Below are 72089 nucleotides of genomic sequence, written 5' to 3' on the forward strand. Positions count from 1 at the left end.
TTCTCTCAAGATGTTTCCCATTACAGTAATTAACTTAGCAGCTGGGGTAACAGACATTTACCATTTGTCTTCACAGTATCCCTGATTTAGGAATGTTCCAAAAACCTCTTTGGATTTGGTTTGTTCAATTCCAGGCACAAGATGAAGAAGAGGGATGCTGAGAAAGGAAGATTTGGGAAGGAACAAGTTGCAGGGATTCTATCCATTTTCAGACGTAAACTCCCCATCAGTGTATCCTCAGGACTTCAGAAGTTTTGTACAATAGTCTTAGCCTGGGACTGTCATCTTCATTGTGCCAACTGGATAGAAAGCATGGCAGAGCAGCACAAAAAAGAACGCTTTTAAAAATATTTTTTTTACTGTGTTACTCAAAATAATCTGATTAATCTTTAGCTTTCTTGAGGATTTATTAATCAAAAAGTGCCAAATTTATTATTGCTTACTCATACCCTTAACCTCAGAATCCCTATGATTTATGATTTTTTTCTCTTTATATTTCATAGTCAACTGTACAGATATAAACATTTTTAGGTAATTACTTCCTTTCTATGTTGTCTCATTGGAGTTCCTTCCCCCATAAAAAGCAGTAAGAGCCAGGCTAGAATTACAGTAATAGTTTTAAGTATATGGCTACCTTGAAATTTAAGAAGAAAATAAAGGTGGCCTACAAAGCCAGACCACATGACAGAGCAATTGCAGTTTTGTTGACTTAATTAAACAACAGAATATACTGAAAGGATTAATTTTGCGCACAAGAGAATTTTAAAGACTTTTAGAAACATGATGCTAGATTTAGTCCTCTTTAAAGTTTGTTCTGGCCAAACAGAGTAAGTTCTGTACAATACTGTATTAAAGAAGGTTTGCTGATACCCTTAAAGATGAAAAGCGGCGTACTAAGGTAACTGGAAGCTTTCTCTGTTGCAATGAATTGGCATTGCTCCATCGCAATGAAGGGGGGGGAACACTAATTTACAGTAACTGAGGATCTAGCCCGCACGGTTAATCATAATTATGGACTGACTTCAGGAGGTACATTTTCCAAAGCAGTTGGGTAAGACAAGAAAATTAAGTTCAAATTATTTTCTTCGACAGGAAGTAAAAGTAATACATAAATAAATACTTGGTGTTGCACTAGGTCTTAAAAACATATAATAGCTTTCTGGCACTGCATCATTCCCTGATATTTTTCCCTACAGCATATAATAGTAAGTTTCTGATAATAGTGCTCACAGACAGTTTTGATTATAACCACTTGTCAGGGAATGGATAACTCAGAAAATAACACTGTATTCAACTGTAAAAAATGCTGCTTGAAATACATTAATACTGTGATAATTTCTGCTAATAGAAGCCTCCAAACCCCATCCATTAGCTCTGAATCGAAATTCCTGCTTCATTTCTATCTTTCTGAGCATTTCTGCCCCCTGACCCCTCTTCCATTACTTGGTAGCAACACAGCCGTTCACAGCCATTAGCTGCGACAAAGGCCGAGCCTGCACAAAGCCTGATGAGAAACTGGACGTGTGCTTGAGCAAACCTGGCCAGGGCTGGGGACCGGAACCCTGGCGGTGGCTCTGCTTGCCGTGGGCATCGCTTCGCAAGCGCCAGAACAGGGGATGATGAGAAGCAAGGCCTATGAGGTTCAATAAATTTGGTTTCAATAACAAGGTTTGCCTAGCTTGTGAATTTGTGGTCATCATCCTACCTGTTCCCGTCTCTTCCAGTCCATCCATCAATGGCCAACAGCTCTCCTCTCCCGCTTGCCCCGTGTAACAGAACTGCATTCTCTCGCTGATGTTTGGGATTCATGCATAGGAGAGGGCAGGAAGGGCTAGAAGGGAGGAAAAAGCAGAATAGCCTGAACTATCTGACCTCAAAGCAATCTTACTAAAAGTGGGGGGAAAAAAATAGTTCTTTTTGACAGAACAAGTAGAAATCTATTGATATTCAAGTCAGGAATATATTTCTGTAGGGAGCTATTACATCTGATTGAGAAAATAAAATGTAACCCACATTCACAATTACTTACATAAAGGCTGCTGATCTCATTCCTTAGCTTTTCACTTTAGCATTAGTTAACCAAAACCCTAGCAAGAACACGCTATTGACAATATAATCCTAAAGTATGTTTTATGTTGGTAGGCAGTAACAACTGGGAGTGCTTTTATCTATTTCTGGATTTGGGATAATGACACTCCAATGAGTGGCTAATCCAGTGTACTTATGCACATTCAAATTAAAATCACACATTTGGGGGACTTGTATCTTTTCTAGCCTACCCAGGTGAGAGCCAGATGTAACTGAAACTCAGTAGAGCTATTCCAGCCTCATCCCAACACAAAGAAAAGAATTAGGCTTTAGAAACCCCAGAGCAATGCACTGTTTTGCAGAGCAGTGAAAATATAGCAAAATATTTTCTAGGAGGAAGGATTTTTAAAAAAATTTTAACAATTCTTTTCTGAATGAATTGCTTTTGGCCACCCTATTACCCACCTGCAAATTTTCAAAGAGCTGAGCAAGCAACTCATTCCAACATTCAGCAGAGTGCCTGCATGCTCGTGTGTTCCCAGAAATCAAATTTGGGGTCTTCGTGCTAGGAGTGTTTAAAAGCCTGCCGAGCCAGGAAATACGGGGGGTGCTTGGAGGCTTACCTAACCAACCACAGGTAGACAACACGATCTGATTTTCAAATATTCTTGATCTACCCAGAGGGTAGGAGATTTCAAAGAGTTATTCTCTAAGAAAATTGAAACAAATAAATGCAAAAACAAAAATATTAAAATGTGCGATAAAAGAGGTCTATTTGACCTAATGAATTATTCAGTTAGTTCATAGCAGAGTTCTGTGAGTGTCAGGACTGTACTGGGACCGTAAGGGATGAACACAACCACGCAAACCAGGCAATAATAACGCTCCAGCAACTGCTGTGTGTAAAACTGCAGCCTTAACTAGCACTAATACTTCAAGCGCTCTAATTTATCCTCTGGGGGAGGCAGCCCCCTCAAAATTTGGTTTTTAGATGTTGAAACTAGTAACTTTAATCTACATCACCAAAACTGCAGTTGCGAAATATATCAAAGAAAAAAGTGCTCAGAAGTAGAATTCTCCTCAGGGTTTCCCCTTCCCCTTGGAATTGCTCATGTTTTTCAGATGTAGCTCCTTGGAAAGCTTGTATTTTCCTCTTTGTCTAGTACAGTGCTAAGCCTATCACTGGTACTTAAAATGCTAAAAATTCAAAGAAATAAATGTTTTGTTTGTTTGCTTCCAATTAGGAGCCAACAAAATCCCAGGAACACACCTGCACATAATTTGTCACAGAAGAACCGAAACTCAATAGTGTGTTTCTGCGTATACCTTTCCTCTCTGTCTGTTCTGCTGACGCAACCAGCTCACACCTCATTCTCAGAAAGACATTAGAGCATTACTTTACTGTTTTTCCCTCTAAATTACCTGCGTGGCTACTGTCACCATCGATCTCTTAAATCCTTGATGGAGTAATCAACCACACAGCTAATTAATGCAGGGGCTTGGAGGGAAAGAAGGAGGGAAGGATGAAATGAAAGAGGAGAGCTTTTTCCTTATTCTTCCTGGTTTTATTGCCTTTGAAAGGTGCTTTATCCATAGCATAAAGGAGAATTGTCTGTGCCCTTTTTCTTCTAAGGGATGGTTCACCTACTACAAAAGTATTTATCAACCAGTAATAGAATGTGGGAGAATTTCAGGAGAATGATGAAACCTGAATGCAAAATCTAAGGAAAACATCAAATATTCAATTTTTAACGCTTACAAACTACAGTATGTGTTTTGAATGAGTACCAACTGCAGGAGGTGACCCATATTTTCAGAAGTATTTAGAACTTGCTGTATTTTAAAATTCAGATAACTTCTTCATATTTTGATAGAGCGATTTTTTTCCCCCCTTCCCTCCTCCTACTTCCCCTTGCCTTCTCAGCCAAAAATGACCTGTGTGACCTACAAACCCAGAATGTATCCAGATTTGTTTTTAACCAAATGCCTGAACGTAAATATTAAATTAACATTCTTATTCTTAAACAGCACTACTCAGTTGACTTCAGTCTGAGACTAAAGATGTGAGGAAAAGGAATCCCTCACGTTTAAATGCATATTCCAAAAATACAGATCAGCATTCACAATTTAAAACAAAATTTAAAGAAAAACATATTTTTTCCCTAATGGTGCTAAAGTACTTTGCTTCAGATCCTTCCCTCCCTAACTCCTAAATCCTAGAAGATGATGCCTGCACACTGCAGTTAGTGTTGGGATATTTTCCGTACTTCCCTGTCCAACGTTAGGAACCAATTTCTCTTCAAAATGAATGAACTATTAAGAAAGTCAGTAATAGATTGATTCTGTTTTCTTAATCATGGATACGCGAAAAGCATAGAGGAGTCTCTTCTTTGTGGTAACTCTTATACATAAAAAGCTTTTCATTTCCTTTATTCTCGAGGAATCCTAAGTATCCTGGAACAGCTCTTTTAATACATTGAGCTAACCCGGTATTGCCGTGCACATCTATATAGGAATTTACATATTGCAGGGCAGGATTTTAACATTCTCGTCTACAGGGAGTTGATGAACTGAAAATGTTTAATAAGTTTTCTTTTGAAAGTCTTATGGGAGACAGATATTAGCATCAGCACTATTTGTTGCTAAATGCAAATAAAATCATTCTGAGCACGGGAATTGCGCTGACCGTGCTTCATGAAACAGCAAGCACAGGACTGCAGCAAGAAAGTGGCAATTAAATATTTCACACATGCCTGCGTGTCTGTTTATCTACAGCTTAACGGGTTGTGCCATGATCTTATCCAACAACAACAAAATGGTGTTGGAATGGAATTCCCAGCTAATAATTCTGGGCCTATTATTAACTTGTGGAGAAACCCGCGTTGCTACAAAGACTTACAGAAAAAGTGCTTGAGAAGAATATGTAAGGGTCACGGACACAGTCTTCTCTCCAACAAAATCAGCATTAACTGGACTAAGTACTGCAAATCAAGTATCAAGAAAATAATAAATCGAGCATCTAGATATACACAGGACAAAGGCAATGTCATCGATAATAGGCTTTTTAGACTGACCTCAAAACTTGCCTAAAAATCCATAATTTCTGAAGGCTACTTCTGAAGGAATCTTATAATTAAAAATTAATGGAAATGGTATAAAATTCCAAGAAGTTAATGAAGGAAAATCATGCCAAACTAAGTCAACATTCTTCTTTTATAATGAGTTTTTAGATGCAAACTCTAATCTATACAGGCTTCAGTGAAGCATTTATTGCTTGTGGAAAATTATTTGTTTAACCTCCAGCAGCTTACAGCACGAGAAGAAAAGCTCAGAAGGACATAATGGGGAGCTGTGTTCAAAAAGGAACTGTTTAGTGATGGAAGGCCACTGAGAAATCTCTCAAGGATGAGTCTCAGGGAAAAAGAGGAGCAGTATGGCACAATTGATGGGCATGACCTCATGAAGTTTGCTGGTGAAAAAGCTGAGAGGTGTTGTAGAGAATAAGGACATCACGCTGGAAAAGCAAGAAGACTTTGAGGCTGGTTGGATGAAATCTAAAAATGCAAGACACTCGGGGACTAATAGTAACGACCTTTGCTGAATCTGCCATGGCAAACAAAGAGGAGAAACAGTCAGTCACTCACACGATTCTGTAAGCCACGGATGTGGTAAGGCATTAAAAATAGGTTTAGTATGCTTCTGGAATACAGTGCCACGTTAGAACTGAACACATCCTGATCTCAGTAGGAGACCTTCTGAGATACCACACACAGTTTTGATTATTCGGGAGTATGAAGAGAAGAATTCAACACGATACAGTTATGGAGGGGGTTATTAGGATATCAGGAGGAAAGGCAGCCAGGAAGCTGGAAAGAATTTGATCTGTTTAGACGAGCAAAAGTAGGGCTTGTTCAGACTAGCAGATCGAAGGTTGGGGCAGAAAGATGGATTGCTTTGTGACTGCTCTCCTCCAGCACACCACGGGAAGGGGGTGGAACAGGCTGAGTATCAGGGACAGGCAAGAATGTTGGCAAAGCTAAAAGACAACGCTGGCGTAAGCACGAGCCGGTCTAAACTAGCCGTACCCATACGTTTAAGCAGGAAATTATGGAGGAGTGTTTAAGTGTTTAACAAGTGAGTGTCTGGAATAGCTTTCTAATATAAGCAATATGAACAACAGCAACAAAAAAGCTAGTTGCATGGTGGAACTTTATAAGTTCATTAAACGAAGTCTAAAATATGTTTCTATGTGATAATGGGGAACTGGATTTGGACACCAGGCGATGCCTTTCAATCCTATGTTCCTAGCCGGTTTTCAGTCTTTTAATTATGAATCCTATCACTATAGCCATAGCGTGTTGCAGCCTCAGGTGCAAGAACAACACATTGATCTTCTTCTAGTAATTCCTGTGCTGAAAATGGGGTTCTGCGGTAAGCAACTATATGGAATAACTTTAGAGGTTGCCAATTTAATTTTTACTGATTTTCAACAACTGAACCTTTTATTTCTTGAAGTGGGAATAGCCTTTTTGTTTTATGTATGGGTGCAACACAATCCTGAACCTCGCCTGGGGATTCTTAGCATTATGCTAATATAAATAATAACAAAAAATGGCAAACAGACCCTGAAATCACAGCATGTTATAATGTTTCCTCATAAGAGGATAGAAATATATTTGTCTTTTAGATCACACGCAAACATCTAGAGGCTGAATAAAAGCAAAGACCAGCTACGTTTTCCAAATGCAAACGTGTATGTACCCATCTGCTTGTGTTAGTCACGGGTACGTACAGCAATGGTGTCAAAGTAGTTCAGTCCTGCTAGCTGAGCCTATTTGCAATGTTATTGGCAATGGGAAATGATCAGCTGTATAGTTCAGCTAGAATTAGAGAAATAGTTTGAGTCAATTTTCCCCTCAATATAGTAGCACCTTCTCCTGAAACCTTATATTTACCAATAAGGCAGATCTACCAAGGTTAGCACTGCAGGGCTAACAGGAGAACAAGACAGGCTCTGTTATATCTTTGTACACCATCAGCTAAGTTACCTCCTAAATTTTCTTTACAAGACCTTTATCTCCAGCAATGAGGCATGCGGGAAAAAGACTGGTTGATCAGCAATTGCAAACTTGATTTTGTGGATCTAAAGGGCTGCAGAATGCACTTTTGACCTGGATACCATTTCCTGCAAAGGAAACTCCTGTAAACCTGCTCCTGCTGTGTCATGCCTTGCAGCAGCATTTTTTTCCACTTTGGTACTGAACTCACGGCAGGAAAATATGACAGAAGCATTTAATTTCATAAAGCTGATATGGTAGACAACGTTCACTTAACATCAATTAGCTTTTATTAGAGCTGATAATTTGGACCAAGGCAATGTGCAATTGACATTCAGAGCTGGGTCCAGACATGATACGGACAGAGGGGGATGCCTCCACAGCTGTGCTGCTCCTCCTCCGTCACTTAATGATGCCTGTGTTGAACTAGGTTGCAGGCCCTCAGGATATCTGCTCCCGATACCAGGAATTACAGCAATGTGCTAAAGCCTGGTTTGAAAAGCAGTTTCTCTTCATATAAATTTTCTTGTAATTCTCAGTGCAAATGGAGTTTGTTTCTTTAACTGCCTGGCTGTTACAGCACTACTGAACTGGAATCTTCAGGTTTGAAGAGTATGTTTATTTGTTCCCTTTCAAGTGTTGAGCACAGCAGTGATATTATTCAGACATATATTATTAATGATAAACTATTCTGTCCGTTTTAAGGCTTGTTTTCTCTTAGCTGGAAGTCAGTAAATGCTGCACAGGAACCAGAATTTGAAGGTTTAGGCATCAAAATGATGTGGGACATTGGGTTTATTTTCTTGCTCTTAAAGCTCATAGGTGACCTGAAAGAAGTCATGAAAAGAGTTGTAAAGGCAGTCAATTAATTTTGGGCTGTTTAGCTCTTAGAAAAGAGTTGCAGCACCTCATCTTGCTGCACTGAAAAGAAATGGATACTCAGCATATGTCAGCCATTACCTAGAAGGAAGCTATTCAAATTAGCCAATAGAAAAATACAAAAGACAAGAATGCATCCTAAATCTCACCTTCCCCTGGGCTTAAATACTGGCCTAGGACAAAATATCTACATCCATGTAGAATTTGCAGTCTGGAACTATCCTGGTACCATCAAACAATCACCTGATAAATCAGCAACCTTTAAAAGAGGGGTCAAGACCAAGTCATCTCTTTTTCAGCTCAGTGCCTTAACCCCCGGTCAGGACACCACTCTCTTTTTTGTGCACGGACAAAGAATCCAAAGAGGCATACTGGCACGTCATGCAACATTTAACTGAGTGACGAGGGGACTAACCTGGAAGTGCAGGAGACGTGGGTTTTGAATTCCCTCCCGTAGAAGAGCGCAGAGAAATCGGGTCTCCACATTGTTAGCCAGTGCTCAGAAACAGTGGCTGGTGGAGTGGGAGACATGAAAGCTATCAGAAACACAACCCCACAGAGCTCGTGAGCTCAAACAGGGGTTTTCACTGAGAGGCAGAAAAATGGGGTCAGCAGCTTCCATCAAAGTCTCCTTCTGCTCTGGCTGTAGAGCAGCCAGATTAGGCACAGTGCACTGAGCCGGAACTCAAAGCAGCTCCATCATTCATCTACATTCCTTCTTTTCTTGAATTCCTCTTTCTGCCAGCATTTCTCCAGAAATCCCCAATTTCTTATTCCTCTTTCTCCTTTCTCAGGTACTTCCATAGCGGAAGACAGGCAGATGTACGTGAAACATTGAGAAAAAACTTCTGTTGGACTACCGGGCAAGAACCTGTATCCTGAGACCTGTGTCCTCCAGCATCATTTCTAATGAAACCAGACAGTGGCTCCACATCTTCTGGAGAGTTTTTCCCAGGCAGGAATCTGTTCAGAGGAGTGTCAGCATGGGATAAGCAAAGCTGCTGAGCCCTGCTAAGACAGACAGTTCTGGACACCAGCAAAAACAGAATGGGAAACATCACTGCCAAAACCACGGCAATTACGAGCTTTAGGCCTGCAGTTCTCACAGCACTGCCAGGATCTAAGCACTTGTATTTTACCTCCCTGTCCTAAAGCGCTGGGGGAGTTGTGTTTGAATTTCAAATTTCCCTTTAATTTTCCTTGCCGTGCCAAGGTGGCCTAAGGACGAATCCATTAGCGCATGTGATATGCAGGTATACTTACATTACCGGAGTTATGTAAGCAGGTAGATATCATCAATAATTAAAGGCTCCGCGGGTAAACAAGACCTGGCCATTTCCTCATTCCCTCCTTCCCAGGGTTTCCGTGCAAGTCACACACCCTGCGTGCTTTTCTTGGGAACAATTTCAAGGGATGACACTTTAAGAGATGGTGCTTCCAAACTTCCCTTCTGTCTGCAGAAGGTTGTGTGAGCCTCTCCTGAATATTTCTAGTAAAGCAAGCTACAGGAATTATGAAATTAAAACAGGAATTAGTGTGTGTGGTGGGGGTCGATCTCTCTGTCATATTAATGACAGTCTGGACAAGATGTAATAAAATTGTTTCTCTTGCTCAAAGGTTTCTTTCTGTCTACAGCAAGAGGATAGTGGGCAAAGAGCTCTTTAGTTCTTTGGGAATCAAATAATCACACCTTAATGCAATAATCAGTATGATAAAAACTCCACAGTGGATTATTATTTTTTTCACACAGATATCCTGAATTTCAGAGAAGAGGGATACTGTTAAAGAGAGAGGAAATAAAATGCCTACTTAAAAAAAAAAAATCAAGAAAATGCTACGCGTTTATTACTAAAGACAGTTTTACAAAAATTCTCAGGTCCTTAAGGGGTAAATACTAACATACAAACTTAGTTCACCTGAACGTGAACAGTAGATAATGATCAAGATTTGTCTGAAGTGAAGTCTAAATAGTCACTCGAGGAAGTTCCAAATTCACGTCGCTGTGCTGCCAGAAGGAAGCCACCATGGCTTTCTGTGATACTTCTGCTGTCAGACAGGGACCTTCCCTCTTCCCCCGTGCAGCAAGCCGCTGATCTTCAGTGTCTGGTGAGAGACGTGATGTGATCCAGCACAGAGCCATTGTCTGACACCAGCTGAGAACCAGCTGCTTTATGCCTCTGCATTACATCCAGCAACAAGATGCATCATGAAGATGTAATTGGCAATTACAAGGTCACATTAAATGGTATGTAGTGAGCTATTTAAATACATCGGGAGTAGGTAAAACAGATGCAACAAATAAAAAAAAAACACTGTATCAGGTAAAAGGCCATATTCATGCATAAGTAATGAGGGAAAAATATCACAAATCAGCTTGTTCTATTGTATCACATTGAAATTTCAGCAGAGTTTCAGTAATGTGGAAGAACAAATGAAAGGCAGAGCAAAGAAAGGAGCCGTGCTTGGAGAATTATTCCTTGCTGACACAGGGTGAGCTTACCGTGGCTCAATGGCAAACATAAAAGCATGATCAAGACCAAAAGAAACTCTGATTAATATGCTCCTACTTCTTTCGGAGATGCAGGTTTTTTGAGATGATATAGTTAAGGAACATTGTCACTTACTTTGAGAAAAAATAGACAATAGATGTATGTTGGAGTTGCAGACAGAATGACTTTGTAAATGTGGACAGCAGACTGTACTCTGTCTTTTCATGCTGTCATGTTTCTTTGTTGATGTCTCTGTTTTAAGATCAGCTTGCTCCATGCATCACCAATTGTCTTTTGTTTTCTCACAGCAGGGAAGGCTCAGTTAATCCATATGTCACCACGAAAAATTCAGGCTTCTCTTTGATAGGAACCAAGCATGACAGCAATCTATTGAAAAGGTGTTTTGGACTATCATTTCTTCCAAGCTAATTTATTGACTGGATGGCTTTCAAAAATAATAGGTCTGTTTCCCAAGATAATGAGCTGAGATGTGACTCAGGAAGGCCATGTGAGCACACAGATAGACTAATTATGAGAAATAAACTAATAATAAACTATCAGTCTCTAGAAAATGGTGTCTGCTGTGATATATCACCCCGAACTTCAGAGAACATGAATGTTTCCACCCGTTCCCTAGTGCAATGATTTTGTTTTACAAGCCTTAGACATGTAAAACAAATATCTAACTATTAAGCTTCTGACAGATTAGGATGCTAAGAAAGTACCTGATCTTTGGAGGTGACACTTTTGCTGAGCAACTACAGTTATAGAGCACTGTGGTCCTATGGGGCAGATGCTATCCCATTAGTATTTAGTTAGGGTGCCAGAATCCAGAGATTTATAAATCAGAGCTGACAAAGTTAAGCATCCATGCAAATAAAAGACCTTTAACACAGCCCACTGAACAACTCCTTCTCCCAGTATATTTCACTTGAAGTATATATACCACGGTGCAACTACATAAACTATGCATCTTTCCTGTAGTATTTGTGGAATAATTTTAACAATTCTAAAGAAATAGTTTCTGTTCCCATTTCTAGGACAGACGATGGACAAGACACAGCCACATTTCAACTGTAGAAAAAGCATGCTAAAGAAATGTGATATTCTTAAGAAACACGAATTACCTGAACACAATTAAACCTCCTCCAACAGTCTAAATGCCTATAATCTTATCTTCCAGAAAAGGCGACTATGTCCAACTTCTGCTGAAGCTTAAGAAAGACTGTCACCTCCTAGGCCATCCCTTTTTTAACTCCTGGTTTCTGGAAGAAATTGTCATAATGCACAGAGCTTTTCTGGCATGTTTACAACATCCCAGAAAATGAGTACTCCAAAAAAAAACCTTCATAATGTTTGCCTCCCATTAGGAATAAACCCAACAGGACTTTTTATGACTACTGGCTACCTATGCTCGCCCTGGAGTAATCAGCAATAAAACCAGCTGAACACCAGAAAACCCTGGGCCATTGTGTGTTTACGATTCTTTTAAAGCTGGTACTTTAAAGGCTGACCCTGAATCATCCTGACCTTAACTTAGGTGCTGAAATGTCTATGCTTTATGTTATCAAGGAAAGAAACTGCTGCTTTCAAATGTTCTTGACCTTGTTCAGCACATTCCTCGTGCCTTAACTGATTTGTTTTTAGTTGCTAATAAAGCACAGTCAATGAGTTTAGAGATGACAAATGGAAGTTGCAGAAGTTGCATTCCAGGAGCATTTGTAATTTCTTCTAACAATTAAGAGTTCCCTTCTAGCACTGTGAACTCCAGATTGCTGTGGATGCTCTGTCTTTTGCTTATATTTCTATGAATTATTATGTGATTTCTACAAACGCACTCCAGCATATTGTACTTACATCAACACTTACTAATGCTTAGCAAAACTTTTGACAAATACGGTCTGTTCTGGGTATGTACAAACACTGAAAATAATATTGAGCTACAGAGTCATCATTATTTTCTAAGCCCTATTTTCTCTTTAGCACAACAGATGTCCATTGAAAATAAAAATATGTTTCCAACGCTTTTAAAATTATGAGGATTTTTCTTCCACAAACATTTCCCTTAAAAGCTGCTCCTGAGAAAAGCGAGTGACCAAAAGCCCAGTTTGGAGCTGCCCTGGTGAGTCCCTGTGTACACAGACTTCCATTTTCCTCTCCAGTTTGAGCAGTTCTAGTAAACGTGGGATTGCGCAGTAGTAAAATGTCTCTGTTCAGCAGAAATGAACAGATGCACTTTTATTTGTGAAATAAAACCTGGATTTTAAGTGGTGAAATTCTGAGACATAAATAATCCTGTTGTGCCACAGCAACCCTCTTACAATAGGTTTAAAACCAATTTGCCATAAATATTTGTGTGCAAGCCAAAAAAGCAGTCCAAGTATACTAAATTGATACCTAGTAGGTCAGTTCTAACTAGTGCAGGTCAGACAATTACCTGTTGGTTTCAATTAAGCTTTGCAAAACACTCCCGTGTCAGAAAGAAAAATAATGAGGTAACATAAACCATAGCGAGTACTTCACTTACAATGCCGACTTTGGGCTGTGTGAATCAAGTTTGCACTGAAAACAAGCAACTCACCAGCACGCTAAGAATAGCAGGTCAATGAAAAGCAGGATGAAGACCTGAGGTAGGGAATTAAAAAGTCTTATGAGACTTGCCAGAGACAGCCCAGTTTCCACCAGCTGGGTACAAAAGCTTCATGATTTGCTTTCACTGAAGTTCCAAGGTAACACACATAGGCTGTTATCATCACACTTGGCACTTCTTTAGCATGTTCATCCTGGCAATCTCAAAAACATTCTGCAACCCTTTGGCAAAGGCCGCTTTAAAGTTTTGGAAAAGTTTCCTGAATCTTATTAGCAAATTATGGATAGGAAAAAAAAAATCAATAAAAAATCATAGCATTCAAGTATTGTATTAACATCTAGGGAGACCCACAGAGGTGAGCTCAATTGTGAGAAAACACACTGTGATAGATAAAATCTTTAAAGGATAAATAAATATATGGGAAGTATTAGGGGTATGACCACCCCTAATTTACAGAGAAGAAAAAAGTACTTATGTAGCATGTCCAAAGTAAAGCAGAAGCAGAGACAAGATGCTTGGAGCAGAGAGAGGATGGTCAGAGCAGGTATCTTGAGGCTTGTGCCAGTGTCCTATTCTTGAGGCTTGTGCCAGTGTCCTATAATGATTTTTTTTTTTTTCTTTTCCAGATAGTAAGGGGCATGTAACTAATACATGAAAGTGTATCAGCTGATGGAAATTGTAGATGAACGTTACCATACAGCTATAGTTTCTTATTTAGTGACACAGAGAATGTCTTCGAACTCTGTGATGAAATCTCCACCAACTGGGGAAGGATTTTATTTTATTTTTTCTATTTACTATTCTTCATCTTTTTATTGGCTCTGAAATACTACTGAGGACATGAGCACAGGTGGCCCCAGCTAGCTTTTATTTCTCTTGGACAGAATCCACTCTCAAGCCAAGTGGAAGAGGAGTGTCAATACAGTATTTACAATATTTGTAGAGGGTGAAATGCTGTTGCTTCAGGTAGCTAACCTCTTCAGTCACACTGCCTGTGCAAAGTGCCAGAATCTGCCCAATGCAGATAATAAGATCAAAATAAACAACAATCCTGTTTTACTTAAGCGTGTACCAAGTAGTCACACCCTGAAGACAGTACGCCTTGGCGACAGCGCACCTATTAATCCACCTCCAAACACACAAGCCAGCTCAAGCCAATAGAAACCACATGTACTTTTAAAACTAGAATTTTTACTGAGGCTGTGAGAAACGGACCAGGCCAGCACAGAATAAAAGCCCTAACGTATTACAGGACCTTGCAGCTCCTTTCCCAAGAGCTGCTGAGTGTTTCTTACACCCCTGGAACCGCACGGTGCAGCGGGTGTGCAGAAGGGAACAAAACCAACCATGGCAGCAGCAGCTCCACAGGGCACAGGCAACCCATGCAACCCACGCAGGACCCATTCAGCTCCGTAGGAAACCTCACCAAGCCAGGGGTGGGTTGGTGAGTGCTGGCTTTCCACTGGCTTTCTGCTCTTCTGTTTTCAGGTTTTTTGAATGTTTGGGGTTTATTTCAATCTCTGTAGTCACCATATGGAAGGGAATGGAAATTAAGTCTGAAATCTAAACCAGAGTGCTTTAGCTCTTAAAGGACTTAGTATTGTCAGAGAAAAGGGAGACAAAGATAAAGCCGAAGCACACCTTGCTCAGTTCAACCGCTCCCTGAGGCACACACAACCAGTGCTAGTGCCTATCACAACCAATGCACAGGGAAGTCAGGGGATTTTATAAGCATCAGTAACTTGGTGCCATCTGGTGGACATAAATATTTGTGGTGGACCCTGGAGGCCTAGGGCATCATCTGCAGCAAGGTTACTGAACACTCTCCCTGAAGTACCGTTTGTGACAAAAGGACATCTGTGTTGTTTGTCCCTGCTTCTTCTGTAGCCCACAGGAACAACACCCGGGGCCCCCAGCTTGTGTGAAGCTCTGAGACATCGCTGAGTGAACGCTCACACAAAACTGTGTTTTGCTTGACCTTCACAGAAGATTCCTCACAGCAGTAAGTGAAAGCAGAACACACGCTGTCACTCTTGAGGAATCACAGAGAGTAAATAGAAAATAAATTTTTAAAAGTCAGAGTTAAAGATCTCACTATATTGAAGGAGAAGAAAGGAGAGGAAGGAGGAATCTTGTGCTGGCTCCAGCTCAGAGGCCTGAAGGGCGGGAAAGAGAACTAAGGGCAAACACCTCCTGTCAGAGAGCAGCACCACAGATCAGAGCAGTTCCTTCTGTAGTGCCCAGGGATGCTCTGCTTTTGCTGATAAATCCAGTGTCATCCACACGCTGTACTGAATAAACGTGACGTAAAAATTAACATTTGAACCACGCCTGAGGAGTCTTAAGAGAAACCAACCCATCGTGACAGCATACACACCTAACAGAAAGTAGGGTTGTACTATGCTAACTGGGAGCCAGAACATTTCAGCACTTTACCACCAGGCTGTACTTGTAAGAAGTATTTCTGTCACTATATATGCTCATTACAAGGTGTTAAAATTGGCTAACAAATATACTGCTCCGTTTTAATGTATTACATGGCTGTACTTTAGCGAGTGTTTCTTGTCTCGTTAAAACATTTTCTCACAGGCACAGCATAGTTGGTGCAGTGGATTTGCATACAGAGGCCTCCGTTCACTGCCACATCTTGAAACATGAAGTCACATTTTATTGGAAACCCCCAAGAAGGATTACTTACTCACCTCAAAGCACTTACTATTCAGCATCTGAGAGGTTACTAAGAACCCAACATTTTTTTTTTTAATTTGCTTCTGCAAACACTGCCATAAATATATTTATATATGTCATTTACTTTTGTGGTGCTTATTGTCATGAAGAGATGATGTTACAGGTTAGACACCTCTCAGTCCAAATGGATAAAAAGGCATGGATAAGCTCCTTGCTGATGAATATGCACCTGAAACACATGATATGGCCCTATATAGGTGGTCTTTATCCAGAAGTCAGCTGTGTTCTAGAAGGAACGTAGAAAATATGACACTGGGGAAGTCGGAGAAGGATTCTTTGGGGTGTTTTCCCCCTGTTAAAAAGCTTATTAACAAACTTGGCATCAGCAGTTAGCCTGTTTGCCTCTCCTTTTGTCTCCTCCATCATCCATGTCTTTTCAGTAGTATCAACATTATAGTCCTTCGCTAGACGGACTCTAGTGATGGAGACATACAAGTTAAATCTCTTTATGCACATTTACTATGTCCACAATGAAGTGGTCACACCCCTTATTTTGTAATCCCTTTTCCAAGTTTGGTTCAATGACAGGACCTTGGTCTCAGGGGTCAATACAGCCTCTAAGTCAGCTTAAACTTCAAGGCAGAAGGGATTTATAAGATATTGTGCAGAGAAGCAGTATATCCAAAGTATAACATCAGAAAATATTTTTTTCCAAACTCAGATCTTTAGGTACAATGGAAAAGAACTTAAATTGGCAGGAGTACCTTCCTAATGGGTAGTTTCTGTAAAAACAGCTTATTATTTGAAGTGAGAAACTCTCCTCCTGCCTGCAAAACTGGAGATTTACAGTACGATTCCCATGTGGCTTGGGATGACATCAAGACTTTTCAAGCTGGTATCCAAAACAGTCAGAAGCCCAGGGGTTAGGACACTAACACGGAGTGCAGATGCCAGCAGTGAATTCTCACTTCCCCTGATCCAAAGCGGGCTCTGTAACCTGCACCTCCCACCTCTCAGGTAAGTTTTATCTGTACATTGTGCTGCTGACTGACAAGGCTTATCCCTCCATCTCAGAAACAGAGCTTTGACAAATATGCTCTTTTGAGTGCTCTTTTTAATTTTTTTTTCTGCATATGAGGACATCTTTATGTTAAAAGCAGCTCAGATAACAAAACCTTAACAGTCTGTGATTGAGCGTAGAGGCTAATTTACTCTTTTGTTTTTAAAGGCAGGATCCCAGTCAATGTTTCTTGTAGTCAAGGAGAATTTTAATTCAAATGAATTTAACTTGTGTCCCAACAAAGCGCTATGGCACAGAAACAGGACAGAAAGCTTGGATGTGTGTTCTGGATCTCTTTTATAAACAGAGGGTCTGGGGCCCTGGCAGTACTGAAAAGATTTCCAGTGATTTCAAGGCGTATGATCAGATCTCTTGGGTGAAGTTTCCTACTCTACAGGACTGCTATATGTTTCATTGCATGATTTCCTTTGTAAGCAAAAAATAAAAAACTATCGTCATCTGTCTGTGGCTTTGCAGTCTTGACATAAAATCTGGGCAAGCACCAACCAATTGGAAATCACTCTGCAGGTTTTTAAATGCTTGCATAGAAAAGTTTTGATGAGTGATTACAGCTTTGGCACCTTCAAAAGTGTTTATTAGTGCCAGAAGAAGTTCTGCTTTAAATAAAAATATGGGGCATTTACAGGTTTATCATCCGAAGGTGCTCTATATGTGCCTTTTAGAAGGCAAACGATGTCTATGTGCTGTTTCCTTTACTGCTTCTCATTCAACTAAGTGCCATTTCTTGCATGTCTTCCTTTTTTTTTTTTTCCGTACAGAACTAGAGACACCAACCTTTGATCTGCATGCACCAAGGAACAGATTTATTTAACTGCGTTAATCAGTTACCGTGAGCAAGAAGGTGCTGGCACTCTGGGAAAAGAAGGGATGCCAGAGTTGGAAAAGATGAGCTCCTATGAAACCATGGCAGCAGAAGGAGAAAGAGAGCTCAGGGCAGTGATAACTTAATAGATAATGCAGAGAGAGAAAAACCCTAACAGCCACAAAATCGACTTGTCTACTAGAATCAGGAAATGCTCTGTTCCAAATCAGCTTTTGAAGCAACTTCTAGGTTTTCTCTGAGGAACTGACCTGAGAAGCCAGAGATGAAGGGGTGTTTAGGGCAGCCAACGCTCTCTGCAGCAAGGTGTCCATGCATTCCGCTGTGCTTTGGTCCTCTGACAGTGCCGAGCTTAACAACCTGCGGATGCTGTAGCTTCTGAATGTGGTCACACACAGCACTCTACGACCCTCTGAAGTTTACACGTCAATATTCATAAAGCTGGAACTTTGTGGGAGTACTAGCTTGCCTGAGAAGGTAGCTAGTAACCCAAACATCAGCTTTAAACAAATCCCACTCTTTTGGGACAACTTTTTTTCCCCAAAAGTGACATTACGGGGTGTCATCCAGCTTCTGTGAACCCTGGAGTTGTCAGTTGTGTGTAGCATCTCACACAAATCAGATACCATGATATATTCTGTGATTTGCCTGGGTTTCCACTAAAAGCAGAAATTAATTCTCCATGAAAACAAAATTCTACTTTGTTTCAGGCTAGTCCTTGTACATTAAATATTTATAAACAAATGTTTGCATATTTGGATGTAAGTGATGGATAAGGAGGATGGGCAATCCTCTCTAATCCTGAGGCTTCATGTCTTCAGAAAATAATATAAAACCTACTTCTTGAACTAGTTTCAGTATTTGTGCTGAAACACATGAACAGAGAGCCCTAAAAGACAGAGTACACTGACCCAAGGAAAAAAAGACAGAAAGCACAGTAAGCCCACTCTGAAACATATCTCCAAATACCACTGTGATAAAGGCAAAAATTCCCTGTTTTCACGATGAACAAATTAAGGAAGGGTAAGAAACTTACAATGTGACCTAGTCTATGGTTACCATAATCTACTAACCAGGATTTATTTATATGTCCCAAAGCAAAGACAACCCTCTTCCCTCAAAATACCCTGCAAAAGTGAAAAAGTAAGAACCTGACTTCAAAAGCTCTTCAACTCTGTAACAGCAGATCAAGTGTATTTTAATTAGAAAAAGATTCAGACTGCATAATACAGGTCTAGCTCTGGACCTAAACTGTTCCAAAATGCAGCTTGGCTGTCGTGTTTCAGCTGGGGCCTCTTACTTTTACTGTGGAAATAAAGATGAAAAAATTCTCCCCTGTAATATTGGTGTGAGTCCAAACTGACAATAAAATTACTAGAGTTTCTTGGGATTTACTCTAACAGGAAGTTTTATCTCTGCCTATCAGCATTAGTCATGCATCGGGTTATAAGTCAAGACAAAACAAAGGAATCACATATTGAATTGTGAAGTCAAAAGAAAGTAAAAGCAAAATCTTAAGTTTGCAATATTCAACAATCTGATGTTGAATGTAACAGAACCAGTATGTCACCCCAGAAAGCTGTCCGAAGGAATTTTAGTCTTTGTTTTATATACATAATACGCATCACAGAGTATGCTCCTCTTCTGAGAGGTGAAGATCTTTGTTAGATAAACGTGCATTTTTGATTCGATTAGGAATTGCCCTTTACATCAACCATTCTTAAGGGTACGAGGTCAGGAATTATTTTACCTAACTGTAACTTTCAGATTTGGACAGTTCTGCTGTCTGGAACTGGAGAAATACATCAGCTTCCTAAGAGCATGTTAATACTATTTGTACTGTGTGAGTGCTAAAGCCATGTCGTGTCGTTGCAACAGCCTTCTCCGTTCTTCGAAGCACTTTTCAGATAAAACCAGTTAGTTCTAAGCAAGCAGGAAGTTAACCTGAGTCACTGCAGAAAACTGACCATAATAAAATGTTATTTTACCAAAATCTGGCAATTCTCTCTCCTCATTGCTGGTGTTTGATTGCTAAAATACCAAATGACATTTTTTGATTTCCAATTGCTTTGGATATTTAACCCCTTGGAGCAAAACAGCTCTACTCCAGATGTACTTTAATCTTCTTCACTGTTTCTGCCAAATTTCTGTTTTCTGTTTTCCATTTGCTTTCTGCTCTCATCATGAGCAACGTGTCTGTGTCACTTCCTCCCTGAATGCTTAAGCTTTTTCTTCAGTCATGCAATGTGTAAGAAGAAAAGCCAAAACAAGAATCCAAGCTCTTTATGGTTGCTATTTTTAAACACAGGAACTTCTGTGGGGCTCAGTTTGAAAGGGAGATTCCTTTTGAAGAGTAGATAATAAACAACAGCATGCTAGAAATAGCAGGCGTGTACAGCTAGTCTTACAAAACCTCACGTGCCCGGGGCAGCACAGAGGTAGGAAGCTCATTCCATCCCACTTTGCTCTTCCTAGGACCTGTAAGAATTGCCACCCCCTCTAATTTACAGGGCACCTTCTGGAGGGACCATCAGTTCCTCGGTCTGCTGGCAGCAAGATATTGTAGTTCTGAACCTTCACCCGGAGACAAGGTTAGGATCTCATGTTTAAAATAGGAGGAGTAGAAAATAGCTGGAATATTCTCCCGGAGTACGAGGATATCCTACTATAAAACAGCATGAGAAACCTAGAGAAGACGAGCGCTGTCCCTGGGTTTCTGCCAAGGATATAAATGTATTCCAGCCAAGAACTTTTGTAGCGTTAAACTGTGCCCAGGCAGCGTGCTGGGGTGCAGTGATGGCTGTACTCCTGCAAGGGGATTCCACTTCAGAGAGTGGACGTCGGTAGAGAAACCACTGATGCTGCTTAACACCCTGTTCCTGCTCACGTTCCTGCTTTCCTACCAGTTTTCTGTTACTTTTGCATAAACAAATAGTTCCAGTAGAAGCTTATCTTTAAAAGTCTTGTGTTTTACCACTGACTGTGACAACCAAAGGCAGCTCTTCCTGCTTTCCCCGTATTTACAAAGTATTTCCATGCTATTAGATGCTAGTCGGTACCTCATTCCAGCCTTACCCTCACTGCTCTCTCTCCTCTACCCAGCCACCTATCTGTAACTTCCAGGAATGCAATATCTGAGATTATCATCCTCTGATAAGCTTGCTTCAATCAGCCAACAAATTGCAAGGTTTTAGGGAAAAAAACACACTAACACAATCCCCTTGGCTGAGTACAGAGTCCTCATTTCCTGAGGAAACCAAATAAAAAATAAAAAAGTCTCACACTGAGCTGGACTTGATGCTTCTTACAAGCTGTCCATCATCATGGCCAGGACATCAGAAAGTCTGATAACATAAATGAGTAGATTTTACACTAAAGGCTCGTTATTGATTAGGCAGTAATTTCATACAATGATTCTTAATAGCAGCCACGGCACTTCTTCATTCACCGTATAAATGTGCTGCGTAAATGCTTGTAAAACTTTATGAGCTCCATTGCCCCAAAGCACTTACAGGCAGATTATGATTAATAAATCACACACATGCACACCGTCTCGTGTCTCCTGCTAACGACACAGTGCTCTACATCCGCTGGGCTGTGTCACCTCACAAGCAAGGAGCTCCTCTGCAGTGACTGTGAGGAGCTCTTTTGTCAGCTAACTCGAACAGACGCGAGTCCCCTCGTAGCTGAGCTCTATCAGACATTTAATTAACTTTACTTCTTTCTCCCACACATGGCCCACCAGCTGTTGCCTTCATCTCACACACTCCCTGCCTCGCTTATTGATGCTGCTGAGCACCCAAACCCTCATCAATGGTGCCTTTATTTCGTGGCCTGACGTCTGTGTGGCTTTTTTAGGGTGCAAAGCAGCAGCCTGGTTTCCTACTGAACCTTCTGAGAGCCCCCACTAGGTGGCACCGAGTCTCTGGGATTCATCCCTCACCCTGCATATGCATTTCCGTCGCTTTGCTCCAGGTCTTTCCCTTTTTTGCAGCATTTCCAACCACTGAGCTCACCGGTTTTAATAACTGCAAAAACAAACAGCTCCTGGGATCTTTTTTTCCTGAGCTTGCAGTGCTGCACGGATCTAAGCCAAAAGACGAGCTACTCCTTTTCACGGACAAAAAGATTAATTTCCAATGTCATTTCTACACCAATTCAAGAAACTTACTGGCATAAATGTTAATTCTGTCAGGACCACCTTCATATGAAAGGTTCTTAGAAGTTCCTTGCTTTGCCCACCTCACTTACAGGTGCATGCAGAATAAACCTGACCTCTGCACGAATTCCCATTATCCCAGACAGCTTGACAGGCTGGGCAGACTGGGAAAGCTGCAAGGAAAAGTGCCGTGGCAGTGGCTGAGAGCTGCACGCAGGTATTTATCTCCTGGTAAATGACAGCAGGGGGAGAAAGTCCTGCACAAAACCCTTTGAAGGGAACTCCCTGAAGCTTGGTAATAGTAACCCCTTGAACGGAGCACACCCAGAAAAGGAAATATTATTTATTGATTGGTTTGATATATTGACAATATGTGCAATGAGCTGTCCAGACACTGGGACTAATGCTAAACCTCCAGCAGCTCACGTGGCGAGGCAGAATTTCACCCACATTCCACCAGACTTTCATAAGGAATTCTTCAAAGCCATCTGAGCTACCAGCAAGGGAAACGCACAAAAAATAAACACCAACCACACAGCCAAAAAGAGCCCAAACGATGAAGTCCTAAAGACTAGAAAAAAAAAATCAGATGAATTGCAGAATTTCCTGAAACACAACAAATGAATCAGGTTTTGACGTAAAGTAAGAGAAAAGACCGCGTGCATTTTTCTGGTGCATTTGAGCAGTAAAAAAGCTAGACGCAAGCTTACTGAAACTAAAACAAAGCTACAATCCACGGATAACCCTGAAACTGACTGGAAAAACAGCTTCTATTTCTGAGTGTGGAAGGCCAAGATACTGTCACTAATGGAAAAGGCAGCCCTGTGAACATGAAAAAGAATGTGAACATGGCTGTTAAATTCTGACTGCAGTTTAGTCTTATTTAAAGTTCTTTATCTACATTTCTTCAGATTTTGTAAATAGATTCCGGAGTGCTTGTTTTCTCTCCCTGCATTAACGCTAGAAAGTAAACAGTTCTTTCTGAACTCTGCTTGCAAGTCCCATTTCAGGTCCTTAAAAAATCCCAAAGATATCACAGATATAAACATCAGTGAAATGTACATTAGTTCATCAGTCACTGTCTTTATCTTGCGGTGACATGTTAATGGAAACAATTATGAAAATGCGATTTCTCTTTCCCGGCAGGCCAGTTTTACAGGCGTTGGATATCAGAAGCTGGCTTTTATTCAGGTGATGGAAAACCAAAAGATTGTGAAAAAAATAGACTCATCTGACAAGACTGAAAAAAATGGTGGATGGAACAATTCAAAATTCACTGGACTATTTCCTCTTCCATCTGCCATGGCCTCCAACCTGGTTAGCCCGATGGGAAATGCACCAGGAAAATGTAATCACTGGGGATTACTCTGTGTGTCAGAAAAAACGTCTGTAGTCGGTGCTCCCAAGTCCAACATTTTCCTCTAACTCGCTAAAGAGTCCAAATGCTGTCTTTGGATAAAATGGGGAAGCCCACTTCCCTCTTGGACTTTTTCAAGTAGGAATCAGGATTCCCCAGCCTAAACCCCTACGACTCAGAAGCCCCACCAGGCTGCCCTGCCCCAGCTGTTCTCCTTCCATTTGCAAGGTGCTCCTTCAGGTTGGACTCTCCCTGGCTGTTCACACCTCACCGAAGGCTCAAACCCTAATCGTTTATGTGCGGTCGCTCTTCCTGCAAAACACAACCACCTGCGTGAGTCAGGCTGAACATTATCATTGTTTGCATTTCACTTAGTGGTTCAGGCTGATCTGTAGAACAAACAAAACACGGAACCAAAACACACAGACATCCCTGCCTCAGAGCGCTTCCGTTCCTTGCTGTCAGGAGGGGCCTAATAACTCAAATGTCATCCCCTTAATCACACGAACATTCATATTATCAGCAGCACTCAAATATTATTTTCTTTGCTTTGTAAAATGCCAGCTGTCAGGAATCACAGCACTCTCCAACTGCAAGTTTCTTATAAGGAGGATCATCAGGCAATTGTTTAAAGTTGATTACTGATTTAACAAATGGTATCTAACTGATTTGGGATCCTAATATTTGCTTTAAACTGTTACTATTGAATATATTTTATGCTGTCATCTTGAGAACAATGGGGCATATAATGGTACAAGGAGCTTTTTCTGGGGATTGCAGCAAAGGGCTGACTCAAATTCCAGTGCTTCCACGTAAAGCAGGGCAAGGCAGTTCCCAGCGTGTCCTAGATGTGTCACGCTTCCAGCGCATCCATAGCTCCAAACAGTTCTGTTAATTCCTCGTCCTCTTGCAACAACTGCACATTTTAATGCATCTGCTCCCCTGCGTTAATTATTTACAAGGGTAATGTTTTGGAGCCACTAAAACGACAAGGCTGTTTAAGTCATGAAGCACCAGAAACAAGATACTCAAGGTCTGAACGTGTCCTCCATATTCATCTGCACTAGTAACGACATTTTCTCACCTCAGCATGGCACGCTGTTTTAACTTTACTCTGTACCTATGCAGAATTTCTCATTGGTGTTTTATCCCCATTCTTATCATGACTGCCAAATGATTTTTAAAAAATGCATCTTTGTTTGTATCCAAGAGGTAGAAGTCAGTCACTTCTTATTCTACAGCCAGAACTGAGGTCCAGAAAGCAAATGTCAAAGCTGTGCTAAGTGTCCCATTTGGGATACCTTATGCTTGATTTCATTTTTATTTTTTTTCAGATTAAGGAGCACAGCACTTTCTATATTGAAACACAGTCCTCCTTGTCCTCACCTCAAATTAGGACATCAGCCAACAGAGTTCAATTGATTACATAAGCTGGAAACTCAGACAAAAGCAGATGATAGGTCAGCCATAAAAAGCCAGGTTTAAGTGACTTCCCCTAACGCCACAATCTCTGACCTCAGGCAAAGAGAAGTTCATTTTTACCAGGAGCATTCACCTCATGAAGTCCAGCCTTTTTATTTCTTCAGTTCCTGGCCACTAATAAATGACACTGAGTGTTAAAACAAACTTTGTATGCATTAGTGAGCTTCAGTCACAGGACAAAAAGGTCATTCTTGCCTAAACATCTGCAGTTGGAATGTACTTTGTAGCTGGAGAGGTAATAACATATGCCTTGCCAGGACATTCCTTAACTTTTGGCAACCAAATGACTGGGCTGTGAGTTGTACAGGACAACCTTCACCGTACATTTCCACAACTTTGGATCCCTGATCCATTAATTGGTAGGTTTATATATATATATATAATCTGCTGTCCAATCTATTTAACTGCTGTGTTCATTGGATCATTCACTAAAAAAACTGTTTAAATGTCAGCTCATGAATTCCCTGTTGCAACTTCTGAGTGTGCTTCCCATGGTAAAACATGGCTCAGAAAGCACCTATCCCTCTTCTTTCCTGATTGCATCAATAACTTACTCAGTAATTAATCAAAGTAACATTCCTCTCCTAGCAACTACTTTATTTTTTGTATTTTTTTAATATATTGCAGTCTTTTTTAGGTCCAAACCTTTCTATATTGGGACTTTCAATTCAAATTTGCCTAATAGCTTCACATAATGGTCCCTTGCTCCCCATAAATTACTCATTTTAACTAATTGGTTTGCTCATGAACAATCACAATTTACATGAGCTGAAGATGAGATGTAACTAGCTATTACTGAATGTAGGTAATATTTGATTAAGCAAAAGAGACAGAGACTCATTTCCTTTCCTTCTCAGCATTTGTTAATGATACTGCCAATTTCTACAAGCAGATAAATTAGATTTACCATAACAATTACATGTGTTTGGAATAGGTTTTAAATAATGATGTTAATTCAGTGTCCTCTTAAATTTATGATGTCTATTCAATGAGTATAAACCCATAATGATGACCGAAAGTGACAACTGAATTCCGATGTCGTTACTGGTTAGCCAATTAATTGTTCTTCAGCACAAAGTCATCAAAAGTAAAGGCATAGACTAGTTTTATAAAAGGTAATGTAGGCAACAGGTGGACACCCAAGAAGTTCAGCAATTTGAATAACTGCAATTCTGAAGTATAAATCACCTTCAGTGATTTCAAAGCCTCAGTCCTGAGATAAAGAAGTGTCTCATTCTACGTAACTGAGCTCATCCTGATGAGCCTGGTAAAGCAACAATGCACAGGACATCTTTGAAGGACTCTCGGGGAGGAAAGGGAGCTGGATTTGGATTCTGTGTGATGATATTAAGAAGCCTACCGTGACTACTTTGTGAAAGTAATGGATACTGAATGAAAATAAGCCAATTTGAAACACTCATGGTTTTGAATAAAAGTTTGAAAATCTAACTTTGAGGGCTTCGGGAAGCCTCCTAAAGGCAAGGGAAAAGAAAATGAATTTTTTAAAAGCATCGCTATTTCAAAGCAATTACAATTACTTCCCGGGTGCTTACCTCTCAGTTTTGAACAAGTCCTCTATCTTATAATTAGGAAAGCAAGGCATTCAGTTAAATTAAAAGAAAATGAATAAAAATTTGAAATATATTTAGACAGAAGCCACGCCAGATTGTAGTACTGACTGCTATTCATTACTGGTAGATGTAGAATATTTTAATAACAAAATTTTAAACCTATTTTATGTAGTTTTTCTTTTAAGGCCAGAACAATGCCTGTGAAAAACACAGATCAGTGAGTTGGATATGTTTATAAAAAGAACTTTGGAATATGTCTTTGATTTTTTGTTAATACTACTAGTTTAGCTTGAGACGAGCAGGTTTTTCTTTTTCTTCCTAATAAAATACAATAGCACCGAGAACTCTGACATCATGCTGGTGAAGGATAAATCCCATAAAACCCTCCTCACCTCTTTACACGACAGCGGCATTTGGGAGCAGGGTACACACACAGCCATGCCGTGTACCTGACCTAATAATCCAGCAGTGGCCTGAGCAAGACTCTGGGCGAAGGAAAAGGCCAAGCGGGGTGAGGGCAGCACCTCCCGGGTGCGATCAGTGGCCTGCAGACAAAAATAAAGGCACGGGATGACCAAGAGAAATAAATATGAGGAGCGGCTAAGGGAACTGGGGTTGTTTGATCTGGAGAAGAGGAGGCTCAGGGGAGACCTTATTGCTCTCTACAACTACCTGAAAGGAAGGTGTGGGGAGCTGGGGGTCGGCCTCTTCTCACAGGTAACTAGTGATAGGACCAGAGGGAATGGCCTCAAGTTGTGCCAGGCGCGGTTCAGGTTGGAAATGAGGAGACATTTGTTCTCAGAAAGAGCAGCCAGGCGTTGGGACGGGTTGCCCAGAGTGGTGGTGGAGTCACCACCCCTGGGGGTGTTCAAGGCAAGGTTGGACGTGGTGCTTGGGGACATGGTTCAGTGGGTGACATTGGTGGTAGGGGGGTGGTTGGACCAGGTGATCTTGGAGGGTTTTTCCAACCGTAAGGATTCTGGGATTCTCGGATTCTAAGCCGGGCGCTCTGGGAGCCCCAACTCACGGTGCCCCGCTCCCCTCACACCGCTCGCTGCGGGCTGCGGGCGCTGCTGCCCCGGGCGGGCCGGACGGACGCGGCGGGCACCCAATGCGCTCAGCCGCTGCCTCCCCGAAGGGAGGGGAGAGAGCCGCGGCCGGGCCCAATGAGGCGGCGCCCGGAGCGGGACTTCCTCCGGGGAGCCGGCGGCGGCGGGGCAGCGGCGGCGACACGTAAGTGAGGGGCAGGGGGAGCTGCCTTTGTTCCCCTCGGGTGGCGGCGGCGGGGCCGGCCTCAAGGAAGGGGGCGCCTGAGGAGGGGGCGCAGGGGATCCCGCGGCCCCGCTTCAGCCCGGACCCAGCGCCGGGGGCTGGGACGAGCCGGCCGGGGGCAGCCCCCTCCGGACAGCCCCTCGCAGCCCCTCAGAGCCCCGCGGCCGCAGCATGCGGCTGGGGCACCGGCCCCGCTCCGCCTCGCCGCGCCGGGCCCGCCGGCAGGAGGAGAACGGCCCGGGCGTCGCGGCGGTGCCCCGGGGCTGAGGCGCCCTCCCGGCCCCTCCGGCCCTCCCTCCGGCCCTCCCTCCCATGTCTCCGCCTCGTCGTCCGCCGCCTCCAGCCGCCCGCCGCTGAGCCGTGAGGGGCGGGGGGCCCTCGGGACCCCGCCGGGGGACATGGGCAACGGGATGTGCTCCCGAAAACAGAAGCGGATTTTCCAGACCCTTCTGCTCTTGACCGTGGTGTTCGGCTTCATCTACGGGGCCATGCTGTACTACGAGCTGCAGAGCCAGCTGAGGAAGGCTGAGGCCACGGCGCTCAAGTACCAGCAGCATCAGGAGTCCCTCTCGGCCCAGCTACAAGGTACCGCTGCCCTGCTGGCCCCCTGCCCGCGGTCCCCGTACACCCCCCTCAGCTGGGGAAACCCAGGCTGCAGCCATCCCAACACTTGGGAGGTTTTGCTCCTTGCCTTCTTCTCCTCCTCCTCTCCCTGTGAGGTTTTGCTGTCAGGGCCGTGGGTGAGACCCCAGCCCCACTGACATCAGTGGGAGGTTTCGCTGCCGGTTCTTAGAAAGCTCCACTATTCCCTCGCCCCCGCACGCTTTCTGGAGTGCCTCTCGATCCCAAAGGGTTGCACATCGCTCGGCAGTTCCTGGTATGAAAGGCAGGGATACTCCCATTCATGTCATACACAACGCGTCCAGTTCTGGGACTTCTGCATGCCTCTGCGTTGTCTTAGCAGTACTAGTGGTGCTGAGCAGCTATTCGGCTGTAAAAAAGCAAGGCTACAGTTCCAGGAGGACAGCGTGAAAGTTAAATAGCTCCAGCAGGGTGAGGAATATTCTAATAAACATTTTTTTTCAAAGGGTAAGTTATTTGGATAAAGCTGTTCTATAACTGTTGAAACAGCCTTGAGTTTCTTGGCTTAAAGCTGCCACTTAAATACAGATCCATATGTATCTTGGTTTGAGGTTGCACCAACATGGTGCTTTCGGTACTTGAAGACAAAAAGATGCCGATCGCTGACATGTGCGTGTCCAGAAATCAGATGCGAAGAGGCAAACATCTATGTGAAGCATCAGTACTGTAGGTAAGGCAAGACCTCAGCACCTCGCTAATTGTCAGGTGCGAGGTTATCAGCCCAACATGTACAGAGGCCAAAGACAACTTTCAGAACGCTTAAGGATTTTTTTTTCTCAAGATTGTGTAAATCAAGAATACAGGTGATCAGCTGTAGTAACTGTAACACCACTTCAGTTCAGGGCGATCTGCCATGCTTTTTTACTGTGGAAGTGTACATAAGAGCATGTCCAGAAGCATACTGCTTTTATGCAGAGATAGCTGAATTAGGCTTACGCAGTTAGATTCTCATAGTGGTTCATAACTTGGAGTATGCTTATCTGTGATCTGAGACCGTTGTTACTTCCTATTTCAATTTCAGGCAATAATGCTGCAATGCCTAGGAAAAAAAAAAGATAAAATCCTTCATTTTTGTCACTGAAAAGGCCTGAGTGTTTGGCTGGGAGATGGGTATGTGGCAGTGGGCTAAAAGGCTACTTTTGCTAGTCTGTATATTTGCCAACGGTATTTGAAGAGGAAACAGGAACATCTTGTTCTCAAGTTAAAATTCAACAAGTTGGCTTTTTCTGTTGCTCTGGCTATACCAGAGGATCATGCAACAAACTTTATCCTAACAGCGATAGTCTCTTGATCAGATGCATTGGGTCTGGATTGTGAGTTTTAACTTTCCCCTTCTGAAACGTTATTTTAAGTGGGCATCTACCCAAACAATTTCATGGAAGCAGCAGGCAACCAGTAGTTGATGAATGCAGGAACAATGATGCGCTGAAAAAAAAAAGTAAGAGAATAATTATATAAAAATGCAACAATGAGAAATGTAAAATGTGGACCAGGATCTGAAAATACAAATACATTTGATTATCAATGAAATAACTTTAAATTGTTCTGGGATGCGTGCCAATGTATCAAGCCTATTAAATAGGAATGTTTAGCTATGCCTAATGTGGTAGCTGTAAACTTTGGGGAAAAAAATACTTACAATTAAATCAGAGCATATAATAATATTAAATAATAATAATAAAGCAAATAATAATTTCTTTTCTTAAAAATTGACCTATATTGTGGCAACAGTTAATAGAACTAACCGAGGGTGAGGCTGGGAGCTCCAGGCGCGTTAAATGCAGCAGCAAGCGTTAGATTCCTGATCTTCTGCTACAGTAAGTGGAAGCTACAAAGTGAACTTCTCTTCCCTGCGTTTCCCTGTAGGTTTCACATGACACTTGCTAGGATGAACTGCCTTGTGTCATCACCAGCATTTCTGCAGAAGGAGTTCATTGGGGGTGAAAACACGGAGAAGTCAGGTTCTATGCCCAGTTCACCCTGAGATACACAAACACCACGTTAACTGGTGAAATACAAAACCAAAGCTATTTCTGAACCTTTCCCATTTGTTAAACTCCTTCGTATGGAACAACAGAAGGGAATTTGTTTTAAATAGAGACTTTAAAACAATGCAAATGCCAACAGAAAACCCTGTGTTTGCAGGTGCAGCATCTGACTGCACTTTGAACTTTTAAATAGCCTGGATTTTAAATCAACAATGTGTCTGTTTGCCAAACAAAAAAGCTCTGCAACTATCTAGGCTACATATCTTTGCTGTCCTTCACATCGCAAGATGATAAATCCTTGGATTTATCCTTTTAGGAGAACAATAAAATGTGTCATTACTACCCGTGCAGCACAACTTCTCTTCCATGTGACGTAATTGGTTTCTCAAAGATGCTGATATTGGTGTAGAGAGAACTTTGGGACTTGCAGTGTGCTGGAGCACTGAAATCTTTAAGAGGGAAGCAGTTAAAAGGGCTGCTTCACTTGCATAGTATTGCCAGGAGGAAAAGAGTGGGTGTATTCACGATGCTTGATTTCTTAGTGCTTACTGCTCTTTTCTGGGTGATTGAATAAGACTTAAAGCTCATTACAAGCTGAGGAGAGAATTGAACCTTGGACTTCTGCTTCCTGAGCAAACATTTCATCAGTAAGCTTTTATTTAATTAAAAAAAAGAAAAAAGGCAACTTCTTAAAGTTGGCCTTTTAGGATCCCGAGGCATTATTGTGCTGGGCTGGCTGTGCTCCTGGAAAGCCTGCAGGATTGAAACGCGCGGATGCCAGCGAAATACCACCCGGTCTCTGAATTTCGGTTGGGTTTCGTTGTGGCTGTTCGGGCCTATAAGGGTAGCTGCTTTCCTGATTGTGCACAGAGGAACACTGTTAGGGCTTGCGGGTGAAATTTGAGTCAGTTTGGGAAATGCTTAAGGGAGTGTAGGTGACTCCTAGGTTTGTATATCCAGTCGGAGTTCGGTGCCAGAGTTTTAGGCTTGAAAGCCTTTGGTCTGCCCAAAATCTTGAGAAGGCTCCTCGGATGTAGCTTGGAGTGTAGCCTCCCTGAAACTTCCTGCTATCTGCTGTTTTCTCTCTGTGTAGTTTTTCAGGTTTTTCATCTGCGCTATGTAATAGGAACCTCCCTTTCAGTACTTGCCAGTTGTTTATGCCTGAATGAGCAGTGTTTTCTGTTTTTTGCTTGAAAAGCCAGTCTTTTTAGATTTTAATCTTTTTCACGGTCTTGCTTTGTTCAAATGCAGCATGTGAAGCAGGCTGAATCTTCTGCACGCTTGGGCAAAAGCAGCACCACAACCTACCATGGCAGAAGGTACAGATCACTGAAAAAACGGTGATGGAAACGGTGTCAAAATCATTTAGCTCGTGTGCTGATCTGAAGAATGGGGCATACGATGGTTGTCGTAGGGAGCTGTGCTTTCTGTGGAGCTCACAACTTAAGGTACTGGGCTGAGAAGTATTTGTGCCTCTTGAAATAAGATCAGTTTGCCGTTTGAGCAATGATTGACTTGGGAAGCAGAAGAATTACCGGTTGGAAAGGCTGGATCTTTAGCCCAGCTCATGTTGTAGCAGTTCTCGTATTTGAAAGCTAGGCTTCCAGGGCACTTCGTGAAAGAGAACGTCAAACTTCAGCATTATCATCTCTTAACAAAGCCCTGATGGGCAAGGAGAAAGCAATGCTGCTTCTGTAAGTAACCAGGGGAGTGCCAGAGGCAAGATTTTGAGATGACACAAATCTCGTGACTGCTAAGAAAACTTAGTCATTGTTATCTTAAAGTCATTGTTTTCTGGCAGGTATTTCACAGAGAAGCGGATCTCCCCAGTAAGCTGATTATTTTAGTCTCATTCTCTGAGCATTATGTGTTTGAAACATGAAGATAATCTTACTTAATATTCCTTAAAATGATTAAAAACAAAACTTGATACTGTTCACCTCCCGCAAAGATGTGTCAGACTAAGTCTTAAGCTACTGGCTTACTGGAACGGACTTCAGTTGCTAGAAACAGATCTGCACTGCCAGCTGTAGACAAACCCAATTATATCTTTGCTTCAAGATTTAATGTATCTACAGTATTTATTTGTTTATTTACCAGCCTTTGCAACTTCTGTCTTCTCATCCTCTGGGTATTAGGTAATTCCTTGTGTACTGTTTTAATCTGTTTCATCTGTTCTAATCCCTAATCCTAATAACTGCATACATTTCGTGTCTTTTGTTCCCTTATTTTCCTGCTCTCTTAGAGTCTAAATGTGTCTGATGGCTTCAGGCAATCTCTGCAGGCTGAGGCTGTGTGAGGCAACCCAGCAGGGGCTCTGGACTTGCGATTTGAGAGCATACGCTGTTGTAGACAGCGTCTGGATTTCCTCAAAACTATTCCATCCAGTGCTAGAAAGCTTCACCTGAGCAGCAAATGGAGAATTCCTCTGGGCCTCTTGTGCTGTTTGTCCTAAACTGAGGCCCCTCCTTGGAGGTGACCCGATAAAACTTCACCAGATGTATGGCAGCTCGGTGTGCAGAGACTTGCATAATGTGTCACCATACCGGATGATAGATTTCCAAGCTGTTTGTAGTGAAATACTTAAACACATAGATGTTCTTCACTCTTTCACCCCTTTTTATAGTACTGTATTTAAACTTGTTCCTTCAAGGTGGCTGAGCTAGAACTAATTACTTCCAACAGTTTGTTCTTCATGTGCATTGTCCAAGTAGAACGGTGCCCGTGCAGCTCCTGCGTGGTGTGATTGTTCCCTGTGACAGCAGCCTGAAGTCCCGTGAATCCCGTTAGTGTCAGATTGTACCTAATGCTATAAGACGGTCCCCTACAGTTTTCGGAAATGGTTCAAACTGATAAAAAGTGCAGAGCAACCTTTAACGTGTGTGCAAACTTAAGGCAATTTGTCTTGCGTGCTAAGTAAGACTCCAGTGCCTGTATTTCGAACTTGCTGATGTTGAGGGCAACGTGCACCTGCTAAAGCGAGTCTTCTGCATCGGTACCACGCTAAATAGCAAAGAAGGCATCCCTTGTTCTGCTACCACTGCGGTATCCTGCCCCTTATTCTAAGTGCTATGCTTGTGCATGTTTAAAACCAATCTAAATATGTATGTGTCTGTTTTGAAGACAAAAGACCTGTAGATTTAAGGTTACCTGGAGTTACCAGTATTTCTTCATACTCTGAGTACAGAAAAGGTGCTGGAGCTTGAGTTCTGTAACCCAGGGAGCTGCCTTGTTCCTTCTCGACATGGAGTGGATAGGTCTGGGCAGCTGAATTCCAAGACTGGAAAAAGCAAATTGAGAAAATGCCCACAGTTATAGTTCTGTGTGGTGGCGGTGATTTTTTTTCTTCTGTAATACATTCCTGAATGCCCTGAAATCGCTTCCCTTATGGGCATAATACTTCCTGGATGAATTTATACTGGTGCTGCAACTTTACATCTGCTTGGGATCTGGTGTGCAGATCACAGAGCATGTAGCCTGGATGAATGCTGGGCAGTATGAGATAGAGCCAGTATCCTGAAACTCGGTGTTGCTGATTACAATTGAAGCCTTTTCAAGCTTGTGAGTGATGGATCTGTCTGGATCTGTGAACATTTCAGAGCTGAGAGAGGAGGGAGACAAGCTGTGTCAGTGCTTTCGAGGGTTTACATAGTGACGTTTTCAACAGTCACCTTCTGTCATTTGGTCCTAGCAGGTGAAGTTTGACAGGAGCTTCTGCATCACCTAAAACATCTCCAGCTTTGGTGAGGGAGACCCGTAGAGAAGCAGTGGATGCCACAGCCTCAACCTGATGCTTGCAGCTGCAAACTGAGCCCGAGTCCTGTAGTCCCCAGCACAGGTCAAGTGGTGGCTGGCTGCGCTAAGCAGGCGATGCGGGAGGAGTTTGGGGGTGGCTGTGACCCTGCAGTTGCACCGACAGTATTTTTACAGTTAATGTCAGAGTTAGGTACTGCTGGAGGGGTTCAGTTAAGATTGTAAGATTCTTATGCCTTAAATAAAACGTTCCAGACACATTGTGTCACCGGACTGCCTGTTTTGGCTGGCAGGATGCCCGGTGTCTCTAGGTGGGGCTTCTGCAGGAATAAAGTTTCCACCCGCCCTCTGATTTGGGTATGCATTGTAGCATCTCTTACACAGTCGTGAGGATCTCGTCAGCAATTTGTGGTTAGTATAGTTCGCTTTGCTCATTTTGGAATAGGATCTTTGCATAGCAAAAAGTAATTAAATCTGCCCTGCTGAAAAGTCAGGTGCTATTTTGAGGTTTTATTGTAATGAAAGCTAAATAATTCAGATTAATAGTTCTGTGTACTCTGTTTTTTCAGTAATTAAGGCAGAATCTTTTATTGGGTGACTTTTTTTTTAATGAGTCAGGGGTATGAATTTCTCGTTGTACTGGAGCCTGAGGTAAGCACGTAGGGAATACAGCCTGTTTGGATGCTGTTCTTTGTTTAAAAAAGTCTTCTGTGATGGATGTAGTTCTGTTCTTTTTCTGGTGATCTAGCATAACCCAAACTTCCTGAGATTTTTCCACTATGTCTCTAATTAAGAAATTAAAGAAACTTCAACTATTCCGCCTCTTCCTTTGCAGTTTATTTTCTTTCCTCCAAGGTATCCAAAATTAGCCTAGTATCTTATTTCCTAGAGGTGACTCAGATCCCGAGCTTGGCAGTCATTTCCAGGGATAATTACGGAGATGCTGAGAGAAGCGTGGCCTGCTTGCCCTCCTGGAGGGCACGGTAGGCAGCCTATCCCTATTCGTGCCACCACGCTGAATAATGACGTTTTCAGTGTTTCAGTCAATCTGTCATGCTCAGATGTATATTGTAAGGTTTGATAGTGATCTGTTTAAAAAAAAAAATAAAAAAAATAAACCACGACCTTAAACTATTGATTTCCGTATGCAGCTTTTTGAAATGTACGACTGAAGCTGACTCCAAGACCCCTATGTTACAGCTCCCTTGAACAACTTTAAGGAAGCGGTTTAGCAGTTTTGTAAGTTGATAACTGTAGCTATTGCATCAATTTTTGCCGTACTTTTTAAAGATAAAAGTGCAAATGTTGGTTTCAGTGGGGACAGACCGTTAGAATGTATATGTGAAGTAATCTACACACTTTGTTCTTCAATGCCAATTTTATACTAGTATCTGAATGTATATACCTGAAAAAAGTTTATATATATGGAAAAATACAATCTTAGCAGCATGTAGATAGAGTCACTGGACTTCTTCAGAAAGTTGGAAGAGCTCTAAAACAATTTTTGAGAGAAGGAACAGGCCCTTGTTTCCTGGAGCCAAGAGGTGAGCAGCCCCAGACGTTCAGAAACGAGAAGGAAAGTTGTCGCGGCAGCCCTTCTGCATGTTTGTGTGTTTCTACAAAATGAGCCTGTGTGTTGTGACACAAAGGGCAGGAGAACGGAGAGAGGAAAATAAATAAAAAGGGGAGTGGAATCCTGTTAGAAGGAAATTTGCTAAGCACCCTGTGTAGTTTAAAGGATAACGTAAGCAGCATTCAGGCCACTCGCCAGCCAAGGAGTTGAACAGCCATGTACCTGTGTCTGACAGAAGGATGTGTTTTAAATACAATCATAAAAATAGAATTAAGCATCTAAGTCTAAAATCACTAAACAGGTTTTGTCTGAACTATTTGCATGTGTCACTGTAAAAAAAAAAAAAAGCAAACAAAACCAAACAAATTAAAAACCACTTCAGCATAGGCAGGTGGATAGGAAATGCCACATGCAGGGTGAGATGGTAATCCGACCACGGGCGGCACCAGAGGCTGGAAGAAATCGGTGGTGGAGTGTGCAGGAAATCTCTTCTGGGGTGGAAAATGTGATCTATTTCCAAATAAGTCATGGTTGAAGCCCAGCAAGCATTAAACATTAAATCACATTTAATGCTCCTTCTCAAACTTCTGTTTTGAGCAGCACCTACTCCAGTTCACTGCTTCAACATGATAAATACCTCCCCAAATCCCACCTCATCGTTTTGTTTTACTTGCAATTTGTTTATAAACCTGTTGTTTCCTAGAGGTGGTCTTAACTTCTAAGAAAGAAGACAGTACATAACGGAGGGTGAAATAGGATTCTATTAAATTTAGATATTTACTCCAGTTTAGAAATTAATTTTTGCATCATTCTGATAAACAAATAGAAGCCAAAACTATTTCTTAGAAACATAAGCATGTGTTTCTGGGATGAACTGCGTTAGCATGCTGAATTCCCCCATTCCACAGCTACAGGCAAGCAAACTTTTAAGATCTGCAACGCTTCTGTGCCGTGCTTCAGGTTTTCCTTTTCTATTTGAAGATGCAAGGCTGAAGGTTCGATAAAGCAAATAAAACTTCTTATATGCTTATCTGACCTCTGCACACATTCCAGAGTCGGTTTTGAAGTTCTATCATGATGCTATCATGATGAGTTCTGATATCTTTTTTTAATCTGTTTCCACACTCAACATTGCAGAGCTTCGTACAAACCCTTTGATGTAGGGCATGTTCCACAGAGAGCATCAGTGATCATTGTCCCTGTCAACACCCCAGGGACCGAGTGGGATTTCGTAGTGCTGGAAGGAATCTCACAGCTTTGGGTAAGAGTCAGCTGTGAGCTGTAATAGGCTCCTGGTGCTCTTTGTGGTAGGGACCAGCAGGATACAGGTACTTCCTCCACTACCCTCTTTTTTCAGATACAATCTAACTTACCTGGAAAGGATGCCAGTGTTGCAAGATTAGAAAAAAAGTTGCATAAAAATGCAAGTCTTCAGTTCTGCATTATCTTCGGGTAGGTTTTATCCGGTAGATTTTTTAACTTTGACATAAATGCCTCCTAACGCAGCACAAAGCTGCATAATTTGCTCAAGTCCCATTCTCCAGTTCTAGTTTAATGTAGGAGAGCTGACTGAGCTAGAGGAACAGCCCTACTTTAATTGGTAGGCTTTTTTTGGTGGGGGGATCTTTTAAAAGCAGTGGATTTTCTTGCCTGTTCCTTTGTTATAACTGGTTGTAATGTGACAAAGCTGTTATCTGGTTCTTTACGTGTGAAAACTGAAGAGTGTAGGACTTTGTTTTAAAGTGAACATAAATGTGATACTGTCTGCAGTGCTAGTTGGGGTTTTCAGTGAACAGAATGAGAGCAGCCCACTCCTGCCTGTATACAAAGCTGTTCCTTAATTAAGCCAGAAGACAGTTTGTTTTTCATGCACGATCAGCTTTGTGTTATCTTGGCTTCTATTTCTGTTCTTTTTATATGAATTCAAAACAGAAATTTTAAAGGGCATAAAATATGAAATAGCTTCAATATTTTGTTCAATATATTGTAACTATATGGTTTCTGTAATGCTGTTTTCTTGCACTTTACTTAAAATACAGCTTTCCTACTCTTTACTGTGGGAATGTTTCTTCAGCTTTATTTTTCTTAGATGTTTGCAGTGTCACTGGAATACTGATTTATTGTGAAGAACCTCTCAAATAAGCCTTTCAAGTAGGTGGAGTGCATCCTGTGTCCAGTAGGGGTTGCACTGGTTGGATTGTCAGTGGTGACAGGAGATCTTCCAGTTTGAAGGCAGATTCGCTGACTTAATGGCATGCAGAGCTTGGAGCTGGGAGAGCAGGTCGTGCTATGCTAATGTGTTCTCCCAGCATGAAACATTAGCATCAGATGAGTCAAGAAATCTCTTCTGAGATCAAAATTTAATCATCATTGGACTAGAAAATCTATTCTAGAAGGGATTACTTGCCTAATAGAAATGTTTTTCTCCGAACAGGAAAGCTATTTGCATGGGTTCACAACTTAAATGGCTTTCTTTGCAGTGGATGTAACTGTATTTCTGTAACAAGTCTGTGTTCTACAACCCTTCATAGTGTTACCAGAGAAGTGCTGGTGTGGTAGGCCGTGCTCTGCCGCTTCAGTTCAACTCTGCCCCAGTCCGAGACAAAATAACACTGAATGTTGCCAAGACTACTGAAATCTGCTGGTTTTAAACCAAAGATGGTATTACTGTGAGCTCAGAGAAGGATTGCAGAATTACTCAAGAAACAGTAACACTGCACTTGTGAAACTCCTGCCATTGTGTACATTTAAGTTCCAGTATGTTCTTAATTTTCCAGTATGTAAGATGGGTGTTGGGGTGCTCGGGACTCTTTTGGGTATGCTTCAGACAGACCAAAATGCCAAAGTAACACAGCTGCAGAGTCGCTGATAATGTAAAACCAGAAATACTTTCTTTTGTGTGTTATAATGGCTTATTTTATCTAATAGTTTAACTGCTTAGAGATGCAAAGCCAAGTGAGCTAACTACGACTGTTAAATAAACTTGCTTTCATCAGATAACTTGACTCCGGTGTTGCAATTAACGTTCAGCCATGGACGCGGTGATGCAATCTGCTGAGAAGCTTCCCCTCCTCCCCTGCTACCTGCTCCTCCACTTTCCTTTCTGCTTGGTAAAGCTCTCAAACCTTAACTCAAGAACTGTTAGGTGTCTGCTTATTGAGCCAGAGGGTGCCTGAACTAGCTGTGATTTTACTGGTTCTGTTTCTGGGCCCTGCTCTTTGAGGCTGGATCGCCTTTCTGTGCATTCCTGTTGTGTTTTGTTCGCTCACATAGGTGACACTATATAGGTCCCCTAGGCACGATACCTGCCATTATTTTGGTTTGGGAATAGTGCATATTAACATTAAATTATCATGTTTCTCCCTTTGTTTTGTACCGTTCTATTGAATATAACATGTCAACAAAGTACAGTTATTTGTGCAAAGCTTAGTAGGAGATTAGGGGTGGGGGAACTTACCCTGTGACAAAGATGTTTAAGTGCTGTGTCTGTGCATCGCACTGCCAGGAATTTATCCTTTTCCTTATACAGTTTCCATATCCTGGATGGGAAATCTGTAATAGAAAACATGTTTTTCAATACATATATATATTTGAAATTCTTGCTCAAGTGTATCCATGGTGGTAGTGGAGAAAGAAATCCCCTGCTACAGCAACAAGCCTTTGGACTCTTGCCTAGGAAGTTCCTTACTGGTAGGAACCATGTACATTAATGGCAGATAAACTCCAATCTGTATGAAATCTGACCTCTGACCTACTCCCAAAAAGAGCCAGTGAGAAAATATGGCAGCTATGCTTTCTTAAAAATCATTCCTAATGTTGCATGTTATGGGTTTTTATTAGAGGAAAAAATGTTGCAGAACATGTTTCGACCAGCACATTAACTAGGTGGGAAGAGAGGTGGGAGGACATCTTTCTTACCCTCCTCCTTGGTTGCTTTTTGGCCGGCTGAGAGACTTGCATCAGGATGCTGCAGGCTGTATCCCAGGCTTTCAGGGGCTGCCACACACGAGGTGGCAGTGAGGATGTGCTGCCCAGGAGGGGCACCGATGACACCAAGTGCTGGGTGAGGGCAGCAAAGCCAGAGCTCAGCAGAGCCAAAATTGGATGCGGAAGTTACAGAGCACTGTGGTCCCTGAAAGCTAAAGCATCGCATCCCTCTTCTCCTTTCTTCCGGCCCTCACCGTGCTGGCTTTGTTGTGAGTTCCCCACTTGTTAAAACCCCAGGAGGAGCTGCGGAAGGTCGCCTGCGGGCAAAGAAGTGCAACAAGAAACGTTACCTCAGAATCCGTTTGTGGCTCCGTCTGCTTGCCAAAAAGCCTCTTTCCACTCCTAATGGCGTGGGAGGGGAAAACCATTATGGATTTTCATTTCTCTCCTGAGTTGCTATGCTACAACCGCTGCTCCTTTTGCAATGTGATTCAGCATTCACCATCTTCGGTGCCTAGATAAAACCATTACTGTAGTGCTGCCATCTTTTCTTCTTCTCTGGAAACTTACTTGCTGGCGACTTTGTGAGTGTTCATTAAATGCTTGTTTTGTTGCAGAGGATGTTGATACATTAGTTCATCTTGACTGATGCCCTTGACTTTAGATGATAAATAGCAAAGCAGGGATAGAGGCGGGATTGCTAATCAATCCTTGTCACCTAAGCCAAACTGTAAACATTTCGAGATAAGCCAGTAGCTAAAGAGCCTGCAGAATGTGGCTTGGGGGAATTGAGAACACTTTTTAAGGTGTACGAGGAGTTTTCTGTGGCTGCCAAGATACAAATCTTTGTTCGAGACTTCCTGTTGAAGGCTTACGCACACCAATGGTTTAATTCTCAGGGAATGTTTCCTAGTTTTGAAGGAAAAAAATCACGTTCCTTTAATTTGTGTAACAGCTCTTTGGTGCAAGAGTGCAAATTAAAATTAAAACAGTGAAAGGTGCTGGTGTCAAACTGAGGTTTAGCAAATCCAATTATGTATTTGTAAGAGTTCTAATTAATATTGTTGCTGCAAGGTTGGCTATTTTAGATAATGATCCTTCTGTCTAGTGAGTGGTGAGGAAAGGATAAATAGGGTCTGATGTTCACTGTCTGTTGAGACACATCCAAAACACACCGTCCAAAGCACGTACTGCCTGAAGAGCTGCTCAGCATGTACCTAAAGTGGTGGAACCCTCTGCCAGGGGATACGGCACATCCGAAGTACGTGTGGGTACAACAAACAGATAAATTCTTAAAGCAAAACCCTTTTGGCAGGTAAAACCAGATGTCAATTCATTTTTATCTGGATTACATGCAGGTGTTCACACAATCTTGGCTTTAAAAGAGCTTATCAAAGACATCAGGACACCCTTCCTAGAGAGGGCATGCGATTCTTCCTAGCAGACGCCCCCCCGTGGAGGACATGCTGGCACCCTGCGTGCATGCCTGCCTTTGCCTGGCCTGTCGAGGGTTTTGTGGGATGTGCTCTGAAAGCTGTGCCTCAAAGCTCAGCTTGTTGCTCTTTGCCTGAAGCACTGCAGACAGACCGCTTCTTCATCTCCAGAATATTGTGTGGGTAGTTTGACTCAAAGGAAACGCATAAATGGAGTTAAAAATCAGTGAAGATTAAATTTTGTTCTCAAACTGAAATGATCCATGACTAGCAGTCTCTGATACCCAAGCCTTACGGAGAAGCGTCATGGGATCTGGTTATTTTTTTATTTTAGCTATGCTAGCCCTTCAGATGGCTTATTTTGTTCTTCCTGCTCTATCTCCTGTCTCTTTACAAAGAAGGCAGAAGAGAAGGAAAGCATGGGAAAATGTGTACACACATACCCTAGAAGGAGCGACGGTTTGGTAGGTTTCGTGTAGAACAACCATAGCAGACTCTCCACCAAGGATAGAATGCAGTAACTGTAACCTGTAATGCAATAGAAATAACAAAAAATTCAGAACCAATATCACATCCAAAAAAAAAAAGATGTAAGCAGCCCTTAACCTTATGACCTCATTCTGCTTGTATTTTCTGGGTACATTTTTTTTCTTTGGGTGTTCTGGGAGGTGGGGATTTTTATATGTTTTTAAATATCCTGCTTTTAGAATTAACTGTGTACAAAATCTGTCTTTTCAGTTGTATATGAACACAGATCAAGATTAGAAAAATCATTGCAAAAAGAAAGGCTTGAACATAAGAAAGCAAAAGAAGGTAAAATATTTTCACCTTGATATCTATGATAAATAGACTATTGAAAAATAGTAACTTTAGATGTGTATTGTTCAATTTTAAATGAGTTGTCAATATATTAAAAATAAAATAAAAAACACATTAGGAGGACCACCTTGGCAGATCTGTGGAATACATTTTTAGTGCTCTTTACAGATCACTACAACATGGCACAGTATGCACAGGAAGCATGTATATGGATATACCTACAACAAAAATGTATATGGAGTATGGGCACGTGTAAATCCTGTTACAGCATAATGAAGTGTTGAACCTTGTAACCAAAACATAGGATCTTTTCCTGCATTCCAATGTGAAATTAGTCTGATTCAGTTAAACTGATTCACTCTGATTTACTTAAAGGTAAACACATGCTTGCATACCTTTTTCTGATTTAAAATTAAGTTCCCGATGTGTGTGACAGAAATATTCACACATTTCGTACTACATTTTTATTTCTTACTTTTTTTCTTAACATCTGCCCTCAATGAAACTTTAGCAGAATGCAAAGGTTTGAGTTTTCTCTAAGTCTTTTGTAGTTGTAAATTCACTGTAATTCTCAGAGTAAAGTCTGCATTATTTCTAAATCCGATGACTCAGCCACTGAATTCAAACAACTACTTTAGCAGAGGTTAAGAGCATTTAAAAAAAACCTTAGTGTGCAGCTTCTGATAGCTGTCTGGTGCCATCTGGTGGACAGCTGCCTCATAGGTATGCAAAGGTGAGTCGTCATTTTTAAGTCCTGAAAAGAAGCGAAAAGCGGAAATTTTTGGTGTACTTCAGTTTAGTGTTGACTTTCAAACTTTCTGAAGTACATATCTTTATCGTAATACAAATATGCACGGTTTATAAATGTCCTGTTCCTTTTGAATAATGCTACTGCGCCTCTGCTGAGAAAGCTCATGTGATGTATGTAATTGTTTCCACAGTCTTGAGCCTCTATATGTGAACCTCATAGTCTATATCCCCTATATCTCACACAAAGATTTAAAATACATTGTTATTTATGATTTCTTTCTGAATGAAAATATTTGGTCAAAATTTGAACATTTTGTTAAGTTCTTCTGTTCTTGAAGATCTCTTGGAAAATTGTAACTGCATGAATATTCAGCTCTTAAGAGAATTTATGTACAGATGGTTATGCTATTTAAATGCAGATGTTTGGTTTTTTTATCAGTATTTTTCCTTTTATGTTTTAGATTTTCTTGTTTATAAACTAGAAGCACAGGAAACACTAAATAAAGGAAGGGTAAGTCTCATCATTCCTAGTACCAGCTTTTAATAGTTTGCTAATATTTGATGCTATTTGAGCTGCAAGAAAAAGGAAATGCTTTGCAATTATAGCTGTTCAAAGGAAGAGGTCTCACAAGTGCTAATTGAAGGAGCTCTTATTCCATTTCTGCTCTGCCATTCTTAATTATTTTTACCTCTTATTTTATAAGACAAATTAATTTTCTGGGAAGATATTAGCTAAGAAATATCCTCCTGTTTTTATTATTGCAGTTCAAACATTATGATGTTATTTTAAAGTGCACAGGCAAATGAGAAGGCACTGGAAATCTTTTCATTGCTTAGTCTGCAGGGAAAAGGACAGTAACAACTTTCTAACAAATGGTCTTTGAACTGAAAAGTATAAAAATAAATAATCATGAACCCGTTTTAGATACCAAGTGCCAGAAAGAAAGAAAGATGTGCCTGGTAAAGGACCCAGAGACTTCTAGAGAACTCTTTATAAGAAGAGAATAAGCTAGTATTTTATGGACGCTTCAGGTTGAAAGTGGGAAGACTTTGTGAGCTGAGTTACATACGTTAAAAATACAGTTGCTGCAGTAAGTGCAAAATATGTATACTTGTTATGGTCAAAACAAGCGGAGAGCTTAATTTGCTTCCTGTGAAGTTATGTCCATTGGCTTGCAACTGCTAAATAACTGCACGTACAGAGGTTAGAAGAATGACAACATTGTTCTGATGAATACTGTTTTGTTTTCTTTTTACAGCAAGACTCAAATAGCCGATACAGTGCACTGAGTGTACAACACCAGATGTTGAAGGTAGGTGACTGAGATAACCAGTGTCACAGGACACCAGTATCCTGCAGTTTGAAGGGTTTACAGCCTCAGTGGCTTCTGGAAATTCATTCCAGAACGTCAGTACACTGATGGTGCCTTCCTCTTACAACAGTGCTGTTGGAAGATGATTTACTGCAGTTTTTACTAGTCAGGCTTTCCAGTGGATAATTTAATCTTCTCAAATGCAATTACTTGCATGGAGCAGTGACTAATCAAACTTTACATATTTTGGCATCTAAGGAATTTCTTAGACACATTCAGCAGCTCCCCATGGGACAGTGCAACTGCTGAGTGAGGTGACGTAGCCCTAGAACAGGGGACTACTCATCACAGAGATCATTTTGTGTTTGAAAGGATCTGCAGTGTGCATGCTTTGAATAATAAGCTTCCTTTTATGAAAGCTTCGTATTCATCTGGACTTATTAAATAAAGTGCCAAAGACAATATTAGGCGGATACGCTAATACAGAACTGTTCCGGTGTCCAACTTGGTATTTGCAGAGTCAACATGAAGAACTAAAGAAACAGCATGCTGACCTTGAGGAAGATCACCGAAAACAAGGAGAAGAGTTTAGCAGAACATTCAGTGATCACAAGGAGAGATATTTACAACTGCAGCAGGAAAAAGAGCAGGAGATCTCTAAGCTGAAGGGTATATGCTGGCTGTCCATATTAAAGTGTGTCTGTCATCGTGTTTGTGTGATGCGAGACAAAGGCAGTTTCTCTGTTCTCGCTAACAGGTCATTCACGTACAGCCTATGCCTATGATAAGTTACATTTTCTTGATGATTTTCTGTGGCCTTTCTGAAAGCTCTTCATATTTGTGCCTCATGTTCCTGTCTAGATTAGGGAAGTAGTAAGAAATGTATCACTTAGAAGCCCATTAGTGTCAGAGGCTGGTTTATCATACCATTCACATTTTTAGTTCTAAGATTCATATAAAACCTGGAGAAATAGGTTTCCCTCTTTGCCTTTTGTTTACAAAAAAAAAGTTTTTAAAGAATTTTTATCACTTCTATCAGAGATCTAAATGTGCCTTTTTATGAAGACAGTTTACATACTTTGTTTCTCATAGACCTAATTTTCTCTGTCTTTCTCAGCTCCTCTGAAACGTGTTGCACCTGTATACTGAGGGGATGAAGTATTAATTTTTTACTCTTAGCATTCACCTTCCTATTACAGAGATTTCTTGCAGTTTGCAGAACTCTTCAATCCTAATTATACAATAGCATAGAACAAAAGGGTGAGGCATTCCCCATCAAGGGCCTTTGGCCACTTTCTGCCATGTGTCACTAACACGAGTTAGTTTTGGAGCTGTCTGCCGTTTTGTCTGCACAGTATTTTGCAGGCAGAGGCTGTGTTTATTAGTTCTGCCTTGGCACCACACCAGTGAAGTCATACAGTGAGCTCTTGGACTGAGCTGGATTGCAGCCTAGCAGCTTGGCGTGTCAGTAGAGCTTGCTTGTGTCTGCTTGCAATATTCCACATCACCATAATGTAACAAGTGGGAAGAAAAGCCCCTCTCCCTGGTCCCAGAACGTAGTGCTGCTTAAGTATGCTGGCCGTCTGGGCACCTTTTCCAAAATAATAGCGTAGTCCTACAGAACGAAACTCACTCACCAGATGTGATGTGGGGGAAGAGGGAAGAGCAGAGGGTGTCTTCCTCTCTACATTTTAAAGATTCAGATTACCATAATGAATTTTGCCATCTGCAGTCCCTAGAATGAACAGTAACGCGTAGTTCCAGTTGCACAATGGGTGCACCAAAATAAAATTTAACCAAATATTAAGTTTTCTGCTTAAAAATGTAAAGTTCTTTGGGGGGGGGGGGGGGGGGGGGGGGGGGATGTAAGGTAAGCAAATCCTACAATTACTCTAATCCAGTTTTACTATAGGAGTTGTTTAGAATTAATTGTAGGTCATGTTACAGTGCTTTAGTATTATAAATCTGGGTTTAACCTCTCTATTTTGTTTCTTTTAAACAGAATCCTTGTATAATTTACGGGAGGAGAACAGACAGTTGAGAAAAGCTCACCAAGACATTCATACCCAGTTACAAGATGTAAAGGTAGGCTTTGTTTTGAAGGAGAACTGTCAAAACAATTGGCAACAAGAACAAATTTCTCAAGTTTTAACAAGCCAGAAATGGGCTATAACAAAGAGCTGCATTTATCTACTGTGGCAAAAGAAGAATATAGCCAAACTGGATTTCTCATCTTCTGCTACCAGCATTTAAGGAACATGCTCATTTAAAATAACTAATTAAAAAAGACTAAATTGGAAGAGAAGTATTTAGTATAGAAATTGGAAATTTGACTTTAAGTAATGAACTGTGTGTTTGCCAAAAAGAACATTTCCCAGCTCTATTTTATCAAGCATTTATTGAAATCGACTCCAATTTTTAGTTACATAAATTCTGGCCTTCAAATTTTCTTTCCTGGCACGCTCACTTTCTCTGTGCTTAATACGCATTCCAGGTTAAATAAATAAATGCTGTTATGCCAACACGGTATTTTCATTTTGGAATACACTGAATTATCTTCTTAGTTCAGAACCCCCCAGGCTACCTAATTTACCTTTAGAACGAACTTTGTGAAACATGTAATGTTCTTTTTTTTTTTGTGTGTAGCAACAGCATAAGAATTTACTCTCCCAGCACAACCAGCTTGTAGTGACATTGGAAGACCACAAGAGTGCACTAGCTGCTGCACAGGTCAGAAAGGAAAGCAGCCTGTAGTAGCTCTAACCTTCCTTAAAACTCATTTCTCTTAGTTCAGCTGACTGTAACGTTCTGCATGTAGCCTTTCGCATGGGGAATTTGCAGGTAGCACCATGCTGCACACTGCAGAGAAATGCATGAGTTAAAAGGTTGCTTTTAAGAAGAAGCTGCAACAGCTTAGCTGGCTGTCAGAAAACACAAAGCTCTGTTTGTAGGCCCAAGAGTGCATGTATTACTGGTAAGAAAAGTACCTCTGCATTCACAAGAGCTGTAGAATACCTTCCTCTGTCTTCTCTGATAGAACTTCTGATAGTTTAACGTCTCACTTTCTGACATTCACTTATATCACTTTTAAAGACCTCAATGCAGATGGATTGATATATCATGAAGTTCCATTTTGTGTACAACTAGAAGGTTTAGAAGGCTACATACATCAGTGCTACAGAGATCGGGTATATATGGAAGTATGCAAGTGCCATATGAAACCTAAATTAGGTTTTTGTTTAAAGAAAAAAGGCAGCATTGTCTTAAATGCCAATTTCAAATGATCTGTCCACGTAGCTCAAACTTTGCTAGACTACGGCAAATTCAGTCAGCTGTACAGCCTGCGTAGGTCACAGGGGATCGGAAATTAGGAGTAAGGAAGGAAATTTTGAGCAAGGAAGACTTTGGTGAAAGATCAGAGGGAAGGTAATGAGGCAGCATGAAGATACTCTTATTCTTGGCTAATTTTCTTCATTTGAGGGTTTTTCAAGGTCCAAAAAATCATGAGTAGCACTAAAAGGACTGAGTTTATTTGAGTTCTGCTTGTTTTGTGTGTCACATGTAGATATTCAAAAGATAGGGAAAGACCAGAAAAGCCCCTCAGAGAATAAACATGTGAAGATTCTTAATTTCCAGCACTAAAACATACTGGAAGCTAATTGTAACCTCTCCTCCCACTGGCCCTATTAGTTACATGGTACATATTTGCTTATATCAGAAACTCACCCAGAGCAGATTGAGGATCTGATGTAAGGTCCACCAAAGCCAAAGGGAGGCTCCTCTTACTTCTGGCTTTTATTCAGTTCTTTATTTCGAACACCTGTGTCACACACAGCCTTTCTATCTGCAATCAGAATGTGGCATTTCTCATGGAGAACCTTTGTTCAAGTGGAGGATCTTGTAGAGCCTTTCAGAACAGAAGGCGTTCAGCACAGTCATGCAGTTTTTCCTGCAAACTAGATACAGAAAGTTCACAAGGAATTATTGCTTAGAAACACAGCTCTGTAAATTACCCTGCTGTTTCTAGGTGTATTCTAGACATAAAATATCAGTAGCTAACACAGCACTAAGGTACTTGTGATCTGAATCTTTACGGCGTTGTGATCTTCGTCCTTTCCCATAGCTCAAACAGCCAGACAGATCCTTCATATATTTTTACAAACCCCATCTGTCTGCCAGCATTAATACCTTTTAGGCTGTGGCCTTGGATCGCAGTGTTCAGCTTAGAATGATTTGTATGGTGGGGTGGAGTACTTTGATTCTAGACGTGCACAGTTTAAATATCCACATGTCGTAGTCTCTCTGCATGGTCAGTGAGTGGGGAGAAAAATCAAAGATCTGTGTATTAGTCTTTTGTTAAGTAAATACTGTTTTTTACTCTAAAGTTTCTTACTGGCCTCTCCAGCAGCTAATCAGGGAACAGCAGTGCTCTTCTGGAATGATGAGTGTAACTACTTTGAACTCTGCTTTGCTTTGCTTTTAGGCCCATCCGTTTTAATGGATGCCATAGTCTTTTGAAGATGCCTCGAGGTGCGTCTAGCTTGAGAGCTGTTATGCATTGCATCATGTCAATCCGTAGCACTGTGGATATTGTTTTGTATGAGTATCATGCATTGTACATCAATGCATCGTGCCTGTCTGCTGTACTATTGATTGCTATGATACCACGTAACACACACAAAGTGACACACACAGTGCTGAGTGTAAAGCGTAACGGTTCTAACCTGAACTCTTCAATGACTTATGAAATATGCACCTCTGACTTCAAAACAGTAAACACTCCCACCACCTCCACTGGAGCAAAAGAGAAACCCTGTCACGGGGCACCACCTCTTGCCTGTGCAGTTGGTCAGCTTTTATAAGTCTTACGTCTCAAAAATTTTACTCTGTTCTTCTTTGCTGTATAGACAGTGACTGGTGTGCCAGTCTTGCTTCTCACGCTGGACTTCAAAGCTTGTTGAAAATACTCTGATCTTGTACAGAGTTAAACTGCAAACCAAAATACAACATCCTACTGTTGCATTTTAGGAAGACAAATTTACATTTTGTCATCTTTTTTTTTCTTTTTCCTTTTTTTCTTGCTCTTCACCAAAGGTGTTCTGTGACTTTCTTTGCCTCAGTTGTGTACCTTGACTGTTGTCTTTTTTAACACCTGCCTAAGTGTTGTGGAGTTGGCGTTTTCACGATGTGTATATAAACTCCTGGCTCCAAAAAAACTGAACTGCTTTCTAGTGGTAAAGAAGTTGTGGTGCTCTTAATTTCCCTCGCTTTAGCCTACCAAGAAAACTGAATCATCCTCTTCTGACAATTCTCCTGCTTGGCATGAAAAAAACAAATCTTCGTCTTTGTCCCATGGGGATTTTTCCAGCATCTTTGTATGCATGTGCACTTTGGCTGAAAAGATTGTGATGAATCAATGCTCTTTAGCGCATGGAAACAACCAATCTTAAAACCTCTCATCCCCGCTCCTCCCCAGTCTTTGCTCTGATGTGAATATCGAGTCTTTTTCTAGCATATGTCTTGCCAGCAAGTTCACTCAGGGGTGACTGTTTTATTAAAAGAGTTTAATTGTTTTTTGTTGATCGGGACATGGTGTAATTAATGTGTTGACTTTAGTCCCAGGTGGAGGAATACAAACAGCTGAAGGACACACTGAACAAAATGCCAAGTTTCCGACAGTCTGAGAAGTTGAAACAACCAAATGAGCAACCAGAGGTGCGGGCACCGTCTCCCCACAGCAGCCTCCCAGTACACCGCGAAGCTGTGGCTGAAGAGCCTAAGGAGGTACAGAGCACTGACTGGAGCTATGGGAAATAGTTCTCATTCAGCAAAACACTAGCTGTGTGCTCAGCTTCCATTAGAAGCGTGTGGATAATTATACGTGTTTGTCACTTCTTGAATCAGGTAGTTAGGAACAGTTTAATTTGATTGAGTAGTAGAAAACTACGGTCAAGATGACGTTCAAAGACCTTTAAAACTGTTTTATGTAAGCTGTTTTCAGAAGTTGCTAAAAATATGAAATTTAATAATACGCTGTCCCTAACATTTTAGATATTTCATGTGTTATAAAAAGCTCTAGCTTAGTTCTGAAGAAATTCTCTCTTCATGCATTTCATAAGGTTTCAGGGGCACACTTGAAGTCAGTATAGTTAAAATTGACATACTACCTGATGCTCAAAGATAAAAAAGGCAAAGATGTGAGTAAAGTCTACAGGTTAAAATGCCAGTTGTGTTTTTGTTTTACTAGAGTTACTGACTGGCAGAACCAACAGGAAATAAAAACACAGAGCATTCTTTTTAGATACAAAATCGTAATAGTTTCACTCCACCTCAGAATAAAGTGAGGCTTAAACTCCTGTTATGATGCTATTGTGCAACGAGTTGTTTAGCTATGTAGAGCCAGGAGCCAGGTACTCATCCCTTTTGGCAGGAAGGGTAGTTTGTTCTGAGGCAGGCACTTGGCTCTCCTGACTACAGATCCGCTACTGCAGGCTGGAATAAAGGTATCCATATCTGGTCTGTAGCTCTGTTGAAAATATGAAATCCTTAAAGTCTTGTGCTTGTTTTTTCAGAATGACAAACCAAAAGAGAGAGAAGAAATAAATACCCAGGAAAGAGAAGACAGAGCTGAGTCTTTTCATCTACAAAGAAGGCCTAATGAGGGCCAGCAGGCCAAAGAACTGAACATTCAGGAGCAACAAGAAGCTGGAGAGGATGATGAGCAACATGTTGATCAAGTTGAAGAGGAACACAAAAAAGAACTTGAGGAGGAAGAAATGGAGCAAGCAGGTCAGCCTGAGCACTTAGAAGAGGAACAGGATCAAGTACCAGAAGAACACGAGTGGAAGAAACAGGAACAGAAGGAAGAAGAAACCAACATGTTGGGTGAACGTTCTCAGTCAGAGGTATGGAGCACTTCTCTTTCCTACTAATTGATTAGATTTGCTGTTGAAATGGAGGCATCTCTTATCATTGCTGGCCCTATATCGCATTCACCTGTTCCTAGATAAAATCATACTTATAGAAAGCTTGGGATTCAGAGCACTCACCTGGTTTTAGGTAAAACTAATGTCATATTTATAGAAAATTTGGGATTCAAAGCACTTAGATGCATAGGATTCAGGCTCAACTTCAGCACATGCTCACTGCTCTGCTTGCCAAGTGCAGCTTAATGAACATTAATTCTGCTGATAAAAAGCAACAGATGGAAGAAAAGAGCTGTCAGGTTGAATCCTATCTCATGCTTTAAATTTGAGGCCTGTGGTAGGTGATGGAAAGAAGATAGGTGATGAGCACGAATCATAGAATATCCTGAGCTGCCAAGGACGTCTGTTCAGCACTTTGATGAAGAGATGTCCCACCTTACTAATTTGATGCATCTCAGCAAATTGCAGAGTTTCCTTTTCAGGTATAGCTGCCTTCTGTAAATGCTTCCATCCAAGGGTTCGCCGTCATTTAAAAGGGAATTTTAACAACAAGATGAATATGACTAAAATAGTCAGGGAAAACCAGTGCAGAGCAGTGGCAAGTCTCGCTCTGTGCAGCTCTAAATAAAACCAGTGAAACCTGGATTTACGTTCCAGATCGGATCTCCAATGGAAAATACGTTTTACTGATCTCACGTTAGGCCTTGTAAACACTTACTCTCCTAGCAGATTAACTGTGCAACTCCAGTGGGATGAGAAGTCATTGCTGAACAGGTGCAGCGGATTAGAACAACAGCGATAGGTTAAGCTGTGAAAGAAGAGTTACAATTTGGCTGTAAAGAATGTGCAGCGTCTCACTTAAGGCTCACAAGCAGCCCCTACTGAAACTACCCGTAGTCAATGGAAGCCTATTTACTGTCTTTATTGCCAGCCCTCAAAGCTTTTTCTATCCGGTAACATGTTGGCTTTTTTTATTAACGTGTAAGAAATGCATGGCTTCCCCAAGTCCATTATCCTCTTAGCCATGTTCTCCACAAACATGTCAGAACTTCCAAAGTCTGCGCAGTGAAAAATTAATATAAATTTAAACAGACAAAAATAAACAAAAAATCTTGTCTGTAATTTTCTTGATTGCATGTAGCATCAGTGTAACTTTCCCTCTTCTTTTTGGTGCTATAGGTTTTCTGCATGCTTGCTTCTGATCATTGAATCTAGGATTAAACTGTGACTAAAACATTTCTCTGACAGATAACACCAACAAAAGCTGTAACAAAAAGATATAAGGCAGCCTATGAGCAACAGCTGGAGCAGCAGCACCTTGCAGCCCAAAGAGCGGAGGAGGCCGATCAGCTGAGAGAACATCAGGAATCGCTGCACCAGCAAAGACTGCGAACACAGCTATTGAGGCAGCAGCAGCTTCAAGAAAAAGAGCTTCGGCTACAGAAAGAGGCAGAACACGGGGAAAAACTCTATAAAAACCAGCTAAGGTTAAATTCTTTTACATAAGCTTGTTATGGTCTGGGCTCTGGGCTTCATGGCTTCCACCACACAACCACTGACAAGAGGCTGGTTGAATGCTATAAACCTGGACTGCCCAGAAACTAGATAAATACAGTGCGCCGCATTTCCTTCTTTCCAAGGATAAATCTGATTGCTATTTTTAAGGGTGGTTTTTGGTGGATTTTGGTGTTGTTTTGTTTTTTTCCCTTTTACTATAGAAGCTTCTGATGTCTCGAGTGCGTGTTCCAGTTCATAGCATTTTGCTTTGATTATGGACTACGCTAGCTTAGGAGTTTTAAAAATACAAGTGAGATCCTGTTGGTATATATCAAAATATAAGTACAGAAGTTAGTACAGGGGAACAAATGACTATTGGTTCTATGCAAAGCACCTTCTTTCAGGAAAGGTGATCCAAAAATACGACAGCTAATAGAGAGCTAGACTGGAACCCGTTCTGGCAGGAGCTGGGAGAGGCAGAGATGAGGTAGGGTAGTTTGTTTCTTGAAGCAGAAACATTCTTTTTGAAGCTGAAATGATGAATTTGCATTTACTTTTCTCAGTCAACAGGCTCGTTATGATAACATGGACCATGACATTGTACAAGGGGAAGAAGAGCAAGGTATTCAGGAAGAAGAAGCAGGTAAGATAACATTTATGCCCCTACCATGTTCATAGGTTCCCTCTGAACTGCCTTTCGTGTGAGATTTTAATATCCAGTTTGGATTTAAATGAAATACAAACTCTGTTTAAAACCCCAAGCTCAAGTAACACTGGCTGAACTGACTGACTAAAATACAGGTGTTAATAAAGATCCTATCCATATTCCTGAAAAGAAGAGCGCCCTTTTGATTAAGCCACTAGGATTGTGTCTCTGTTACATTCCTGGCTCTGCCTATGATTTTGTCTGTCTTCAAATTGCATAATCTTCCAGTGTTAGTTTCCTACTAGCAGTAAAATAATTCTGTTGGCATTATCTGTTTAGTAAACACTTCAGGGAGAAGCTGCCTACTGCTAAAAGCACGTATGGAAGCTAGTATATAGGAGACTGTTTCTTAAAAGGGCTAAGTAGAAACTTCTGTAATACAATAATAATATCAAAAATTTGTCAGCTTATGAACGTGACAACCAGCACCAGGATGAAGGTGAAGACGATCAGAATAATGCAAATGAACAGCAAGAACCAGAACATCAAGTAGAAAATCAGCAGGTTGACGAATCAGTGAGTATGAATTAAGATGCTATGGATTGCAATTGTTACTGAAATGAAAACCCAGAAGTCTCATCTAACATAATTATACATTGCAAAAGTAAGGTGAAACAGAGGTCTGCTAGGAAGACAAGTTTCACAGTTTAAAGCTACATTCGAGATCTCTTTAAAGTTGCTGTTACTGATTTGCGAAGAAATAAAAAAGAGCTTTCTTGTTGGAAGCAAGTTGCTTTTCTACATTCCTTTGATCTGTGCTTTATGTGGAATAAAGGATTTGGACTTAGCTGGGGCTGAACAGGGAAAATCGGATTCAAAAAAATAACAAGTAATTCACTGGTGGTCAAAGAGTGGTGACTATTTTTTTCTTTCTTATCATTAGATAAGAGGGTGAGAGCCAACTTAATAACCACTGAAACCAGCTGGAGTCTTCCCACAGGAATCTGTGATCACTAAATCAAAACCTTTTCAGTATCGAAGAAGTGTGAGCTCTTGAAAGAGAACATAACTGCAGCGCTGAATGCAGCCATAATATGGATTTCACAGAGTTTCAGGAGATCCAGTACTGTGCTTTCCCCAAGTTCCATCTTACTTGGTGTAGCAGAACATAAAGTGCATCATTTTTCCTCCCCTCGCCTTCAGCAAATTTATGTGTATAGCAGATATTTCAAAGGAACTTTATATTGTCATTTATAAAGATATTGGAAACGCTTTTCTTGAAAAAAAAAGGCAGTAATAAAATGCTCATTTTTTGAATGGTAAAGTGTGATGAAGACTGCCTGTGTTGGTGTGTGTTTGGGATTTTTCCTCCATGCTCCTGTTAACATAGATGAGGTCAATATTATAGGACAGACTGATCATGAAAGATGTCATCAGCTCTTGAGCTGTGTACATTAATTAAACTCTTAGGTATTTTTTTTAAGCTGGTCTTATTAGGTATTGTCAGTTGTCAGATAGTCAGTAAACAGAGTTCAGCAGCTGATGTGAAATAAGTCATCAGCTTCATTCCAGGTTTTAGCATGCAGTTCTGTACTCTTAGCGTGTGTTCAGTACTCTTTCTTTCAGAACTGACAATTCTCTGTTGACTAGGTTTTGATGTAGTGACCCCTGATGTCTGTAGAGATTCCAGCTGGTTTCAGTGGGTATGGAGTTGGCTCTACTATAGAGCTCGTGCTCTAGGGTAGCTTTCAAGTGAAGTGGAATTTGGCTGTGAGATTAAAAATATGTATTTAATATTCATTTCTGAAAATTACAGAAGGCAGCCATGGAAGATTTGAACCCTGCTGATGACCCCAACAACCAGGGAGAAGATGAATTTGAGGAGGCTGAGCAAGAGAGAGAAGAAAATCTACCAGATGAAAATGAAAAGCACGAGCAGAATAGCGAGAAACAAGGACATCCGGGAGTGGAAGAGCACCTAGTGGTCAGTAAAGGGAAAGAAAGATCTGCAGGTCCCCTTTAAGAACAGCGTGTAGCACTGCCTGATGACAGAACACTGAACTCCAGTTTTAAAGATCTTTTTTAAACCACGTATGACGTGCAGGTAGAAGTATGAAACTATTCCTGGTGATACACCAGTACAGCTTTCATCACGAGATTCACTCGGCAAGGTTCTGTAATCTCACACTTAAGGGTGCCCCTATTTCCCTTCCCATAAGCGCCTGCAGGAACTCCTGTTCATACGATCCTACTGTTTTTGCACAAATTCCTGCTGTGCTGTTTCCATGCCATCAGCACTCAATCGACTGTAAGCATTGGTGTCCATTTCCTTCTATGGTCATTCCAGTGAATGCTGCACACTTGAGTTGTGTTCACTCTGTAAACTTCTCTAGGCAGAGATAATTTGTATTTTTATGACATCAGTCTTTATTGGTAAGAGTACGTCATTGTCTTCCTGATTAGTATGGAAAATCTCGCTTTATTCTGTGAAATGAATTTTATTTTAATCATTCTGCTGTCTATTTTTTAATTTAGGGCAATTCTAAATCATGTAGCCAGGCTATCATTAATGCTAATGAAAGCACTATAACTTCGTATGCTGTTATTGTTCCTTTGCCTTGACATAAAGTCTTCGGTCCCAGAACAAGAAGCTTTAACCCTTGGTCTTCTAAAATTAACAGGTATGTACGCAGAGCTAAATTTTAACGTGATCTTTCTGCAGATGGCAGGAAATCCTGACCAGCAGGAAGATAATGTGGATGAACAGTATCAGGAAGAAGGAGAAGAAGAGGTAAGAAAACAGATGTAAGGCGCATGTGGACTCACGTAGCATAGCAAATGCTCGTTAACTTTCAATGTTGGTATCGTTTCTAACTGCAAAATGAACCCAAATCACTTTGCCAATGGTAGTTTCTGACTTTGTGAAACTTAGGGAGTCTTTGCCATTACCCTGCTCTCCACTAATGAACACATTTAGTGTTATTCATGCTTACCTGTTGTAATCTATTAGTGTTGTAATCTATTAGCCTTCCGTACAACACGGCATTAATTGTGCAATAATTGAAAAGATTAAGCCATTCACAATGCAAGGAAAAATTCCTGCAAACCTCAAGCCCTTCGGAGGTCACTGAAAACCTCGTGAACTTTGCACCCTTAATCACACGCCGCTGTTCTGGGCCAGCTGCTTCCTTGGTCAGCTATTTACTCTTCAGGACTGAGTTCGATTTATCTGTGCTCTTCCTAAGCAGTCCAAGTTATGTAAGCGCCTCCTGTTCATGGAGTCAAGCAGGAAGCTGTTAGCGCACTGCTTTGAACCGGAGGAAGAAGGGACTTCTCCTTCGTATGTTGAATGGCATGCTCATTATGCATGCAGCAGCATATATTCTGCTCTGCATTTCTTCAATACCTACCTAATCAATTGCTGTTTTCTACTTCATACTTAATGATTTCCAAAAGGCAATAGAAAAGGCTATTCATTATTCAGTTGTGGGGAATACTTTGTCTAGATTAGCTGGAATGCAATTAGAATTCACCAGTCCAAAATCTGGTTACTTAAATCAAATTAGGTCGTCAGGAACTGGGAATAGTTGGCGTTTGGCAATTACCTTGGCTTACAGGAAATAATTTGATGCATGTTTCATGAAGGACTAGAACCAGCGTGCTTACTGGAAGTATTAAGAGTGAGCAGCGATTGAATGGGTAATCAAGAGTGAGGTAAGATGCTATAATTAGGAACAGTTTCTTTAGTGTGGTGACTAAAATACTGCACACTGGAAAGATTATTCAGATCTTTCCAATAAATTCTTCAGTGATCTAGGTTTGATGGTTGCTTATCTTATAGCAGTAATGCCTAACCTCAAACAGCATGTTCACAAGCAGCTTTCCCCTCCTGATGGAAGAAACTGATAAATAAACTGTCCTGCTACTGGTGAAGGTTGATACGAGGAGGGAGAGAGAAAGTATTTGGCTGCTGCTGCTATCTGCTACAGGAAGGGAGCCCAGTCAGAAGCAGCAGTTGTATTCCTGCTGTTGTGGCAGGGGTAGGTGGCAGCAGTGAGTGGTGAATATTTCCCAGCCAGGTGAAATGGCTGTTTTCCACGGGGGAAGCTGAAAGGCTTTAGGGAAGCATCTTCCCCAACTCGTAGGACACCATTTAGAGCAGATGTGCACAAAAGCTCACAATATTCCAACAGAAAATCAAGTTTATTTCTTTCTAATTTGCACCTAAACATAAATAAACATAAAGGGACATGGAAATGAGGGAAAGTGCTGACATAAAAGAAAGGACGGAAGAGATTATCCTTCCCTACCAGTCCCCACTTGCTCTTCTGTGGTTTTCCAAGAGCAGTTAGCAGAGGGATCACTCAACCACTAGGAAAACATGGACAACGTTAGCATTAAATACGTACATCACCTATCAGAGCTGATATATTTATAGGAGTCTACAGGGGGATGGAATGTTGGTATTGACTCTGTGTTGTCATTATACTCTCACTGTAAAAGACAAGGAGAAAATACTGTATGCGTCAAGTTAAATGTGGAAAAGCAATTTAAAATAAATTAGCTGATGATAAGAGGGTCTGTAAAAACTGCAGTTAAAATTAAATACACTTTCAGAGGAATTGAGTTTCCTGATTTGTTCCTTTTTTCCTTTAACCTCTCCATGCCCTTTCCTCTTTTTAAGTCTTCATTCTGCAAAAGTTTAGCTGTGAAAATGTGCATCCTTACACCTCAGGTTGCTTTTTTAAAGGAAATTAAAATGTACAGAACATCTCCATGCTTTGCAGATTCAGGAAGATTTGACTGAAGAGAAGAAACGAGAACTGGAACGCAATGCTGAAGAGCCATATGGTGAAAATGATGAAAATGTGAGTACTGTGTAAACCCATAAACTCGGTGACATGACAGGATTAAACACTTAACACAGCTGTGATCATGTCACAGCGACACTGCACAATAATTGTAGTGGCTTTCTTTAGATTATAAACCTTAACATTTTACACTGTCTGAACTTCCTTTTGCTCATCCTTCCACCCCCACGTACATTTTTGCTGCTTGAAGACCTCTGAAAAGTTTTTCCTGTGTTTGGTCATTGGCTCTAACAACTCTGAGTCATTTTTTGTGTTCGTTAACTTCATCTCATGGCCCAAGAATAAACTATAATAAAACTGTCACTTCCATGGAATCTCTTACTTTTTTTTTCTTAATCAGGCAGATGAAAAGAATAATGGGGGAGCAGATCAAGAGCAAGAAATGCCAGAAGAGAACAACCAGAAAGAAGTCCATGAAGAAAATTACGAAGAGGAGGAGGAGGAGGAACGTGGAGCTGCTGCAGCAAAAACACGTAGACGAGGGGAGATGTAGTCCTCAATCTTTTGCAGCACATACATTCCTGATTTTAAGAAAAACTTTTTTAGGATATTTAATTCCCCAAAGAAGTTTGTGTTTTACACTTTTTACTTTTCTATTTAGATGCTCTCATATGTTTATATGAATACAGTATTTTGATACTCTAGATTAGGATTTCTTTTCTATTAAAGATGTACATAAACAGACATCATATAGGTTTCATTTTCTATAATTCTGGGCATGTTTGAAGAGGCCATTTTGTAACACATTTTCACCTTATCCAAGTCTGACAGGTGTTTGGTCTAATTTCAGATATGTTCAGTGTCTGAGGGAATCTATCTAGTGCCTAAACCCAGTCTGTATTAGTCAAGTTTCATCTTCCTTGACACTACTTAGGGGACTGATGGCTGGCCACACTTGTCCAAGGCACAACCTGCAGTGCTCCTGGAGGCCTGCGGGCAGTTTCATTCATTGTAATCTCATGAGATTCTTCAAATCCTCAAAGATAAGCACACAGCTATTTGCAGGACCAAGCCTCTTACAGATGCAGGGCGGTTATAAAATATGCAAGTTTTACAAGCCTTCAGAATACAGCCAGGTTAACAGCTGCTCATTTTGGCAGCTGTTTATATACAGTTAAATTATGCATTTATTTTAATGAGTATACCTAGGTACTTCAATTACATGCACTACATAGCAGATAACGTAAATGGTGCTCGGCTGAGATGTGAGCTAGAAATCTATTTAGACTTGACGATCCGTTATGCCAAATCAAAACACTACAGCTGTCACACGAATGAAAATCTCCAGAAGGAACAATTTTGTCATCCTAGTTAATATATTATAAATTTGACTGGACAAATGTAATTCCATCACCTTAGTGACGTGCTTTCTGGAGACCGCAGAGGTGGTTAAGGCATTTTAAATGAGTTGACACGATCGGTGCAAGATGTTGAGCGAAGGCCTTTACCTTCTTTTACTTATTTATTTTTAAGTCTAATCTGGAAAGATTTCTGTGTCCTCTAGTGTGAAAATCAGACTAGAGACATCCTACAGGAGCTTTTTGAACAGCAAGCATCTCTAGCACTGCATGCCTAAATGTAAGGGAGAGGGGGGCGGGGAATGACACAAAATTGTGCCTTGGTAGGCTACTAGGAACATAATCACAGTGCATGAATATATACAATATTTGTATTGGTACAGACCCCAGTTATTTAATATATGTTATAAGGAGAATGGGAATCTGGATTTCCTAGGCTATGCCCCATTGCTGGAAATGGGGCCACAGTAGCTTCCCGTGAAAGTGTGTGTTAATATATAAAAGGAGAAGGTTTGGGATTTTTCCCTTTTTAAATAATGATGCATAGCAATGTTTTTAGTTTAACTTTTTATATGAATGTAATTTAATTCATTTTTCTACTAACTCAATTATGTTTTATAGCTGGTTTCCATTTTTTGCAATTTTCCTGAGTATCCTAGACACAATGCTTATGTTTCATAGGAATATTTTCGTCAGCAAGTATTTTGGGTTTTAGTTACCATAAATCCGAGTTACCTTATGTATAAAAAAAAAAAAAAGTTTACATGATACTGTAAAATGTATAATATGTACATAATCTGCAGAATACAATTATTTTGGTAAATTGGCCTGTATTTTTAATGTCACTGTTGCAGTATTTAATTATTTGAGGCATAATAAAACTTGACTGCAGTCAATAAACTAGAATATAGTCACTGAACTTTCACAAGCGTGACAGTTTGTTTTATTTTGCCAAATGCTGTGTTCATACTATATTTTAAGATAGAGTACAGTAGAGACTGGCAGAGAGGGGAAGGGAAGGAGCAGCCATGGTGGCATTTGCAGTGAAGTGGAGCTGTGCTAAGGCCAACGCTAACAATAGTGGCAGCTTTAGCTGAGTCTTTCCTCCTCTTGCAGCTCTTCTGTTGCCCCATGGCAGAGGGCCAGGACTGGAACTCTGAAGGTACAGGTACAAATACTGAACTAAGCTGCACCTCAGAATACAAAGGGCTCTGTTTTCACAGTACCTCTCACACCTAGAGGTGTACTTCATTTACTTTAATGACACAGCATTGCCTGTTACGGAACGTATATGGCAGCTTCAGTGCTGGTGGAGATGCTGAGAATGGAGACTGTCTGTCTTCTGTCTCTTCCTCTTCTACAGAAGTGGAAAAAGCCAAAATCATCTGCAGATGCAAATGATCTATGCTGTCTCTACCACTGTAGCATCGCCGTGCCAAAATAAGCTGCTGCTTGTTCCTCCCAAGTCAAGAAAGCAATTGCTTGAGCAATTCTCGGATGAGGTTACACGGGTGCTTGCACGTTTTGCTGGATTATGGGCCATACTGCTGCCAAGGCCCTTGGGCACAGAGCATGCTTACTGTGCAGCTACGATGATACCCTTTTGTTTGCTGTCAGGCAGTGGGGCTTCACTTGGATAACCTGTGACTCCAGCAAAAGTCCAGAACGACAACAAAACTGCCCAGAATCAGAAGCTACGGAATAAGGGATCCTATTATGTCTTGTGTGAGCCAGTGTTCGCAGCAGATGCAATGTTTACTTCAGCAAGCCTAACAAGTTCAGCCAAGAAAGTCTTAATGAAAGCCTCTTCTGTTCTTTATCGAGGGCCTGCTCACTTCAGAGAAGAGTTACTAGACCGAAGATCAACTCTGAGATTTAAGTCTTGGCTGACAATAGCAGCGTGCAGGCTCCGTAACACGCCCCAGCTACTGCTCCAGCGATGACTGCTGGGGCTTCCCCAGGGCTCCCCGGCCAACCTCCGCTGCCGGCTGCCTCGGAGGCTGGCATGACTCAAAACATCATTCAATAATACAGTTCAAAAACGAACGCTGGCACAGGGGCAGGATTAGGGGAGCTCCTGCATCAGAGGACAAACAACGCAGAGGGTCTGTGTTTGTATCGGTGTCCCTCCAAAGGCTGCTGGTTTTTACCATGAATGTGTGAAATGTCTGATCGAAGCGTCCCTCTTCCTATCAGGGATTTTGGCTTACAAATATGAATAAGTTAGCACAGTTACACTCCGGAAGGAGCTCACAGTCACGTCAGTGCTGACCATTTCACATTTGTCTGCAAGATGCAATTAAGAACGCAGCCATGTACTGAAGTAGATAAAGACGGTCAGCTTTCATGAAAGGTTAAACTTCGCGGGGAATTTTATACACCGCCTTACGCCAAGGGAACAAAATGTCATAGATGGCGTTTTGGAAAAGGCAGCATCCTTAATGAACAAATGATACTGTTAGCCGTTATCAAAATCAAATAGCCGCAGTTGTGTAAAAATGGGATTATGAAATTAATGCACAATCTGTCTGAGGCGCCTTATTGCACTGGTGTCAAAGCGGGTGGCAAGACCTGCGGTTTCTCCCTGACCTGCGGGACAGACGAGCTCGATCGTTCCTGGCAGGAGCTGCAAGGCACTGTCCTACCCCAGTAACTGCTGTGAACAGCCCAGGCCCTGCTCGTCTGCAGGAGAGATGGAGCAGCCCTGCTCGCATGTTGCAGTCATTTCTTGTGACAGGCCAGAAGCGCAAAGGCCCCAGAGACTGTTTATGCTGCTAAAGGCTCCTCACCCCCAAACAAACCCTACGCAGATTTAGCTTTACTAACAGTTTTATGCTGCAGTGTCAAAGAGTAAACTCAGTTTCTGGGGAGACACAAGCGCTCAGAGTGTTTGCTGAAAAGCTGGTGCAGAGCGCAAATCGAGGTGGACGATTGCCAGAGACACCTCAGTGCACCTCCAGCATCAGCTCCTGAAAGCAGCAGTGGTGCCAACGAAAACTGCTCTATTCAAGTCACAGCTAACAGGGCCCGTGCCAGAAAACTGCCATTAAAGAAAGATTAAAGGAATTTTCTATTTCTCCGCGGGACCGACCAAGACGTGTGAGAAATGAACATATGCAAATGGCTACTGCAGCAGCCACACCGTGGAAAGCTTACGAGCAACCTCATGGCAAGTCCTGGACACCAGGGCTGCTTCATCAGCTTTTACAAGCTCAGCCCTGCACCAGAGCGATGCCGGGGTGCCGCTGGGATGTGGGGCACTTGGGAAGGATCTCCTGGGATCTGCGCTACACCTCTCTGAATGTCCAAATCTTTCACTGAGGAGCAATAATGTTACATGGCACCGCAGAAACAACTGACTCCTTTACACTCTTTGGGCTTCCAAATGCTCCAGAAGACGTGGAAATAGTTCCAGTTGTCTGACCGGTATGTCAGATGGCCACGTTATCCAATCGATTCGCTTGTGAAATCAGGGGACCTGGTGCGATGACCAAATAGGCTGAGATGTTTCCCATCTCAGGATCAATATTTTGATGTTTTTAAATGAAACATTGAAAATAATGCTGAAATTGAACACGTCTTTGTCGAAGAGCTACAGTTCACAGTGATAAATGGGAGAGGCCACAAACCATGTTATTGCTGAAAAGACAATGAGATTTGTTCTAGAGGAAGTTTCTTTGCACTGGAATACTGGACTACATGATATCCGTCTGCAGTTTCAGAATAATAGAAGAGTCGCTTACAAAGGAATTTATTGGTGTTTTTATGTAGAGCTTCGTAAGCTCTTCCAGGAGGCACATCTAGCTCCGCTATCCTGAAAACTGAAAACTCCAAGAGGTTGTGCAGATTACCTGGTGGCTGTTACAAACCAAGGTGATTCCGTGCAAGCCCGAGGAAGGAATATGTCAGAGCTGCTAGCCTGCTTCGACCTGCTCTATCGATTCTTACTGTGATGTAATTAGTTGTTCCCCAGGTCGTTCCTCAGGTGATGCCACTCTGTCCGGTGCTCTCCTTGGGGCTTGACCTCACAGCAAAGGCCATTAAATTCACGCCTGACCTCAGTGCCTGCGACGTTCCTCATCGAGACAAACCTTCCTGTCATTTTGTTCCAGCTAACACAAAGAACTATTGGTCTGCCACTCTTAAATGCGACACTGAAAGCAGTTTTCTTGTCCTTTTCGGTGTCTTAGAGGTGTGGGATTTTTGATACAACATAAAGCATCACAGATGTATGGTCTAAGATCTAGCATGGGATGGATGTATTTTAAGTATCAGCACAGAGTCGGGCCCTAGTTTTCAAACCTTTCCGGTCACTTGCCTGCACAGGATGATGTTTTTCCTTCTGAAGCTGTTTTCTTGGGCTAGTTCTGTCCAGAAGCCAGCCAGCTGCCAGCTTGGCTTTCCGGGGGCTCTGTTGAGCTCCCTCTCTGTTTGTGTTTACTGATCACTCAGCCACCGATTAACACCCCATCTGTACAGGCACTCAGCACCACGGTGCGCTGCCATTACAAGCCAGGCATCAGCTGCTGAATTTGTAGCGTGACAGATTTCAGTCCCTCCGAACGCCTCCCTGCCTCTGAAACCCACAAACTTCCTTACAGCACAGAGCAACAAAAAGCGGGGCTTCAGCCCTCCCAGGGGGGCCTTGGTTTGCTCGGTTCCTCTGATTTCACGGGGAGGTGAAGCCCTTCCACACCGTGCATTACCGGGCCCACGTTCAACAACTCAGGGAGCAGAACCGCAGGGTATGCTCATCCTCTGCAAGAGAGGCCATCCATCTCACTTTTGGTAAATATTCCCCCTCCCTCAAAAGATTTGTGCCCATATGGGCATCATCTCTTGTACCGTATCAATGCCAACTTTCCATTTCCATGCAAACCACTTACAGTGTCCTCAGAACTGACAGGTCGCTTCATTACTTGCTTTTACCAACAGGTAGCAAGCACGCTAACAGCCGACGTAATGCAATACCTAATAAGAGGATTAAGTAGAGAGGATTTCTCTTTAATATTGCATTAGCAATCGCAGATACCTTCCGTGCCTGTTCTAACTCCCTCACAGGATACGGTGTCCACACTTGTAAGGGAAGCTTGCTGACATCTGAGCAGTCAATAAATCTGCGTGTGTTTTTTAATGACCCCAAGAGTTGTTTCCACAGGCTCACATTACCTTCCCAACAATTTACCCTCATAAATTAGTAACTAACTTCAGGGCTTTTTAACCCGAGGACCTCATTTAGCTCCTTTGCATCTCTTCTAATTGTAAATCAAGACTCAGCGTGGGCCAGGCCTAAGCCCCCCGACCAAGGGAACACCACAGGGGCAGAGGCAAGGAAGCCCCTGGTGTGTGCCATCAACCTGACACCCACAAACCTCAGCAAATAAACCTTCTCCAAGGAAACGGGTGATCCAGGAGCTAGGACGCTAGGTTTGGAATAAGCGGTTTTGAGTGTTTGCTGCTAAATCCTGCATGACATTTGAAGTTATTTTCACATCTGTTTCAATTTTCTGTCTATAAATGGGGAGGAAAGCACTTTGCTATCACACAAGGATTAGATCAATAAGAATATATTAAAGATTCATATATAAGTACATTAAAATATCCACGCTAAGCTAATGCCTCCCATCTAAATACCATAAAATGCTCAGTGGGCTTTTGACTGAACCATTAAATGAAAGGCTGTCAAATCCGAAACGTCCAGGAAAAAAAAACAGAATTACATTCTGCCATGACACACCGGGCAATTCCCATAAAATCGATGGGACTGCATGGCAGTAAATTGCCGGGGAGATGAGCTTTATTTCATGGCTCATAAATGAAGATGCGTCTCTAACAACCTGCGAGCCCTGACAGCTTTGCCTCTGGAGACAACCGGCCTCTCGGCCACCGGGGCCGCAGTCTCTGTGCCCGTCCTGCTCCGTCCCTTCCCTGCAAGGGGCCGATGTCTGGTCCCTAAAAACACCGTGGGACGGCAGAGAAGCCACCTCAGCACTCGGAGGGCCGACCCCACCAAAACACTTGGCATGTGAGGAGGATGCAGGTGGGAACGTGGCATCGTTCAGTCCAACTGCGAAGGCCTCAATGGTGGGGTTTACCTCATGTCCGCCTGACAACCTTACGCTTCAACCAACCAAATGTTTCATTAATAATCTTGTCACTGCACTTTAAAGAAGGAGACACGGAGAGGGAAGGCAGCGTGCCTGAAAGCAAACGGAAAATTTACGACAAGGCCACAAATTGAAACGAGAGCAGCGCTCCCACATGCCTTGAAATTTGTGTCCCAGTCTAGAGCCTAACCAAAACAGAAAGATAGGGCATTAGCTAGCTGGTTTTATGTTAGGAAAATTGTTAACACATGGCAGTCATCAAATGAGACTGGCAGCAACTGCGGCGCTACAAAATACATTACAAGAGGAAGAGAGGCATATATGAGAGACTTGGACTTTGGTGACTGTGCTGTGCTCACCGAACCGGTAGGATGGCTGAGTTTGAGGGAAAATGCACGTTAATGTGCAAGATGTCCTGCGAACACGAGTAGCTTTGCTGCTCCCTTAGCTTGCTGGCAGAACATTTATCTACCCTTGTATGCCAGACGCCTAGCATGTGCCAATAAATTATCTCTTTTTGGATTACCATGCAAATAACTTGTTTTGACACTGGCTGTTCAGTTAGGGACCACGGTGCCCTCCTCCTGATTCAACAACAATAAAAGCCAACAGGGGATCTACACAAATTAGGACTTTGTGGCCGTAACTAGAAATAAAGGTCTACAGGAACAACAGATAAATTTAAATAAATTATATAAATCCCTGAGGTTCGGGGAAAAACAAAACAAAACAAAACAAAACAAAAAAACACTAAAAAAAATCAGAATTTTTATCATTTTTTAACATTACCTACTTCTTCTCACACAGAAATTAGAAGAGGCCTTTTTATCTGACAAAGCACAAGCTCCTGACACCTCAAGACAACAAACCAGCCTAAAACCAGCATGCATTTGCCTTCCAGCCAAGTTCCTAGCCTTATCCTCTCCCCAGATACCGCGTTTGCCTTCGGCTCCCTCCTTCAAGCTGCCAAATCCTCGCAGAGCCCATGTCAGGCAGGCACTTCCATCTATCTCTGCCTGATCTTTCAACTGTTTTCCTCTTCCATAGTGATTTTTCCTGATAATGATTTCTTATTGCCCTCCAAAAGACATTTGAATCTGTTTTCCCAGCTCATACAGCACAATAAATTATCAGGAATCAAATTAGCTATCAAAGGGCTAACAGACTTGCTCCTTCAAGGGCTAAATTAGTTTTATCATACGTTATCTGGAAGGGGGGAGGTTTAAAAACAGGTTTTGTTCTTCATTATGTATACTGAAGCCTATCTTCAGCAGCCACTCAAGGGACTAAGAAAAGTCAGTAGCTCAGCACAGATGGCCTTGAACTAAAGGTCAAATAAAAGAGCACGAAAAACGTGGAAATACTTTAAAAGTGTTCTTGCAGACAGCAGCTGCTGGCTGGAGTTACTTTTCTGTATGGGCTTCACCATCTTTGAAATGTCTTCTCAGTATTACCGCATGCAATTTAATTTTACAAGAATTTTTTGTTTGTTTGTTTAGCTTTGCTTTGTGTTTTAAGAGGGATTTCTGTTATCTCTCAATAAAGGAAAAATATTTGCTTTATTGTGAAAGGATTAGGAAATACGGATGGCTGAATTAGCTCAGACATTGTACAATATCAAAGCAACCTGAACTTTCCATTATACATAACACCCTGCCAGCTACTAGGAGGAAAATTAACTCTGTCCTACCTGAAACCAGGACAATACTGCACAAGGTCAACTAAAAAAGCCCTCGAAAACAAACTATGACGACTACTTTTCCCCGTATATAACATCTTGATTCCTACTGAATCAAGCTGAGTGGATGAAAACCCTATACTGGGTATTATTACATCTAGAAAGAACATTGGATAAATATCTATTGACTAAAATTCCTTTCAGCTTGTCAGATGATATCCAAGCAAACTAGTGTACACCATTTCTTTGACATTACTGCTTAAATACTGCTCTCAAATCACAGCTTAGTGCTGCACTCTGTGCAGTTTATGTTTCACGTACTCATTAATACAGAGGTGATATGAAAACAGAGATGTTGGGTATAACCAATAGGGAACCTGGAACAGTTTTAAGTCACGTCAGTTTGCTGCCCAGCTGGGAAAATAAGTCTTTCCAACACACTAAGTCTTCCTTTCTCTGGGGAAGGTTGGACCAGAGGCCCTCCAGAGATGTCCGTTCAACCCAAACTCTCTTATAACACAGCCTTTCCATCACAAGCACTGCACAGAGTGCACCAACCACCACCAAGTGTTCCAGCAAAACACACGTGTGAGACCTGCATCAAAAGCAGTGGTGTTTGGTGAGAGGGGATGGCTGACCACACGAGAGTGCAAAACCTGCATGCAGCAACAGGGGCTGCTCCTCCCCACACCCAAACTGAGGAATGGCAATATTTGTAAGACTTTATTTAAAATGTAAGTGACCGGCGGAAGATGAAACTTTGTACTTTTGCAGGAAAAAATGGTTAAACAGAGCACAACAGCAACAGGTCATGATAGCTACTTGGGGTGCTTTGAAGAGCTGAATGTGCTCCATTGTACAGTACTTGTTAGAGCTGAGTATCTCGGGACAGAAAAGGCACCTTGTGAGTCTAGACACCCTTAAAATGAACATCTAGTTAATTCTAAGAAGTGCTGTAATAAAGGGATTTTATTCCTTTGAGAACTCCATGACATGGAATTCTTTGAAGCCACCAGGAGGCCCTCAAGAATAATTTGCAGAACCCCCAAAATTACCACAAAGAGCGGAAAAAGCACTTTAAGCCCAAGGCCTGCTGCCAGCTGCCTCAGGTAGGCTCTTTCAGGCATGCTGGACACAACAGGCTACACTTTCAGCACAAAGTCAACAACTGAGGGATCCAGAATGGCTTAAGGAAGAAAGAAAGAGCGGCAAATTGCAGCTGATTGTTATTGTCAAAAAAATCAGTGTTTCTCTGTGAAATCAGAGTTTCTTTTGGCTGTAGTTCAGTCCACAGGGGGAAAAAAAAAAAAAAAAAACAACACCTTTTTATTTTTCTCATTCATTTTAACTTTTGAGAGTTGCACTGCAGCTCATTTGCCCTGGTTTCGTGGCTGCTCTGCTCTCTGCTGTTGTCCTGATTAGATAGTTCAGGTGATACTACTTCGCCCAAGAAAATATTAATTGCTGTGGCAGCTTTCAGTGCTCATACAGGTATCTGTCTAACAGCTGAACCACCAATTCTTTGTAGATCTATCTTTTCTTCCAATCAGTGTGCTTTGTTAAAACAGAGCTAGACACTGAAATGAATAAAAGGAGGTTCTATAGTGAGTAACTACAATTAGTACTGAGAGAGTTACAAAGCCCCCTGCTTTGGGAAGGATCCGTGTATGGGCTGGTGATATGCAGATTTGCCCTTCACCAGTCTCTAGAAGAGAACAAGAGCTAAGCATATCTGAGAAACCCTATCTGTTTTCTTTGAAAGATTGCACCTTGGCTCTACTGCAAATAGCACACCATCCGTATAGCCCTATCTCAAACTAAAGGATGCGTCTCCAAGTAAATTAGAAAAACAATTTATTCTAAAGAAAGAGATGAATTATAACTTAATTAAAACTACACAAGAAGGCTGGGGAAAGAAGGATTAATTCAGGCCAGTCCTAAGGGAACTCCAGCCCTAGCAGCACTTTGAAAAAAGACATTTGGTTACCATCCATCACCAGCACAGGAACTGCCATCAGTTATTCCCAGGGGGCACGACTTTTCCCGGGTAGATGGCTTCACAAATGTACCTCTTTACCACAGCGTGCTTCCCGAGCACAGAAATCACTCACTCCAAAGTCAGTTTGTATTTAGAAACAAAAAGAAGCAGAGATTGAATGGGAACACAGCAGCAGGCTACTTTGGAAAGATTTAGAGTCACAGCAGACAGCATAGAAGATGCGATACTTGCATAGCATAAAATGCACCCTTAATTTACAGCAAAATCGCCAAAGAGGGTGTTTCAGCATGCTGCCCCATGTTGGAGAGCAGACAGTACTATTGGAAGGTTGATAAATGCATGGAGAGTGTTAACCTTCAGCAATATATATCCTGTAAAGAAACTTGTTTACCAGCTGCTTTCCCCCAACAATGTCACATTCAGTAATTAATAACCCAAGCTTTATGGTCTATGAAAAGATGTGTTATAATTAGCTTACCTTGTTTAGCACCATGTTGCCTCCTTATTTGCTTCCATTTGCGTGTCGGTAGCTGTCCTCAGACTATTGGGAACGGGCTTCAGCAAGTCGGCCGAGGCTGGGGGAGCAAACCACAGTAAGTCCTGAGAGGCAAGCACTTGCACAAAACAAATTCAAGCTCTGTGATCCCCCTTCCCTGCCACTCCACACCCCAGCCCTTCATCTACTCTTTCTTTGGAGGCTCTGAATTTCGGGTCACCAAGTTTCACCTTGTTAGGCAGAGCCTACAGGTGCCTCGGTCAGCTGGCTATGCTTCTGCTCTGGGCCTTATAAGCATGTCCTTTACCAGCTCTGCTTGGTGGGAGCCTCATGGTTCCTGTCTTCAGCTTCCTGAGAGCCTCACAAAAGCCCTGCCTGTACCGGAAGGGCTGCCTTATATCTGGAGATGGCTGCTCAGGCCCCAGGCCTGAAGGAAAGGATATTTTTAATTTAGAGGCAGGGGAAGGAGGAGAGGGAGTAACAGGAAGACCAGTAGCAACTGGAATATGAGCACATCAGGAGTCCAGCTCACTTAGTGACAGGCCTTGCAGCAGCCATACTGGACTCCGGCCCTTCAGAGGAATCAGGCCCATGGAGGAAATACGCTTATAGAGGCAGAAATGGCTTTCATTTACACACAGATGTTTATAATTAGAAACAGAAACTGAGATATTTTTTCTCTCAGTATTGTCACGAGATATGTTCCACTGCAGTTATTTAAAAAAGGCCTGAAGTATTTCAGAAATGACCATTTACATAATTTACCAACCAAACCACAGTATGCTCCCAGAGCCCTGACGCTTCTCTCACATTACAAGCGGCCCTTTCTAGCTGCCCTTACTTCAAAGTAGCTTGATGTTAAACACACACACGGAGTTACTATGTCCCATTATATTTTGCTCTAAGTGTAGATATTTGGGCTTTAATTACTTACCAGGACTTTCACTACTGCTAAGTACCACAGAAGACATTACCTTTTCAGCCATGTTTGTGGTTGCACACCTGAAGGTAACTGAGCACTGCGTCACAGTCACAAGGAAGGCATGTCAATCCATCTTCTGGGCCACCGAGGCATTACACTAATGTTGTACTAACGTTATCCTGCTTCCAGCACCACAGCTCCTTCACCCATCCAGGCACTGGGATGTGACAATCCAGAATTTAAAGGCAGGTTTAGGGTGGACTTAATTATAGCCTTTTCAGTAACTGGCAGACCTCTGGGCAGTAAATAGACCTGACTAGAATAAATGGAATTATAACTGGAGACAAATTTGTCCTGGAATTATTCTGGTACGTTCAAGCTGACAAATATAATAATTAGGCACTCTGCTATTGTGAGTCTCTTTTTGGTTCAGAGTGCCCAAGTGTGATACTGTCGCAGGAAAAACCTTAGGACACTTTTATCTAATCTTTGCAGCACAGGACATAAGAAGTACTTTGAACACTTCCCTTTGTAGTTACATTAATATTATATTCCAATTTCTCTCTGGGCATAGATCTATACTTCTGAACTTAAGCTGTGGTTTTAGGCTTGTATGCATTGCAATGTTTAGACAAAGACAATAAACAAAGCAAAGGAGCAGAGGAAAACAGAATGCCAATACATCCAAGTTAGAATCGCTGGTAAAACATTAAGCTGAGTGAAGAACTGCAGAAGGTCTAAGCTCCTTATCCTTTGTCTTGTAGACACTGTTGATTTTAAATGTCCTCCGAGTTGAATTCATTCTTCTATAATCTTGTGCCCTGAATTAGACATCTGTCCTCACGAAGAACTCTGCCTTTGAAAGATTAAATAGGGACAGCTCATTCAGAATGGATGTCTGTTTAATTTAAATTATTTTACTGATTTATTTAAATCCACAGAACTTTTTGCTCCACCAACAGTTTTGCTTTGCCTTCATGATACCAAGCATACCACATGCAGTGGTGGGCCTGAAGGTGGAACTGGGAGAAACTGGGAGAACAGCTGGGCCTGGCAGGCAACAAAAGGCTTGCAGCAGCCTGAGTGACCGGACCCGGAGTTTCATGCTCAAAAGAAGCATGGGCCCAACACAAGGAAGGTCTCTGGAGCTACAAGAGTGGCACTGAGCTAACACAGAAGAAGATGCAGGATAAGACCCCAAAACGTAAAACTCAAAGACACGCAATGCTAAGGAAAGGTGAGAGCAAAGTACTGACTCTAAAAGGGCTTGGAGCCACCAGTATAGATGCAGTCTCCTGTCTGACTTCCCTTGTGTTCAGAAAAATGGAACTTTGTACATTTTATACAGAAAATTGAAGTTGCATCAGAGAAACATCTGACTTCACCATCAGTTCCTTTTAATAGGAGCATCCTTAAACCGGCTCAGTGCTCAGGTTGAAAGGAGTAATTCCAGCAATCTAATAGAAAGAAAACAGACAGTACATAGCGTAGAAGTGGGAAATTTATTATGTTAACACACAATAAAAATAAAACGATCAGTGTGAAAAAGAAAAAAAAAAAAGGCTGACTGCACAGTTTCCTGTAGTTTGACCATTCAAGAACTTTCTGGTCATTCCCAATTTGTTACTATCCATGCTTGTCTCGTCCCTGGTATGGTCATTACATTTATTTTTATAGCTGCTTTTATCCAAAGCATATGTTTTCAATGGCCTTCATTCCTTATCTTCAGTGCTTTCAATTACATAATGCAGCACGGTACCTGGCAATTCCAAAGCAAATGTATCTTGGATGATAGATTACAAATGAAAAATGAACGCTCTGAGACATCTTAATAGCTTATTTCCACCCATGCTTCCTGCCAATGTGCCTCTGTGTCTCATACATGTATCCAGATAGATCAAAACATCAGTATATTCAGTATATTCACCAGTCGGTATATTCACTGCATTCATTTTTAGTTTCAGTGCTGATAGCCAGG

At 41.6% G+C, this 72089-nt stretch overlaps 1 protein-coding gene and 1 long non-coding RNA gene across 4 annotated transcripts; both read left to right on the forward strand.

The window, feature by feature from the left end:
• Positions 1 to 27361: 27361 nt before the first annotated feature.
• Positions 27362 to 59828, forward strand: GOLIM4 (golgi integral membrane protein 4). 2 transcript variants are annotated; one of them, XM_035557151.2, is made up of 16 exons: positions 27363 to 28058; positions 41528 to 41602; positions 42820 to 42869; positions 43618 to 43671; positions 44190 to 44340; positions 45674 to 45756; positions 46318 to 46401; positions 49288 to 49455; positions 50244 to 50576; positions 51846 to 52084; positions 52658 to 52737; positions 53207 to 53316; positions 54557 to 54724; positions 55463 to 55531; positions 57528 to 57608; positions 57952 to 59828. In XM_035557151.2, exons 1-16 carry the CDS (start codon positions 27872 to 27874, stop codon positions 58102 to 58104), a joined length of 2085 nt encoding a protein of 694 aa, XP_035413044.1. In that variant the 5' UTR covers positions 27363 to 27871; the 3' UTR covers positions 58105 to 59828. The 2 variants fall into 2 exon arrangements, with proteins under 2 accessions (XP_035413045.1, XP_035413044.1); XM_035557152.2 differs by lacking the exon at positions 46318 to 46401 and having other exon boundaries at positions 27362 to 28058.
• LOC118253112 (uncharacterized) lies at positions 34996 to 38344 on the forward strand. Of its 2 annotated transcripts, none has more exons than XR_004780332.2 (4): positions 34996 to 35095; positions 36567 to 36690; positions 36787 to 36881; positions 37504 to 38344. It is a non-coding gene; the product is annotated as an uncharacterized LOC118253112 (long non-coding RNA). The 2 variants fall into 2 exon arrangements; XR_004780333.2 differs by having other exon boundaries at positions 34997 to 35095; positions 37519 to 38343.
• Positions 59829 to 72089: the final 12261 nt, after the last annotated feature.

Source organism: Cygnus atratus, chromosome 9, assembly GCF_013377495.2.
Source record: "Cygnus atratus isolate AKBS03 ecotype Queensland, Australia chromosome 9, CAtr_DNAZoo_HiC_assembly, whole genome shotgun sequence".
Classification (NCBI taxonomy): Eukaryota; Metazoa; Chordata; class Aves; order Anseriformes; family Anatidae; genus Cygnus; species Cygnus atratus.

Coding starts and splice junctions, on each gene's coding strand:
- GOLIM4 (XM_035557151.2), top strand. CDS start 27,872: ATGGGCAACGGGATGTGCTCCCGAAAACAGAAGCGGATTTTCCAGACC. Junction 44,341..45,673: donor GGAGATCTCTAAGCTGAAGG/GTATATGCTGGC, acceptor TCTTTTAAACAG/AATCCTTGTATAATTTACGG. Junction 52,738..53,206: donor TATTCAGGAAGAAGAAGCAG/GTAAGATAACAT, acceptor AAAATTTGTCAG/CTTATGAACGTGACAACCAG.